The sequence below is a fragment of the Eleutherodactylus coqui genome, chromosome 1 (genome assembly GCF_035609145.1).
Source record: "Eleutherodactylus coqui strain aEleCoq1 chromosome 1, aEleCoq1.hap1, whole genome shotgun sequence".
Classification (NCBI taxonomy): Eukaryota; Metazoa; Chordata; class Amphibia; order Anura; family Eleutherodactylidae; genus Eleutherodactylus; species Eleutherodactylus coqui.
In genome coordinates, this window is record NC_089837.1 from 455,668,768 (window position 1) to 455,740,856 (window position 72,089).

Consider the following 72,089-nt stretch of genomic DNA (forward strand, 5'->3'; position numbering starts at 1 on the left):
ACTGGGTCGTGCGGGGGGGTTGGGCAGCATGTAACCCAGGAGAAGTGGCAGCCGAGTGTCATGCAGGCAGTGATTGTGTTTTGTTGGAGGTAGTGTGGTGCTTAGCTAAGGTATGCATTGCTAATGAGGGCTTTTCAGAAGTAAAAGTTGTTGGGGGGGGCACTCTTGCCGCTATTGTGGCTTAATAGTGGGACCTGGGAACTTGAGATGCAGCCCAACATGTAGCCCCTCGCCTGCCCTATCCGTTGCTGTGTCGTTCCCATCACTTTTTTTTGGAATTGCCCAGATTTTCACAAATGAAAACCTTAGCGAGCATCGGCGATATACAAAAATGCTCAGGTCGCCCATTGACTTCAATGGGGTTCGTTACTCGAAACGAACCCTCGAGCATCGTGATAATTTCGTCCCGAGTAACGAGCACCCGAGCATTTTGGTGCTCGCTCATCTCTAGTAAACACTGAAAACTGCTAGTGTCATGTACAAAGTAGATATCCAAAACAATTTTCTAAAACTAGAATTAGTTGACATGGAATCTGAGGAGGCGTTAAATATGAGTTTGAATGACTTCAGCCTAAGTGTATGTAAACTTATCACTTCAACTACAGCAAGGCCCCTTGTAATCTTTCTCTCATCTCCTCCTACTCTACCCCATAGTGAAATGAATGGACTGTATAATCTGCACTTAAACAGCATAGAGCATTCATTTTGTAATTTTGCAATAGAAACTTAAATCTACACGCTGAAGTGCAAGTCCTAAGAGGTTCTTAAGTGCATGACTGGAAGTAGGCTTTAATGAGCTTTGTCTCTAGGTTTAACAATGAGAAGCAATTGGAAGTCAAACTTTGGCAGAACTTCTTACAAAGTGGCCTGAATAAGAAAAAACAATCTACATCTAAGCATAATTTTCTCTACCTTTGTACACAAAAAAGACAATACGCCAAGCAGACCCCCCACACCAATAGGTGAATGTCCTCTAACTGTTGTGACCTAAAAACAAGGTATCAACTACACTTTTAAATATGGATCACTGTGGTGGGAAGCTATGCTAGGCAGCATAAAGTAGAGGCAGACACGCTGAGTCCAGCAGTTAGTCATTTATGATGTTAAAGTGTTGCGTTTTTTTCATAACTTACATGTATATACAGGTGCCGGCTGCCAGAGAAAAGTCACAGCAGCTGGAAACCCTGCCAACTCATTATTAACAGCTTTCTCGCTATGTACTGTAAGGGCTCAGTCAGATGGGCGTTTTTTTGCGCGCACCTACGCACGCCAAAAAATGTGCTCCACGGATGAGTGAAATGTGCGTGACCAAAGGTTAGTGCATATGCTCCGTTCCCTGGAGCAGCTGTGTTTGTAGAAGCACAGCTGCTCCAGGAAGGTCCCCTTATCACTGAACAGTGTGACAGCGCTGCCACATTGTTCAGTGATGAGGGGACACCCCGCAGGGGTTAAGGAATCCCTTGCCACAGCTGTCACCAGCTGTGGCAGTGGACTGCAATGCTATCACATAGCTTTCAATGGGGCCAGAACTGCGGCTGGCCCCTTGAAAGCAGTGGGATGCAGGCAACCCCTGCAGTGATTTTCTGGGAGGGGCTTGGAATAAAAATCCTTCACTGAAAATAAGCCAAAGTTAAAAAATTAAAAAATGATAATACATCACCTAGCGCTTCAGCCTGGCTTCTTTCTGTAGCTCCCCAGCAGTTCGTCTTCTGTATTCTGGTGGCCAGGGATTTAAAAATCCCCGCCTCCAGAAAGCACTGCCTCTGATTGGCTGAGGGCTGTGACCAATCAGAGGCCGCGCTCAGCTGTCATTCAATGGCTGAGCACGGTACTTTCTGGAGGCGGGAATTTTTAAATCCCCGGCCACCAGTATACAAAAGAAGAACTGCCGGGGAGCTGCAGAAGGAAGCCGTGATGTATTATTATTTTTTTCTGTCAGGGAAGAGCTTATATTTCAAGTCCTTCCCCAAAAATCACTACGGGGGTTGCCTGCATCCCACTGCTTTCAAGGGAGCAATGCGATAGCTTTGTGGTCCACTGCCACAGCTGTCTGTGGCAGGGGATTCTTTAACTACTGCGGAGTGTCTCCTCATCACTGAAAAGCTGTGACAGTTCTGTTGGAATCTGGGGAGGGGATAAATTGGCCTATTTTATGTCCTAATGACCAAACAATGTCTCAGTTTTCAACATCACATTCCAAGAGCCCCAACTTTTCTATTGTCTTAGGCCTATGAGAGATTGTTTTCGCAGGACAAGTTGTTGGACAAACTTTTTGATAGCACTATTTTGTAGTATGTGTAATGTATTGTATAACTTTCAATCTTTTTTTGCTGGGGGGGAACTGAAATTCTGCTTTGTTTTTTGGGCTCTCTTCTTATGACGTTGAGCATGTGGTTCAAATAACACAATAGCTTTATTCACTGGGTCAGCACGATTGTGGCAATACAAAATGTATAAATTTTTTCATATTTTACTACTAAAAACAGTATTTTTAAAAAATTGTGTTTGTATCTTTGCATTCAAAATGTATAAGATTTGTATTTTTCTATCGCTGGATCTCTATGTCGTGGGATGAATTTTTTTTTTTTGTTTATACCATTTTTGGTAACATGACATTTTGATCACTTTTGTTGCATTTTTTTGCAGGCAAGATTAACAAAAAAAATTTATTTTGATATTGTTTTATGGAGTTTTGCTTTTCACCGTTCACCTCACATATATAAACTTAGGACTTCAACTGTAGCAAATTCACTTGCAGTCTTTCTCGTCTCTTCCTACTCTGCCTCATAGTGAAATATATATCCTGCATATAAATAGCATTGTGCACTCATTTTTTTAAATTTCACAATAGAATCTTGAATCTACACACTGAGATGCATATCCTGAGAGTTTTATCTCTTTGTTTAAGCTTTAACAGTGAAAAGCAATTGTAAATAAAACTTTTTGCAAAACCCTTTTTTACAATATGGTCTAAATATAAAAAAAAAGTTGTACATGCAAGCATAATTATACATAATTTGTTTCAATCTATAAGTACAAAGAAGACAAGTAATACATCAATCCCCACCCCCAAAAGGTGAATCTTTGACCTAACCAATCACACTTTGACATAGGGATCAAAGTTGTGGGAAACTACATAAAGGTTATCTATCACATACTTTAGACATGCACTGTATTAATTTCAATATGGGGCAGAGTAGAAGAAGATGAGAGAGAGAAATATTGCAGGGGAACTTGCTAACTAATAAAGGAGGTCATGTGCTTACAGCAGCATCAGCAGCACTAGTTTAAGACCATATACTCTCTCTCCTGTGTGAGAAGAGTGTAACTACCTGAGAAGAGGGTAAAGTGTGACAAGTGAAATATAAACTAGTAGGTATGTAGACGAATTGTCTGTTATTGGGCGGCAGCTACACTGTATCTTTAATATAGCAGGCAATAACTTCCTGTTAATCATCTAGAAAGAAGAAGAGGTTTGTAGCAGAAATTACCAATCTTTGAAGTGAAAGTCTTCACAAAAGCTACTGCACATGAGGATTTCAGAGTACTGTGTGGTTTTTATTTTTAACTAGAGGTATGTTGTAATACTCAAGCACTCAAAAACAAGTTCCGTCAGATATCATTTTTGGCTCTTCCATCCATGCTATGGCAAATTACACAATAAGGTATAGATAAACACGATTAGCAATTCTTTGTTTGATTGAACGTATACAGATATAATTTTTATTTTATAGTAATGTGCACTTTCAGATAAGTTCCTTGCATTGTTAGTTTCTGCTTCCCATTAATTAATTTCTTTGTGCTCACACTATTACATGAATCATGTACTTCCTTGATGCAATACTCGCTGCTTTCCTGTAATCTACAGTCTTCAATCTTAATAGCTTGACTCCTTCCTTGGAAGATTCACCATGGGAAAATTTCTTTTTTTGGTGTGTACTCTAACAGCACTGGAAACTCAATGACATTCCACTTTATCTTATTTTCTCGAAAACGAGATTATTGTGCTTGTAGGATTGCTGGGCACCCTTTGGGTGCAAAGGAAAGCACACAATTCTTTTTCATAGGCATCAGAAATGTAGTTCTGAATTAGAATAGTAGCTGCCGTTCTACCAAATACGGATAAACAAAGAAAGAAAAAAAATATTATTTCATCTGGAAATGCAAGTGAAATCAGAGTTTTTAATGGCAAGGATTTTATTAAACTGGAGTGTATTAGTGACTATCTTGACCCCCTCCCACCCCCAAACCCACCAAAAAAACAATTTTATGTGATATTCAATTTTTTGCATGCATGAAAAATGATCCAGTTAATAGAATATTAGGAAGCGTGAAGATGAAGAAAAAATATATTTCAATAAGTACTAACATATTATCAGTCCTCAAATAATGGGTAAGGTAAATGAGCAGTAATAGTGTGACTGTAGGCTACAGTATATATAGATGCACAGGCATAACATTTCAATTTATTGAGCACTTTGTGTGAAAACAGGGAATAATAAATCACTTATATCTTCTCCTTTGTTGACTATCTAGTAGTTTCTTACAGTTAGAAACCTCACATTGATTAAGCAGCCTTAAACCTGCAAATACTATGGCACAGGCTTAATGCCCAGGACTTGGTGATGTACATTAGCATTCAATGTCCTCATCTAATAAGATTTTTACAAATGCATTTTTCTTTAGCTTATACCTTAATATGTTGTGATATCACTGTGTGTTGTGCTGTAAGGGTGCTAAATTTTCACTTTGAATTGCTTTACAATGGGTTTTGTTGCATTAAGATAAACGAACAATGGCTTTTTAATGGGTTAAGATAACTTTCTGTGCATTGCTATCGCAATCAAGCTAAAACCCCTTTTAGACTGATAGATGATAGCTCAAAAGTCGCTCAAACGATAGTTTGAGTGACAGTTTTGAGCTATGATCTTTGCACTCTTTATAGTAGCTAAATAGCAACTATAGAATATGCAAGCAGAGCCGGACACAGCCGCAGCCGCTAATAGAAGAATACAGCTATTTTGCATAAACAGATGTATTCTTCTCCGCTCTGACTGCCAGTGTTTCCGCTTTAAATTCACAGCAAGATACAGGCAGAGAGAATCCTATCAGCACAGCAAGCTAGAATTCAGCGATCAATGACTCGTGCATGAAAACTGCACGATATCCCTGCATTTAGACAGAATGAGAATCGCTCAAAAGACGGCTTTGAGTGATTTCTGAGCGATTCTCAGTGTGTCCAAAAGGGTCTTAAGATTTACGGCTTCTGTATGTCCTTAACACCTTCCCACAGCTGTTTAGTACAGATAGAAAATACTCCCATAGAGTGCCTCTCAGCATAACACTACAGGTATAATGCACTAAGGCATTGCAGAGAATTATGTCAATAATCAAAAGATGGTTGAGTCAAGTCCCCTACTGTTCATTTCCCTTCCAAGAAAAGGAGCAAACGTTTATCAATAATCACATGTACTCCAAAATTGTACCATTCACAGGTGTTTTGCCCATTAAATAAAGTCACAGAAAGCCTGGTTACTGATTAATCTATTCTTCTCAAGAATGATTAGTGTGAACCATGATTTTACGCAAGCAACTTTCAGAAGATGTGTTATATAGATGCATGAAGCTGCTAGAGGCCACAAAAGTATTGCTAAAGACCTACGTGTACATCAATCCATGGTTAGACAAATGATCTACAAATGGAAAAAAAAATCAGAACTGCAGCTACTATCCCAGGGAACTGGCATCCTATTGAGATCACTCCATGAGTCCTATTGAATACTGTGCAAACTGCAAAAAACCTCTGTTCATGCTCCACGTTTAGATAGACACTAAACAGGAATGGTGTTCATGGAAAGACACGATTAAGGCAGCTGCAGCTCTTCAGAAAAACTTTGCAGCCCATCTAAGGTTTGCCTGAGAACACCTATATATTCCACAATGCTTCTGGGAAAATCTTGTATAGACCGATGAGACAGGGGTAGGACTTTTTCGCAGAAAAGCCCAACTATATGTTTGGAGAAAAAAGAACAGTGCACATCTATATCAACAACTCATGCCAACTGTGAAGCAATCTTGAACATCTTGCAATCATGTAGAGAACAATTTTATATCGGAGCAGAACATTTTATATGATAATGTAAGAACAGCTGTCCATGACCTCAAGCTGAAGAGATATTAGGTGATTGAACAAGACAATGACTCAAAGCACACAAGTAAATCAACTAAGGAATGACTGAAAGAGAAGATGATATGTATTTTCGAATGGCTGAGTCAGAGTTTTGACCTTAACCCTGTCGAGATTCTATGGCATAACCTAAAGACGGATGTTCATGAAAGGCATCTCAGAAATAGTGATGAACTCAAGCATATTCGCAAGAAGGAATGGTCCAAAATTCCTTCACAACATTGAGCAAATCTTATTTGTAGCTATGGGAAACATTTGGTGGACGTGATTGCTGCTAAATTTTATTGAAATCCAAGGGTTTACTTACTTTTACTCCCTGAACTGTGAATTTTTAATTCAATATGTTCACTAAAAGACATGAACAGTACAACTGTTTGTGTGTTATTACTTTGGTTAGATCGTGTTTGTCTATAATTGTGACCTAGCTTATAATCTGCAAGTTCTAAGTAAAAAGTATGCGCTCGTGGAAAATGCAAGTAAGTATCTTAAAGTTAAGACGTCCGTTCGGTGGAAAACGGAAAAGGAACAGGAAAAGAAACAGAATGGCACTTACTCAGGAGGAGGGGGGTGTATTAAAGCTTATAATCTGACCACATTTTATTAGTAATCAATGCAGAAATCCAGATAATTCCAAAGGTTCACTTACTTTCTTTGCAAGTGTATGTCAATGGAAAAATGTAAGTTTTGTCTTGGAGGAATAAAAAAACAAACAAAAAAAGGTCCAATACAATCTGCACCTTTAATGGGTTAAAAGCTCAAGATTAACTAGTTGGACTAAAAAATGGCATACTTCATACTTGCTATCCGCGATTCGCCAGTCAATTATTCAACTTGAATGGAAATGTCCGGCCAAGTAATCACATTATAGAATAAACAATTATGCATTTTATCTCAGCACAACCAACCATGGTTTATTCATTTGGAACATCTTGTTATTTCATTCCTGACTGTCACCATATGGAACTCCCATATAGTTTCCGTGAGGATAGAAGATACAGAAAATGTACAATATGTCAGTTCTTTTTTTCCATACAAACAAACAAGCTAGTAAAGTTTTTTGAGGACATATTTTATTTTCGGAATTTGTAACTTTCTGAGTAAATAGGTGCGGAGCTCTGAGCTTATTACATCAGTCTCTGGGTGTGATGATCAATTTTGAACTTTTAAGCAGCCAGGAGATTCATTTGGATCCTTTTACTGTCCGCGGTAACACTAAGTGCAAAGCATTTATCTGCTGTATCAAAATATCACCTTGGTTACTCTATTGGCGCAACGATCAAGAAATGATTTACATTGTGAACAGTACTTGTGGCTATGTACAATCCGTTATATTAGAACAACCTTCTCCACTAATTAACACTGTTCAGTTTATCTATAAATTGTGGCTAGCTTTGCTTTAAAAGGCTACTCCAAGCAAAGATCTAATATTAGCTATAGTGTATGAGTAGTGTTGTGTCTGAGAGGGGGGTTCACAACACAGACCCCCTCAGTTTTGCCTGGAGTGTTATTTTAAAGTAGTGTTTCCCAACTCCAGTCCTCAGAGACCCCCAATGTAGTGACGCAGAGTTGGGGTCTCTCCAGCACTTGTGGTCAGTTCGTCTTTATGTGAAAGTTACTCTGTGTTGGTGTATGTGTTGGTGTCATCAACCTTGATGAAGTCTGTCTGTTTCTCCTCCTAACCGGCTGTGTGTGATTGGTGTTGTGAGGTATAGGGAGGAGCGAAGAGGAGAAAGATTGCGTAGGATGTAGTCGGTGGTGTGCGCTGTAGTCGGTGACACTCCTGCCGGGGCTCAGCCTCGGTCTGGTCTTACATGCCAGGAAACTTATCCCCTCCGGGGACTGGAGCACAGGGGATGCAACCTGGGGGAGAAGTCAGAGTATGGTTGTCGCACACTTCCATGCTGAACTGCATCACCAAGGAAGGAACAAAATCCACAGCTCGCACAGGGTGCTGAGAAGTAGGAGGTGAGGAGAAAGAGCATTTGAGAATTCTTTCTAAGACAGGAGTGACTGCCCCAAGAGAGTGTCCATTAGATAACTACAACTGAGGATGTGTGTGCCGCTTTGGGGTGAAAAGCACTCTCTGTTTTCAAGTGTGTCGGAAAGGTTTGCAAAGGAAGAAAGCGTGTCAAGAAACGTGATACTTAGTTTGCCCTTAGCAAGTATCTGCCCGCTCGAAAGAAAAGGTTCGGGTGCCGGCGCAGGGGAGCGGTGAGTTGCGGCAGTCAGCAGGGGGGAGTGGGGGGGAGAGAGAGATCTCCCCTCCATTCCTCCCCGCTCTCCCCCGCAGCTCCCTGCCCGCCGCCGGCACCCGAACCTTTTCTTTCGAGCGGGCAGGTACTCGCTAAAGGCAATGCTCGATCGAGCAATTGCCCTTAGCGAGTATGCTCGCTCATCACTACTGATGACACATTCCCTTTAATATACGGCACTACAGCTGTAAAAGCCAGTATTCGATTCTCAGTACCCATATTATTCAAGCAGAAGTCTGAATGTTTTCTACATTTTCCATAAACGTCTTGTTGCGCAAACATCCCAACAGAATATAGAAAATAATTCTTGTAAAACAAATATTTTTATGCAGTAATCACATATTTACAAGTAGGAACAATCTAGAGGGTTTCGGTGTCTCAAATATTTATCACATTATGACCTAGTAGTAGACAGCTTATATAGGGATTTATATTGCATTGTTGCAAGTGTGAAGGAAATGTAATTTAGCTTTGCGGAGGGAAAATTCCATTTAACAAACTCTCACTTGTCATCAAGTAAGGAGTTATGTCAATGACAGGGATAAACATCAGTGTCGAAATTTGTTTTGCCTCTTATCTATATTCTTTTTTTGCCCGTGATCTTCTTATCGCAGGCATTTCATCTGTGTCAGACCCATTAAAACAACAGCGTTGGGAATGGTTGGAACATCTTTTAAATAATCCAAAAAGACCTGATTCAAAACATATTGCCTCAACCCTTAAAGGGGTTGTCCCGCGGCAGCAAGTGGGTCTATACACTTCTGTATGGCCATAATAATGCACTTTGTAATATACATTGTGCATTAATTATGAGCCATACAGAAGTTATAAAAAGTTTTATACTTACCTGCTCCGTTGCTGGCGTCCTCGTCTCCATGGTGCCGACTAATTTTCGCCCTCCGATGGCCAAATTAGCTTGCGCAGTCCGGGTCTTCTGCAATCTTCTATGGAGCCGCTCGTGCAGAATGCAGGCTCCGTGTAGCTCCGCCCCGTCACGTGCCGATTCCAGCCAATCAGGAGGCTGGAATCGGCAATGGACCGCACAGAAGAGCTGCGGTCCACGAAGACAGAGGATCCCGGCGGCCATCTTCAGCGGTAAGTATTGAAGTCACCGGAGCGCGGGGATTAAGGTAAGCGCTCCGGTAAACTTCCTTTACCTCCCTGCATCGGGGTTGTCTCGCGCCGACCGGGGGGGGGGGGGTTGAAAAAAAAAAAACCCGTTTCGGCGCGGGACAACCCCTTTAATTCACTGAAATGTAAAACCAAGTGTCAAAAACATCCATACAGCTGCAGAGAAATGGTTAAAGGAGTATTGCGGTCTATTTAAACGATGACCTATCTCCTGGTTGATGAATGGGGGCCCACAGCTCAGGACCCCCATTGATCAGGGGGGTACCTGAGGAAGCCATTGTGAAACGTGTGTCGGGGTGCAGGTGTCCGAGTGTCGTATCATGCGGTAAAACTAGTTTATGATGATTTTTGTGTGATCCCTTTTGATATGCATTTTAATTATTTGATGTTACCCTCATTTGAACACTGAAGATCTCTCACTACAACCAGGGGCGTAACTATAGAGGATGCAGGGGATGCGGTTGCACCCGGGCCCAGGAGCCTTAGGGGGCCCATAAGGCCTCTCTTCTCCATATAGAGAACCCAGTACGATGAGTAAAGCATTATAGTTGGGGGCCCTGTTACAGGTTTTGCATCGGGGCCCTGGAGCTTCAAGTTACGCCTCTGACTACAACATATGTATTGCAGTTGTATTACCACACCCCGTTCTTGCTCTTGCAGTTGTAATCTCCTGCTGTGTATGTTTTTAATGGCCTTTTTATATTTTCATATGTATTAATAAAATTTGATACTTTTTATTCAGCTCTATGTGCTGACCTATTTATTTGTGTATGTTGCTATAGATCACTTCTGTTAATACAGTTACGTAATTTTGACTACTTCTCTGATCATTGATGACAATGTCTGGCCTACTGCAGAGTGCAGCAGGCCGGACGATCAGCTGCTGGAGTGGCTGACCCCTGTCCATCAACTACTTATAAAAAAAAAAGGTCATCAGTTAAAATAGACTGGAATACTCCTTTAATTGCACCTTGCATTATATAAAAAACAAATCTTCTTAAAATTTCCCCCTTATCTCACTCAATTCAAAAACAAGAGGGAGAGTGTGATTAACCCTTTCCAATTCAATTTTGGATTCTGCGTTTCCTAAAAGGCTTTCTCTTTTTGCTGTTATACAATGGTGCCATCTGCTGGCTAAAGCCAGTGTGTGTGCACCAGAAAGGCTCCGACTGTGGAGTGGCTGGCAATAGATGGTAAGAATACCCTGTCAGATGTCTTCTGACACTTGAGCTGTACAAGCTTCAATCAGAATGTAGGAAGGTGTCAGACAGTGGATTGGAAAGGGTTAAATATCCTTTTAGGTAGGTGGGAGACACATTATTCTTCTATTTCAGTGCATTCAGAATTAGTATAAAGCATACATGTAGCCCTAGCTCGCTATACACATTAAAGTTTCAGTCCTGTGCAAACATTTTAGACAGGTGTGAAAAAATGCTGCAAAGTAAGAATGCTTCCAGAAATAGAAGTGTTAGTTTATTTTTGTCAATTAACACAATGAAAAGTGAATGAACGAGAGAGAAGTTTAAATCAAATCAATATTTGGTGTGACCACCCTTTGCCTTCAAAACAGCATCAGTTTTTCTAGGCACACTTGCATGAAGTCAGGTATTTTGTAGGATTAAAGAAAGGTGTGTGATTAATTAATTATACCTAACGGGTGTTAATGATCATCATTTTCATATGCAGGTTGAAATACAGCCATTAATTGAAACAGAAACAGCTGTATACAAAGATTAAACTGGTGAGGAACAGACAGACCCTGCTACAAAGGTGAGGCTGTGGAAGACAGTTTCCATTTACAAATCACTATGGCAAGGCTGAGCAGAGCAACGAGACACAAAGTAATTATACTGCATCAATAAGGTCTCACCCAGGCAAAAATTTCAAAGTAGACTGGGGTTTCAAGATGTACTGTTCTAGCTTTTTTGAGAAGCACAAAGAAATGGGCAACATTGAAGACCATAAACACGGTGGTCAGCCAGGAAAATTTAGAGCAGCAGATGAAAGCCACATCAAGCATACTTTGCTTCAAAATCGAAAGATATCCAGCAGTGTGATCAGCTTAAAACTGAAAAAAAGTAGTGGGACCCAGTTACACCCATCTACTGGTTGGAGAAGTCTAGCCAAAAGTGGTTTTCATAAAAAATTAGGCCCAAATAGACATACATTCGACATAGAAAAAGACCAAACTACTCAACTATACAAAAAAAGGAATTAAATGCAGAAAAATGGCAGTGGGTATTCTGAAGTCAAAGCTTAAAATATTTGGCTGTAACCTAGGGCAGTTTTTTTTGTGAAGGTCTGGAGAGTGGTACAATAATGAGTGTCTGCAGGCAGTGAAACATGATGGAGGCTCCATGCAAGTTTGGTGCTGCATTTAAGCAAATGGAGTTGGGAATTTGGTCAGCTTAATGGTGTCCTCAATGCTGGGAAATACAGGCAGATGCTTATGCATCATGTAATATCATCAGGGAGATATATGATTGGCTCCAAATTTATTCTGCAGCAGGACAACAAACCCAAACATACAGCCAATGTCATTAAGAACTATCTTCAGCATAAAGAAAAAGGAGTCCCAAAGTGATGATAGGGCCCCCAGAGAACCCTGATCTCAACATAATCAACTGTGTCTGTGATTACAAGAAGAAACAGAACGATTTGAGCAACACGACATCCACAGAAGACTTGTGGTTAGTTCTCCAAGATATTGGGAACAACCTCCCTCTTGATTTATTTCAAAAACTGCACAAGTGTACCTAGAAAAATTGATGCTATTTTGAAGGCAAAGGATGGTCACACCAAATATTGAATTTTGATTTCTCTTTTGTTCATTCACTTTGCATGTTAGGTTCCAGTGCAGCACAGCCCCCGACAGGTGGTGACTGACTGAGTTTGCTGGGTGTAGATTCCTTCAGCCAGCTAATACCCCAGGTCTCAGACCTCTGTGTATTATGTGCCTGTGTCTCCAGAGGCCCATCTTTAAGGGGAGGTACTGTTAGAGTGTGCTGCTGGGATCTGTTGTTCTTCATGGGGTTTCCAGCAGTGCAGCCCCACAGATGTGGAATGATTGAGCTGGCTGGGTGTGCATTTCCCCAGTCAGCCAATCCCTCAGGTCTGCTGCTCATATATACCAGCTCCTCTGCTAGAGACTGCTGGGCTTTCCGCTGTTTGTTCAGTGTGTTCAGTGTAAACATTGTCATGTTCCTGCGTGTCAGTGCATGTGCTGGATGTGTGGTGTGAACAGTCTTGTTCAGGGTACATGGTGTGCTATGTTGTATGGAAATCCCTGGCATCTTGGTGTGAGCTATGTTAAGTCCTGCTGTGTTTCATTTGTCATCTAAGTCTTGGTAGGTCCCTAGGTTCCAGCGCGGGGCTGTCCTTGTTGGGACAATCACCCCGCATGCAGGCAGGTTACATGTGGAAGTTATCTCTTTAGAGTAGGGAGTCCGAGACAACGAGGACCCTTGACGTGGGCTCAAGGGCTTAAGTATTTTGGCCAAAATACAAACCAATACATTGTATCTATTCCATCTGTTAGTATGCAGGTGAGTGTTTTGATTTATGTCTGTTTCTTAGTTATGTCCGCAGTTTCTGAGTTCCGCTGAAGTTTCACTAGTTAGTGAGTGTGAGGGACCTAACATTGCATTTGTTAAATGACAAAAATAAATTGGTAATATTCTTTCTTTGCACCATTTTTATACACCTGCCTAAAACCTTTGCACAGCATGGTATATTGCACAAGCCTGCTGATTTCAGTAGTAACAGCTAACTATCAATTGTGTATGGAGGCCTCCACACCCTGCCCAATAGTAGATGCCAGTGATGAGAGGGATTTGACTATTGAATTTCAACATGTTCAGTCATTTTGTTCTTGGGGAGAAATTATGCCATCAGAAGAGTTTAACAACTTATTCCCATTCCCATCCATGCTCAGTTGAGCTGAGAGTGCATATGCATTTGGGTTCAGGATGGCTTTCTGTGACCTGTCTAATACGTATAGCGAGCTTTAAAGTATATATAGCTTACCATTTATATTGGTCCCCACTGACCACTGTCAATGTGTTAAGTTGGTGGTTCCCTCCTTTCACAGTCAATAGCTGAACTTGATTGACAGACCGACATTGCCCATTGACAGTTAGTGGTGTGGACTGCCCATTTGACACATTGACAGTACTGAGAGACAGACCTAAAAAGAGGCATTTGGGTGAATGGTGGTGAGTAGAAGAATAAAATAACAAGAGGGATGGATTGCACTATTTTTGTCAATTTTCATTTTTTTTTATGTAACTCTTTTTATTAGGTTTTTTTAAATAGTACAAAGTACAAATTACAATAACCAAAAACTATAGACATTTCACAGCATATTGAAGAAAGACATGTGACAACCAGTATCACTTGCTTGTATAGTCATACAATTCTTCATCATTGTATCAAGCCAACTAGAACTAGTACATTGCATTAGACTATAGAGACTTGTAGGTGGACGTAGTTTATATCATGTCACTCCCATTACCGTCCCATCTTGCTATGAAATACTCATAAGCATAAACCAACTAACTAACCTTCTGGGCTCCAAGGTCACTCTACCACTCTCTGCACTCAATATTATACATCAATATTGGTGTTCTAAATCGAAAATTTGCCGGTTATTGGTATGAAATTTGTTTCACAACCTCCAATAAGCCCTCACTCACTGCTCATTCATTTTCTTCTCCCCTCTCTTAGTTTATTCTTAATCTACCCAACTGGTTTGCATCATACAGTTTAAGGTACCATAAGGTATCCTTGAATGACTTCATACATTCTATGGCCTCTTGTGTGGTGATGTCAGGGAACTTGGGTCCGGGTACTGGAGGTCCCTGAATAATACCTACAACCCCTGTCCTTACCTACTTGCCCCCCCCCCCCCCCCCCGGGCTAGGCCCCAGGGCGACAGTCCCTGGGCTGACTAGGGATGTGGGCAGGGAGAACGACTGACAGAGAAATACTGGGGTAGGTCAGACAACAAACAAACAGGGAAACTAACAAACACAGAAACCAGGTCAGACAGTTCGGGTCAGCAACGGTAGAGTACGCAGTACAGAGGATCAGGCGAAGACGAAGTCAGGTTCCAAGCAAGAAAGTCACAACAGGGCAGCAATCCGAAGGTACGCGGGTGTAGCTTGAGACAAAACATACACTGGCAATTACAGGAGGAAACAGAGCAGTTTAAATGCTGTCAGAACTCCCGCCCCAGCAACTGATTGGGGCGGGGAGCCAAACAGCAGCAGGACCCAGACAAGAAGCAGTGAGTGCAGAGTCAAGACCCAGACAATCAGCGAGTGTAGAGCCAGTGCGCCTGGGTGTCATGGCAACGGTATGCGGCGCACTGAACACAGGAGTGCGTGCTTAGAGTCCTGGATTACGGCAGCCAGGGGAGGTCACCAAAACCGGGGCTCCCCTGCACTGCACCCCGCAGCCCAGGAGATAGGACCAGCAGTGCGGGTATGGAGACCCTGAGAGTTGCTGGTCCTGACAGGTGAAACATTCTTCAATGAATGCACACCATTTTTTTTATTTTAAACCTGAAGCTCGTGACTCCGCCCTATGTTCTAATTCCAATGTTTCCATACACAAAAATTGTTTGAGTTGGTGTGTTATGTCTGTGAGTTTTGGAGTTAGCAGCTGAAGCCATTGTGTTAATAGGCAACATTTGCTTACTATAAGAGCAGCATGGATCAAATGCCTTGGTTGTAGTTCAGTAGGGAGAATATGAAATATAAAAACCTAGGATGTCAATGGTAGTAAGATTTTTTCAACCTTGTGCATTAGTAGTCCTATCTCTGTCCAATATCTTTGAGCTTCGGGACAGCTCCATAAGCTATGGAACATGTTTGTTTTTGACTTGTTACATTTAGGGCAGGCCAGCAGTCTATCAGGTGCATTGGGATGTGGTGGGATATCAAAACCATCTATGGCCCTATGTATGATTTTGAACTGAGTTTCTCTCCATCTTTCATTGGAAATGGCTTTGCCCATTGCTATCCAGCCATCCGTGATTTTCTGTTCAATTTCTGGGTCATTGATTTTTTTGACCATTTCTTAAGTATTGAGGAGCCATTGAATGCTGCAAGGTTAAACCTGAAGACTCGATATAAACTGGAGAGGGAGTGTTTTCGTGAGGGGGAGGTGATTAAAAGGTCTAGCGGGTTAAAAAAAATGTTCTTTATCTATTTGTTGTAAGTTGGTGAGTATAAACCCTCTCAATGGCGCGTCAGCTTTCATTTTGACAGTAATGGCTTTTTAACAAATACTTTTTACTTTCTACACCCACCTCTTTACTTATTCTTTTGGGAAAATGCACTTAAATCACACAATGTTTTCCTAGACACCCATGTGTTGTATTTGGCAGAAAATCAAGCTAATTTAGAAGTTATTTAGTAATTTCCCACCATCACAAAGCTACTGGTTTCTGAGCAAGAATAGAGGTTCACCAAAATGAGCCTGGAGAATGGACTGAGCACATGACAAATATTCCTGTCGTGAATGGCAGGTGGTAGCCATATTATAACAAGCATTGTCACTTTGATTGTGCAATTAAAACAAAGGGCAGCTCTCTAGAAGTGTGAACATAAATAAAATAAAGAACTCCGAAATAGAGGTGACTTACCTGGTGTGATAGATCTACCCAGGGCAAGGGCAAACTGTCATACATGAAGTCCAAGGTAGCTTGTCAAATAATCAGTTGGATAGGCCAAAAGTTCCACTCATCACGAGGACATCTAAAAATGGAGAGCATCAACGGGATATCTGATGTAGATCTTGGTTAGGTGTATATGAAAATCAAATTAGATCAAAAAGCCTAGCGCTCCAGGGATTACAGCCATGAAAATAGGGAGCTAAATATACTTACATTACATTTGGGATTTCCATTGAGAACATCCCCTTTATCCTGGTCTGCCAATGTCTCAACAGTGTTCCTCCTGGCTCCACATCCACAATGGAAAGAAATAGAGGACTTAGTTTATGATTATCATTAGGATAGGAAATCAATAGTTGATCGTCTAGAGTCAGCTGCTCGGGACCCTGACTGATCAGCTGAGCGGGCGCATGCTGTCAGCACCGCAAATACATAGAGGTTGGAGCAGAAGCCTCCGCACCGACCTCCGTGTAGTGGCCAGCGCTTGTAACTGCAGGCACAGCTCCCATTGATTTCAATGAGAGCCATGCCTGCAGTTACAAGCACTTCAACTGCTTCAACTCCGACCTCTGTGTATTCACAGCGCTGACAGCATGTGCCCGCTCAGCTGATCGGTCGGCATCTCGAGCAACAGACCTAGACTGTTCAACTATTCATGACCTATCCTGAGTATAAATCATCAATAGTATTCTCCCTGGAAATCCCCTTTAATCATAACAAGAACACAAAAAAAAAGATTTAGCCTGGGTTCACACGGGGCGTTTTTCCGTCAGAAATCTCGTGGTTTGGCCGCAGCAAAAACCATGAGATTTCCGCCGGGAGAACCGCCGTGGAAAAAGCCGCGGTGGCTTTGAAGCGGCCCGGCCGCTCGCTCTGTCGCTGCGATCGGTGCTCCCATAGAGGAGAGCGCGGCCGCAGCGGAATGAAAAAAAGAATGGACATGCTACATATTCTGAGGGCGGACTTACCGCAGCGGATTGGCCGTCCCGTGTGGACGAGATTTCTGAGAAATCTCATCCACATGGCTGGCTAATCATGAGATTAGCGGCCGCGGGCGGATTTGCCGCGGTGAAATTCCGCGCGGCAAAATCGCCCTGGGTGAACCCAGCCTTACAGTTGTAGGAGAACAATGCACTTTGGAGGAGTCTAAGCTTCTTTTTCAAGCACATAACAAAGTACATATCAGGAAGGTGTATATATAACTTAATGAAACGTTGAGGTGTGTGAATGAATAAAATAGAGTCCCAATTTAGAAACATATTAAGAGGTTTGAGTCTTAAAAAACATAAGGGTATGGAGGAATGGTGATTTACGGATGCTTTAAAATTAGGATAAAATTTGCACCTTTAGATGATATTTCATATAAAAAAGATAAAATTGAGCAGAAAAATAATAAATTAGGGTGACTACCCACTGCTTTTTTTTCACTGCGAAATTCGCAGAGTGTTTTTTTTCTGCAGGGGTCTATGGGACTTGTAATGTTAAAATTGCGATCGCGCAAAATCGCTGCGAATTTCGCAGTGAAAAAAAACTGTAGTGGGTAGTCACCCTTACTGATTAACTGCTGAGCTCTGTGATTGGCTGACTGCAGCCGCTTGACGAGATGTGGAGGTGTTGAAGAGCATCTAACGAGTTTCCTAAAAGCTCATTGTGCTCTTGGGTACAGATGCAAAACAGTCTTAGTTTTGAATTGTACGGCCTCCTAACATTTCTGTTTTTAATAAATTCTTGTATTTCCTATTATAAAAGTATTTTTGGATCATCTTTTCATTCTTCTCTTATTCCTCCTGGAAATACCTCAATGCATTGACAACTGCTTTGTAGCATTTCCCTCATCAATAGGATGTGCGAATAACAGAGGAACCACATAACACAGTTATAACAAATGCTCCAGGCTTGTTATTTTATGGAGAATAGAAGTGTTAACTAAACAGACGAGTCAGGAGAGCTGGCAAGACCTCTTCCAGAATCCAGTCGTGCTGGCCACACCATTTTGCTATCAGCCATGTGGGAGTAGGGTTTATTTCATTGTACCAATACATATATAAATGACGTGTTTGTATGCATTCCTGTATTTCCTTGAGAATTGGGAAGGGGGTGGGGAGTGCAGGAGATGACCTCCAAAATGTGTTGCCTTGTCACTTGTGGCTCTTCTCAAATGTGTGGATGCTTGGACTTGGCTCCTGGAGCTTTTTAAAGTTAGGCCTTGTTCACACAAGCGTGCATAGGTGCGCACAAATCCGTACGTCGACGCACATGCCAAAACACGCGTGAACGAAGCTCTGTGCACCATTGCTCTCAATTGGGCCGTCGCTGCTGCTAAAATCTCTGCCTGTTAAAAGGGCTGCGTCTGATTGGCTGAACGCTCAGCCAATCACAAGCAGCACTCAGCCATTCATTGAATGACAGCTGAGCGCTGCCTGTGGTTGGTCACAGCGCTCAGCCAATCACAGGCAGTGCTTGGCTATTCATTTTAAAATCAATGGGAGAGCTTCGTGATCCTCTGCCACGATTCTTTACTCCCTGCAGCACTGTCACAGTGTTCAGTGAAAAGGGGACTCCCTGCGGGGAATATTGACGCGCAGCACAGACCTATGGTTCACGCATGTCCTATGTTTTACAGGTATGTGCATTTGGACGCCTGTAAAACACCAACATGTGAACACACCATAGGGAACCAATGGTTCTAATAGACGCACGGTTTTGTGCAGACGTATGTACGCACATAGACACGCTCATCTGACCGAGACCTAAATGAGATATTGCTGAAAATACTACAGGAGGACCAGGAACGGGGTAGTTGTTTTTATTACACTACCCCTTTGCCAAGTTAGTCCTTTCTCTTTTAGCCCCAAGTTACACTAATTCAGTATACTACCCTGAGCACTGTGTTATACGTTTTTCTTCTATACACTCCTAACGGGATAGATAAAATAAAAATCTTGTTCTTTGTATAGTGCCAACGTATTCCACAGCTCTTTCAGGTAATTTATTTATTACCCCTCACTAAGCTGGGTACTCATTTTACTGACCTCGGAAGGATGGAAGGCTGAGTCAACCTTGAGTCGGCTACCAATCTATGCAAGGCATTGAACTCGCAACCTTCAGGTCGTGAGCGAGAGCTTAGGATGGCATTTCTGCTGCCTTAACACTCTGCACCACACGAGGATCTTTGGGATATCTTCAATGCCCTTCTTTATGGTTGTCCTGGTGACAGGTAATGTATCTCTTGGTATGCATTTGTTGTTGGCCCTCCTGGACCGTTGGTGTGACAGGGGTTTCCACGTATGAGATTCTGCCTGAAACACCGGCTGAGTTTATCCCTTCCTATATACTGTATTATCCCTTTTTTTGTCCTTTTCTATTGTTGGAGTACTGTCCCATTTTTAATTACCATCTTTATTCTAACTAGAAATAGAAATATGTGAAGAAAAAACATTTTGCAGGAAAAAGTTGTAAAAGCTACTTTCACTCCACGGGTTTTATCCCTTTCATCAATTTTCACAGTCACTAGCTCTATAAAGCCTTCATCCATATTAATTTCTATCAAATAATGCATCTGAAGTCACCTGTCGAACAGATCTGTGGCATCACAGTTGGCTGTGTCTCACCGCAATAAATATAGCATTTAATCTCGATACAAAGGTCTTCATAACACATGGGCACAAGGGACCATAGACACGAGAAGATATAGAAAATCTGGGATGTAGATCAGGAATAAATGACAATAACATGCTGAAACATGCATCATCCCGATAAAAGAAAAGAGGGGCAGATTAACCAAAACATAAATTCAGAGCAACTCGCCTATTGTACTAAATCAAAGAGAAGTGGAAAGCAATTAGCGGAGCATTGTCAGTAAAGCCAAGTAAAGGCATCATGGTAAAGACTGAAAAAAAGAGAGAAAAACACATCAAATGTAAACCTGAAAGTCGATATAACCCTGCATGTTCCATTACAATGAAAGGGAAGAAAAAGCTTCCCGCTGACTTGTTGGTTATGAAGTTTTCATCAGTACATTCAGCCCAACTATACAGAGCAAGTCACGCTTCCCTATTATACAGGCTGCTAATAAGTACATGGATATATGATTTCATATTTTTAATTCTTGTAATTAAAGGAGATGTGAACTATTGTTAGCCTATGTGTAGAATTGGCCAGTGATAGTAAATCAACAGGGGTGCACCACCTGGGATGCTGATAAGCTGTTTGCGGGGCTGGTATGCTCATGCAATGAGCTGATTTCAGCAGGAAGCAGACAGCATTGTTCTCTCTCTAGTGGCCAGGCTTGGTATTGCAAGCCACATTCTCAATCATTTCAGTGGAAACTTTGCCTGTAGTACCAAGCCCGAACACTGTAGAGAGAACAGAGCTGTCTGCTTACTGCAGAAATCAGTTCAGTGCATGAGCTTACTAGCCCCACAAACAGCTGATTGGCGGGGGTTCTAGGTAGCAGACCCTGGCTGATATACTATTGATGACCCATCCTGTGTCTAGGTCATGAATAGTTTACAACTGGACAGCCCCTTTAATTAATAAAGATGCTAACTCCGTATTTATACAGAGCTGGGTCCTTACTTTTACAGAGTTGGGTCCTTCGTACCCCTAGTATAAAGGCCTGATAACTAAGAATCATGTATCCCAAAGGTCTGCGTTTTTTTGGGCTTGTGGATACTATATCCCGGTGGATGTGATGACCATTACCTTATATAAAAAAGGTAATCTGACTTAATTGGAAACATCCTAAGTGGCCAACTACAGCTGAATGTACCCAGGTGGTTAATGGTGTAGCACCCCTGTATAAGCTCACATGTCTGGCCCAGGGCTGCCCTGCAAAATTTGATAAAAATGGGGTTGTTGGACAAACTGTGCTGAAACCATGGTAGAGATGGCTACTTAATTGCTTTGACTTGATTTGGCACGTAAGAGTTCTTACTTTATGAAATCCTATCCCTTCAATCTTTTCTACTCTGTTTTCACCATGTTTTAATCCCAAGCTTCCTGGTTAGGAATCTGTATCCCTTGGCTTTGTAATAAAAACAGAAACAATAAGATCAATGTAGGTTAACAGTTTATTTATGCAGTTTTTGAACATTTTCTTTGTATTCTGTACATTGCAATCTATTTTTTCCCATTACTATGTTGTATCAATGTGGCTCTGCATTTTCCATGTTTTTATCCTTCAGCATAATAAACGTTTCTGAAAGAAAAGGCCTAATAAGAAACTCATTGCTTAGATAGAATATTTACAGTGAATTAGGGGTGATGTGCATTTTGGAGAATCAATACTGACAGGAGGATCAGACAGAGCACAGAGAGACACACAGAGAGACACACAGAGACACACAGACAGACACACAGAGACAGAGATAGAAAGACAGAGACAGAGACAGAGAGAGAGAGAGAGCAGCATCACAGCAATTGCTCACTGAGCTCTGAACTAACAGCTCCACAAGCAAGCATGTTAGAGCGAAAGGTCGTGGCAATTAACAACACTACATAAATATCCAACAGTATCATAAAGCTTAAACTTCACATAGTACATATATCTAAAAATGTGTATTGTGTTATTTGTTAGTCAGTCTAAACTGTGGATTGTGACATGAATTACAATATTCCTGTTGCTAGGTATACACTGGGGAGAAACAGTCTGTACAATAAGATTGTCAGACAGTATCACTAGCAACCAGTTGGCCTCATATTACTCGTGTCTTCAGATGAAGACAGAAGTATGGCATCACAAGACTTCCTTATCTTCCTTATTGTCCTAATCTTTTTCTACAGATGTAGTCAAGTTTAACCGAACTGTGATAACTTTCTAAGTTATCACATCTTAAGTAGAGATGAGCGAGCACCAAAATGCTCGGGTGCTCGTTACTCAGGACGAAATTTTCGCGATGCTCGAGGGTTCGTTTCGAGTAACGAACCCCATTGAAGTCAATGGGCGACCCGAGCATTTTTGTATATCGCCGATGCTCGCTAGGGTTTTCATTTGTGAAAATCTGGGCAATTCAAGAAAGTGATGGGAACGACACAGCAACGGATAGGGCAGGCGAGGGGCTACATGTTGGGCTGCATCTCAAGTTCCCAGGTCCCACTATTAAGCCACAATAGCGGCAAGAGTGGGCCTCCCCTCTCCCAACAATTTTTACTTCTGAAAAACCCTCATTAGCAATGCATACCTTAGCTAAGCACCACACTACCTCCAACAAAGCACAATCACTGCCTGCATGACACTCCGCTGCCACTTCTCCTGGGTTACATGCTTATAACCGGTTCCACTGAAAGCAATGGGCTGCCAGCGTGCGCGGGATGAATTGTCGGGAAGGGCTTAAATATAGAAGCCCTTCCCTGCAATTCATCCAGAAATGTGTAAAAATAAAAATATATATACTTACCTTGTCCCGGCAGACGGAGTTCAGCGCGGCCTACAGTGGGTGTGAAGGGGGTGTGAGTCAGACCTGCTGTATTGCCGGCTCCATTGAATTCAATGGGCAAACATCGTTCTTCTCTGCCACAGCTGTTACAGCTGTGGCAGAGAAGAATGATTTGTCTTCTATATGTTCTCAATGGGGTCGGCGCTGCTGCCGCCGGCCCCATTGAGCGCATATAGAGAAGAGAACAGGAATCGCAGATCGCAGATCGCAGATAGGTGCGATCTGCGATTTCTGACTATGGCCCAAGAAGGACCGTTGGGGTTCTTGAAGCCTAAAATCACTCCTAACACTCTCCCTATAGCAACTCCGGCATCAGCAGCACTGTCCCTGATCTCTGTCAGAATGCATCTGTGGCGAGCCGCGGGAGGGGCAGATTTTAATACTCGGGTGACACCTGATCTCGCCAGCCACTCACTGCAGGGGGGTGGTATAGGGCTGGAACATCACAGGAGGAAGTTGTAATGCCTTCCCTGTCTTTCTATTGTCCAGAAAAGCGCGCAAATTTCTCAGGGAAGAAAATGAAAGTGACTCGAACATCGCGTGGTACTCATCTCGAATAACGAGCATCTCGAACACCCTAATACTCGAACGAGTATCAAGCTCGGACGAGTACGCTCGCTCATCTCTAATCTTAAGGCATTGAACATCTATTGTTGTCTTATCTTAATACAAGAAAAGCCATTATCAGGTTAAGAGTCAAGCAAAGCTTTGTAACATCTGTACGTTCCTCATCAGGCATACGAAATTCAGGCCCCCTGCTATTAGATAGTGTAGAAAATTGCTAACAAATAGAAGCTCTTGCCCTGATGAAACAACCCAGTAATGTATTACATAGATAGCCAGGCCGCCACAAGGAAAATTCGCACTGAACAGCAACTTTATTAGACACCTCCCCTTTAACAAATGGAGCTTCCCTGTATGGAAATTATACAAGTTTTCTGTGGATCATTGTCTGTGTGAATCTACCTTACGTCTTATTCACACCAGCCTTTTTACGCAGCTAACTTAGCCGCAATAAAGATCATGACCATCTGAAGCATTGGATTCCAAAGTATTCATTCAGATGAGCAATTTTCTATCCACGTGAAAATGTTGCACCGGCAATAATAGGACATTGGTGACCAAAAATGGTGACCAATTTTATACACGTCCGGAAGGGATAGGTCTTGCCCTATCTATTGTCGAGATACGCGGGAGGCTCCCATAGACTTCTATGGGAGCTGAAAAAAAGGGAGGAGGAAGGAGTTTAGCAGCGTCAAACACTGGGAAATGATTTTAGCTAGCTCTATTTAACTATCAGAAGTCATTCCGAGGATTTATGCCGACCGGGGGACTTCCGTGCTGCAGCGTATATTTTTGCTAACACGCCGCAGTTGCCCTTGTGAATGGATGAGGAAACACAGCTGAAGCTCAGGACTTGATCGCGGCTATTCTTCATTTATGTGATTTTCGGCCGCGATGTAGCCAGCATGAGAGCACTTTGCTTGTATGAAAGAGGCATTAGAATTAGAAAATCCAGCAATCTAAGGCACTTCCAATAAAACATGGTAATCTGTGCTAAATTAGAAGGTCCAGTGTTTCAAAAAGTGCCAAACTTGTGGAGTTTTCTCCTGCAACGGTGTCAGGAGCATGCTAAGAATAATGTGATCAAGCAAAACATTCAGCAAAAGGGGATCCTGTGGAAGTAAATAACTCAAAGAAAGGAGTCTGGGGAGGAGGTCAAGAATCATTTTGACAAACAGATGCTGCACAGTCAAACACAGTGTAGCTAAATACAATGCAGGTGCTCCACCAATGTGTCCAAATGCACAACTCGTAGGGTGCTTTCACATGGCAGTTTTTGTCTTCAGTTTTTTGTGAGCCAAAACTAGGAATGGGTCCAAAATATAGAAGACATGCAAAGCTTTCCATTTATACTTTCTTTCCGCTCCTGGTTTGGCTCACAAAAAACTGAAGACAAAAACTGTAATGTGAAAGTGCCCTAAGAGAAACAGAAAGACAGATGAATGCAGACTGCTGTTGCTCCATGCTGATAGGAGGGTTAGAATTCGGCCTAAGCATCATGAATCAATGAATGCTTCCTACCAAATGTCAATAGTTTAGGCTTGTGATTGTGGAGTAATAAAAAAGGCCCATTTACAGGCAAAGATAATCTTTCAAATGATTAAAAGTTTAAAAGTTTTAGCGATCTCTTTGCATGAAGTGTAAATGGCCACTGATGGCCATTAACACTTTATCATCTTCATTTGCATGTAAATGGGCCTCCAAGAGCTGTTTGCACAGCCCAGTGTGTTATTAATCACACACCCTGCTGTGCAAACAGCTATATTGTTCTCCTGGTGTCTGCTGGCAAATTACAATGTAATCTCCTGGCTTCCATGTAGATAACAGCATACAGTCTATTGAGAGACTCTTTAAGAGACATTGTTCCACGTTACCATTCACATGAATGTTTTTTTAGCCACATCCTTGATCCTCTGTAGATCGATGCCATGCTGAAATGCTGCGGTTTTCCTGGGCAAAGGAGATCCAACAAGATGGGTATAAAATCTAAAAAATTTCGCCATTTAGTGTGTGCTGATATGCAACCTCCCCCCACCCCTGTTATATCAGCTGAGGGGGCTTCATTTGTTTGTCAAACAATCCTCATTTAAAAAGGCCCATCATGGTGAGAATTCCCCTTAAATGTACCCCGTTACCTCTTAACTATATTTGTTTAAGAATAACTTTAGACATGGAAACTAAATGCGCGCAAGCAGAGAACAAAAGTAATATCCACGCTTAAGTTTGCAAAAATTGTAATATAAAAAGGAATTACATATCGGTTTGTATTTGCTCAAACCATTTTTCTGCCCCAAACTCTGTGTCAGTTCTCCTATTCACCTACTACATCACAGGCTCCGGTGCCCAGAAAACAATTTACACATTCCCTGAATGCAAACCTGTGATGTATAAGTATAATATGTTTGAAATACAATTTTCCTGAAGAAAACAGATATTCTAACTAGAGACTCATTTTACAGAAATCATGTACTATATTTACATTATTACAAATCAGATGGTTAATATTACAGCAGTACATCAGATAACCATTTATACTGTTATCTATAAGACAATCAAGCAGATTAAGGTTTGAGGGCATTCATAGCTCAAAGATTCAGCAATAGCAAGTAGTGTTCTCACGTGCAGTGCTTGTTGTCACCTCTTATCACATTGTAACGGCCCGTCTGGGGGGACGTTTATCATCAATTATCAGGAGCTGCCACATTTGGGAGGTTGGATGGCTGCAGATTGAATACCTCTTTGTCTTTCGTAAGCTCTTTGATGCCTGTTAACCACAGTGAGGGCCAACATGTCCAAATGGAGAAAACGTGGAATTATAGTAAACTTACCAAGAATGGCTGATCTGACAAAATAGCTCAAAGGACCCAGGAAATACATCCAAAAAGTCATAAAACATCCCAGAAGAACCTATGAAGAATTACAGATCATCTTGCTAACACAGAACCAGAATAGCTGGGAAGTTATTGAAGGCATCAATAATTCTGCTACTTATTGTAAAGATGTTAAAAGGGATGTTCATTTTTGGTTTATTAGGGTTACGAGACAGTAAAGGTACTTCTACATGGTACGACTGTTAGGCGCATTACCCGACAGCCGTACCAGCGACTATCGCACATGTGCTTTATGTAGGAGCGATAGTTGTTCAAAAGAATGGAGGCAAAGCGGTCGGGGATCATTCCGATCCGTCTGCCTTCATTCACTGTAAACAAGCAGTTGCTCAAAGATTAAGCGGCTTCTGTTTACACGGCCCGATGGTTGGGTTTTAGTTCTGCTAAAAACTAAGTGACTCTGACAATTGAGTAATTTCTCACTCAGTGGCAAGTCAATGGCCACTTCTACATAGGATAATTATCACCCATCTTTGCTGTCTTCAGCAATAATTTAGGCAATAATCGCCCCAAGTAAAGGTACCTTAAGCTGCTGGCTGCACCACAGGGCAAATGTATTGTTACACAGCATCCAGTAATTTACTAATACTGTCTAATCGTTAGACAGTGCAATCTTAGAATAGGCAGTCTTAAAGTGTTCCAGGTTATCAGAGTGGCTTTACTGAATGATAAATCTGTTGAATCTTTAGATTGTCGAGTCTAACTTTATACCACCTATTAGTTGGCTTAATTTATGGCAAAAATGGCACCAAAATCTTGCACAGTTTTTTGTACAATTTTCAGCATGTTAGCGCAATTTACGCTGTTCGATATACTGTGGGTGCCATATTAGATATGATTAATGTATGAGGCCGTAGATCTCCCATGACAAATACGCATTGTAGTATGTGTTTACCACAGGACATCTGCTTTATTCAGGCAGAAAAAAAGTTTATATAGGTATTCAAACACACGAAGGTGGGACATTCAGATATATTATAACATTTTGTGTGCTGATAGGTCATTCTCATAGGGAGGTATTTGTGAGGCAGCAGTGAGCTCATTCACAGGGGAGGAGCTTCCTTTGAGAATGCTCAATTCATTTGTTTTATTCTCCAAGAAAAACACTTCCTGTTTTCCTCCTTTCATTTCCTGTTCTTTATACCAAAGCATTCTTTCTCCCATGTGGCAGTAATCTGAGCCCTGGAGATGTCTTCTGCTGGTCAAAACCTGTCTGACCTGTTTTTATAAACAATACATTGCTCCTCACTTCATATGGGGGATGGTACCTTCCCCAAGAGGCTTTAGACTAGAGACATAAGTAGCATCCCCATCTTAAAATCTTCACAGCTGTCGACAGAAAATACACATAAAATGGCAAAATTCTCAGTCATGCTTGACAGCGCGTCCCAGTGAAGCCCCCCACCCCATCTTCTCCTGTCTCCTGCAGTCCGGGGGGGTCACCTCACCTCCAGCTGGCTGATTCTTCTGCTTCCTGCGAGGTTACGTACATTGCCGGCAGTCTCCTTCCTGTCAGCCAATGTACATTATGTCACAGTTCACAGGCCAGCAGGGGGAGTGCCGATCTACTTCAGAGACTGCTCGTGCGAGCTATCTTTGAAATAGATTAACATTCCTTCCTAGCCAGTAAACAACGTGACCTTCACTGACCGACCAGGGGAAGAATGTGAGGGTATCAGTGTTTCTTGACGCCACTGGAAGCTTGGGGTTTGACAGGAGTAATGCCCCTCTCACACCCCCAGCTCCCAATGTAGTAAGGTCCTAACAGCATAGTGTGGATTGATTTCTCTGTGCAGGCCATGCACAAATCAATGCACAGTGTGCTGCTGGCTGTGTGTGCTGCAGGGCGGCCGTCTTTTCAGGCATGCTTACCCCTCCTTGCTGCGGCACACGGCTCATTGCCGTCCGTCCCCTGATTCCTCCGTACAGGGTGCCGGCTGCATGCCCCGTGCAGGGGGCAACGGACTGCTGTGTCTTGCACCGGGCGTTTCTCTGCTGGGTGCAGCCCGCTCCACCAGTGGCAGCTCCCAATACTGTGGCCACCTCGGTGGTGGGTGAGGGCAGACACCTATGTGTGGGGGGCCACTGACTGCAGCTGTCTGCTGCCTGACAAAAGCTCCCCCAGGGACACCTCACAATATGCGGCAGCCTCTCTGGTGGGTAAGGGCGGCCTGTCATGTGCTAGCCGTTCAGTCGGCCAGCCATGGAAATAAGTAGCACCAGGGCCTGTTATTAATTTAAGTGGCCTTGCAGGACCTGAAAAGTTAGTACCACTGCAGCCAATTACGTTGAGGGGGTGTCACCCCCCTGTCAATCTTGACTCCACTAGGAATTCCTGGTGTCGTCAAAATACACTAATACCGAATGTGAGTAATGCAGCCTTCATAACAAGCCGGCCATCTTACCAGAAGATATGGTAAGGAGGCTGACAGGGGAAGAATAGGTAAGTATAGAATTTTTTTTTTTTATGACAAAACCCCTTTAAAGATAAAGCTCTTGAATGGTGGACCACCTCGATTAACCCAGAATTACCTCAAAGGGTGTTTGAAAATGTGTTTTGTAAATCAGAGAACTTTTTGGAAGAGGACTTGTCAGCTTTCTTGTATTCCCTGATAACAATTGTGGAGCATCTGTGCTACTTTGTGTTATTCCTCTGAAATTCTTCCTGGTACTATGTGAATAAATTGGCATCTGGATGTTACCATTTCCCTTCTCAATAGGGTCTGTCCCTACAGTGGACAACTGTGTATTACTGAAGAGACAGTGTTTGACTTAGTAGAGACACAGGCCAGTTCCATTTTTACATTAGTGATGGTAGCCCAATAAGAATGGAGTAATGTTTCCTAAACTGTTATGTTGTCTAATGTAATATTTTACATAAAGAGTATATCAGCAGAAGGCACTTTTTAATACAGGGTTACTATGAAGGAAATAGACACTTTCCATATTATATTGAATCAAACCACTAAACAGGAAGTAACAAAATTAGAATGAAGGTTTTTACAACTGCAGCTTTTTGTGAAGTCAGTATTAGTGTCCACGGAGTAAGACATTTCAGAACACTGGTTGTATGCAACAGGGAAAAGTCCGTAGTAGAGGAACAAGTGTATCGTATTCATGAAAAGGCTCACACATAAACATTGGTTACTTAGGCCTCATGCCCACGGCCGTGGCATAGTCCTCAAGCGGAATATCGCAGCGGAGTCTGCCATGGCGCCCCCCAAAACCCTCATACTCACCTCCCGGATCCTCAACGCTGTTCCCGTCCTTCGAGCTGGCGCACAGTTCGGTGGGGACACATTTTCACGTGATACTTCCACTCTGAAACTTCCACTGGGCCTGACGGACGGCTTCCATTGACAACAATGGAAGGTGGCTGCGCGTATTCCCGCAGCAATTAGAACATGTTGCGGTTTGTTTCACGCTGTGGAATTCCGCAGCATGGACATTGAGCTATTAGGCTCAACAGAACCTAAAAACTCCAGGGTAAGGCCTCGGATTTCCGCCACGTAAAATGTGGCAGAAATCCGACCGTGGACATTATCCCTTAGGGTGAATTCACATGGGCAAATTTTCTGTGCGAGTTTTGCGTTCTGTGAGACACACATAACTGGCATCGTAAGGATCCTCAAGACATACAAGTGGCCCCCATACAAACTGCAGCTGCAACAGAAGTTGTGTGAAGATGATGCCAACAGATGCTTGGAATTCTGTGACTGGGTATTACAAATGTATTGAGCAAGACGCTTGATTCGCAAACACTGTATGGCGCAGCGTCCCATCAGTTCTATTGTCTACCGTATGGCAGCACATTGTTGCATCGGCTCTAGTGTCTACTGTAGGCGCAGTGTTACATCAATTTAATTAGTCTTTTCAAGCTCTGATATAATTAAGTATTTAACGATTGGAAGCAGTTGAGGGAAACAATCTGTGGCACGTATTCCTTGTGGCATATGTGTTTTATAATTTATCTTATCACACATATTGTTGTTTTCAACTGTCTCTCCAAACGTATAGTGTAGTCATTGTGGTGAAAAGGATTCTGTTAAATCCTTCTGCTTCATTTCCTTTTTCAGTGACCTCTCACAGGAATTGGCCAAATCAGATTCAAGGAAGACACTTAAACATAATCATAATGATAGAAAGTGAAACAACAAAACCAAATACTATTTGATTCTCTGCAATACAAATAAAAGAAGATGATAGCGGAGGTTACACTGCATTTAGATGTAGGGGCCTTTCTTGGTAGTTTGATAAATTGTATTGCATATTGATTTCCATCGTTAGATCGTTAGTTGGCAACTGCAAATGCACGAGATGTATAAGACTCTCGCGTGATGTCTACCGATGTACTCCGTACCTACATCATTAGCCAGTCACCACGCATGCGTTAGATCTGTCCAAATTGTGCGTAGCTCAAGCATCTATCATTAACCTGCCTAAGACCATACACCACCATCTTACATTGCATCCTATGGCAGTCAAAAAGAACTCGTTTGCCCATCTATTCCGGACGTCTTTCACATCAACCACTACTCATTATGCGCATGCGTCCGACAGGTCATGTGTCAATACAACATGTCATGATGGAGACCAGGATGTAGACACCGATGGTGGGCCAACATGGATCAGTACAAAGTGGAGAGAAGATATAGAAGGTGAATACATTTTTTTTTATTATTTCCCAGCAGACTTTGCTGTATGCCCATAGGTATTCCACGACATCTGCACCAGTTGGGATTTCTTGTGGATGTTAACTTTCCCTTTGAACTCAATGGAGAAAATCTGCAGCAAATCCTTAACAAATCCTTACGTAAATTGACATGCTGTGAATTTAAAATCCACACGCCAGGTCAATTTACACTTCAGATGTAAAAAGGCAGCTTTTCCACTACGTGTGCACTTACCCTTCGGGCGCACTCCGTGGGCCGATGGAGGGTTTCCATTATTTATTTTCCATCAGATCTGTATGGAATCCAACAAAAACCTTCTTCCACCTCCGCATGGAATTGGAGGCATATAGAGGTAGAGTAGCAGGCTCATAGATCACCAGGGCAGCCCTACCTGTACAAGTTGGAGGCGTACTTCGGCTCTGTACGTGAATGGCATTCTATGTCAACGTATTTGTTAACAATTATCTGCCAAAATAGGTTTCACAGAAATAAAATTTGATTTGATGAACAGCGCATTCCGGGCGACTAAATCCTAAGAGACATCAAAGCATTATTGATCTTTTTAGGTGTTGAAAATTGTGAAATTAAAATATGCAGTAACCCATTAAATTAGATTACAGACCATATAGTCTGTGCATTTCTCAGAGCCGGCATGAATATATATCACGTGATATACATATGTGCTGGAGCTTGGAAAGATGTGCTGGAATGTCATATTAACCTTGCACACTGGGATTTTACTGGGGAATTCATTAGCCCCAGTTTGTCACCTAGTGAACCTAATTATCCGGCACACAAATTACATTTTATTTAAGTAACAAGCAGGCATACAAATTAGCTGTTTTCACTTTGCTTTTTAAACTTTGCTTTCTGTACATATCAAACAACCTTAGAGCTAGGGCTACATGGCGACGACATACGGCACACAGCCAAAGATCGCTGTATTGCGGCACTATATCGGAGGGGGGAATGTGGTTGAGTTGTGAGGAAGTTGTAGCAATCCAATGATCGCAAGGAGTTTAGTGGCTTTAGACTTCGGGCAATCATCTGGTCACTGTAACGTGAAAGTTGCACTGCAACTGCATTCACTTTCATTATGTTCTCATATACGACATATGGCCGTGTGACGTGGTGAAAAGTCAATGTGTTGGTCTGACCTTAAGAGGTCGGAATAAGGGGCTATTGGACATTTATGGTATATCCTGTAGTTAAAGCTCATTTAAAGAAAATGTCCCATGTATTTGAGTGTATTGTCAATAATTAGAAGAGAAATTATGTTTTTTTAACTGTTGGAGCTTTTCATGTCTTATTTTTAAAACTTTCCCTGGAACAGCCATATTGGGAGCATCAACTTCTTTCCTGGATAGATAGATAGATAGATAGATAGGATAGATATGAGATATATAGATAGGAGATAGATAGATAGATAGATAGATAGATAGATAGATAGATAGATAGATATGAGATAGGTAGATAGCTAGATAGATAGATAGATAGATAGATATGAGATAGGTAGATAGGTAGATAGGTAGATAGATAGATAGATAGATAGATATAGATATGAGATATATAGATAGGAGATAGATAGATAGATAGATAGATAGATAGATAGATATGAGATAGGTAGATAGGTAGATAGATAGATAGATAGATATGAGATAGGTAGATAGGTAGATAGGTAGATAGATAGATAGATAGATAGATAGATAGATAGATATGAGATAGATAGATAGATAGATATAGATAGATAGGTGGATAGATAGACAGTAGGTGCTGTATGAGACTTAAAATGAAGTGGAGTCAATTGTAATTCCTGTTCATCTAATTTATCTAGACCTCCAGTAGTAAGGGTCCATCTAGATGACCCGATTTATCATTGGAACAAGCGAATGATGTCGGAGTTCGCTCGCGCAGCCTATTTATACAGATACATCATTGGCTCGTTCAAACGCGAAATCATTCAGTCGTTCATGTTTGGTTTATGAGTGACTGAGAACGACTGAACAATTGTTTTTTAAACTGAACAATTAGTGAACAGGTCAACGATGATTTGTATGCCTGCATAACATGAATGACGAACGAAAAGTGAACAACTATTATTCATCATTCGGTCATTGGCTGCGATTACCCGGAACGATTAGTATTCACTTTAGCTCAATGGAACGATTATTTGAGCAATATAGTTCCATTTAAAAAATAACTCAAAATAGAGCTGTAATTAAGGGGGCATTATCATTAATATAAAAACCGTTCCAGCAGCTGGGCACCTGATCAGCTGATCGTCCTGAGAGGTGAACCCTTATTATATGCCTGGAAAACCCCTCTAATATTGTGATATGAAAAGTCACATAAAAACATCAGCATTAAAAAATATGGTACAGCAGTACAGAGTGCCAAGGGGGACGAGGAGACAGTCCAAAGCATTTCAAGGACTAAAACGGTCCTCTTCCTCAGGAACGATCAAGCCCCTACCTGTCAGAGAATCTATGCATTACTACAACGTGAAACTCCATGCCCTTTAATCACCAGACTAAATCAGTAACACAAGTGTGTTCACCCATGCACACCAGCCTGTAGTAGATTGTGGGCACCATTTTTATACCCACAATCAGAGATACTTTCATGTTGGTTTATGTAACCCTGCGGGAGCCTGCTTCTATTCATGGAGTGAGGCTTGGTCAAGGCACTTGTAGATGCTATTTAGGTGATTTACCCTTGTGTCTCTTGTTTGTTTTCTAAGGCCAGGCTCACACAAACACGTAGGTGTAACATAGCTTTTACCACGGCGTATCGCCGAGTATGGCAGCGATTTTTGACTGCGCATGAAAGTGTATCTCATGCACGTTGACATGTACAGTCTTCCCATTTTTAAAAAATCTCTCTTAGAGTAAAGATATGTTATGTCTGCCCGTGAGTTCAGTACGCAGTTTTACCTTTAGTGTTCAGTGTGCATTTTGTGTGTGCTTATGGTGTTTGTGTGAACGCCGCCCTGCATGCGTGCTGAGGCCGGTGCCTTGGTGTGCCCAGCAGACGTAACAGAACTGATCCTTTTATGTTACTTCCTGCCACACCCACAGCAGTTTTCTCCCACTTCTGATATCAGAATGCCTGTCTATCACCCCCTACAGGACATTCTGTGTACTACACTCCTACAACAGCTTTACACCTGGAGCGCTGGAGTTTATTTATCTACATTGTAGATTTATATGCTTTCCCGGCTGAGGTTTTGTCTACCCTTGTTAAATTCGTTTGGCGCCCTCCATGTGGATGTTTTGGTGGCGAGGTGTTTTGCTATTTTAGTGTTTGTAGGTAACCCAGACCACAAGTGTAACTGCCTATCAGAAGCGACAGGTCCTCCACACCAGGTGAGTCCTTCATATATATCGAATCTCTGTCAATTTTTAATTGTTCTACAATCAAGTTTTGACAGTTAAAAAATAGTTGCAAAGAAACTAATGTGCAGTATTTTACCCCAACCATTTTCATTACAGTGAAGTATAAAACATAGAAGTAACCTTGTGCGTCCCATAAATGTCCCTAACTACTGCTGTAGACACAGAACTAGGTCACTTAGTGAGGACAGATGTGGTCAATGCAATGAATATCAAGGAGCTTTGACAGAGAAGGGCAGTTATTGAAGTCTTCCTCTGAAAAGTGAAGCTTTGAATGAATATTCAGCTCATTTACTTCTCAAGATAAAAAGTAAAGCCGTTTATTTTTGGGAGGAAATCATTTGTTTTCTGGCAGTTTAAATTCAATAAGCTTCTTAAAAAAAGTTATCTGCTTCCAATTAAGTTCTGCAAAGTTTTACCAATAAAAAAAAAAACTACAGACAGCCTGGTGGCCGTGTAATCCTATTTATATAGGAATGATACCACAGAAACATTACATTGATAGGAAGCTTAACGGGAAAATGCTGGGAAGCAGGTTCTCAGTTAATAAGGCATCTATGGCGAGCTTTACTTGAAAGCATTGTTTGTTAGTGATGTATAAAAAGTACTGAGGAACAAAGGATTGGGTTTGTGGAAATTCAGCATGCTCATCTTAGTTTTGTGGGTTGCCCGTCATGCCATACATAATGTCAGCTGATCCCACTGAAATCTTTGGGGCAACATTTTTCCAATATGTATGGCCAGCTTATCACCTTAATTTCAGACAATAATTTCATTTTTATTCTGTATTTGGCCCCTATTTGGCAGACCGTAATATGGAGCTAATGTAAATCTATTCCCATGGATGTATTTTTCATGGCTGTGTTTTAAAAGCGCAGCATGCGCTACTTTTGTCAATTTTGCATTTATTAGCATTATTTTTATTGGGCAAATACAGAACCTACGCAGAAAGCTAATATTGGTGTGAAAGGTGCAACTGGCTCCTCATTTTCCCAGTAGCCATCCATATAATATACCAGATAGAGAGCTGCTGCCTACTATTAGCTCTAGATTCTAGCTCATAGACTGGAAGGGCTCCCTCTAGGACATTCATCAGCCATAATAGAGAATTAGAGCAGGGACTGCCTTGATGGAATAACCCTGTTATGTCTGGTTCTACCAGTCTCGTATACAAATATGGGGTGAAACCAGCTACTGCTGATACAGATCTTTTTGGAGCTGTGAAAAACAAGACTGAATACAGCAAGATATAGATGATTACATGGACAACATAGCAAAACAGCCCAAACTAGACCAGTCCCTCAGGTGGAGCACCCACCCTGAAAAGGGTAACCCCCTACAGGAGAGGACAGAAACCAACCCGAGACAGTCAGACAACAACTACACAAAATGTAGACATAGCGGAGGAACAGGCAAGTGCAGCTTGATCAAATGGCGCTGTGGAGCAGAATAATCACACACTGAGGGAGCGACAGGGCCAGGCTTTTTTAGGAAGTGAAATCAAGACAGAGGTGGGGTCAGGACCAGGAGGCAGGAAGTAGGTAACTGGGATCAGGAAACACGGCTGAGAGTCATGCAAGGGAACTGTCTAGAGGCTGGATAGTTCAGTAATGAGAGCTATTGACTGGAGCACAGGAGGTCCCTAGTTCGATCCCTGACACAATATTTCACATGATACAAAGGATGGTAAAAATTGTTCCTATGATGGGAAGTATATTTTCATGTAAGCTTACTTGTCTGTGAGCCTTCCCATAATGCTTGTATTATTGTGACTGGGTCATTACATCAATAGCTAGCTTTACTCAGAAGAATGGGCTGCTAACAATGAGAGTGGACACTAACCTAGTATTGGTCGTTGACAAATAGAGGCAATACTGAAAACAGGGGGTGTCAAAGACAGAGATGGATACTCTGAAATTATGTCTCCGGCAGTAATTTTAGTGTCGTACAGCACTCATTGATGGCTACAAATTCTAAACCCTTTTCATAAAGATGAAAATGATTTGAGAAGCCGAGCCATGAGCTGCCATTGTTGTTTTAATAGTTTTATTGATTGCAAGAAAATCAAACATGAAGAAAGTAATCTTTGTGAAACATTTCCCAGACACCTCTGTTTCCTGCAGGGAATTAAAACCTGTGCTGGTCTCGGTGACTAATTCCAGGCCATTCTTCTCTTCGCCATCCATGCTATTGTGTGAGGTGCATTTATACCCATTGTGCTATATTGACTCAAATACATGTACTCTCTTGTAATCTATACAGACAATGAAAAGAGGATAAGTGATCTTGGATCTGAATCAGAAGATGACTGTTTATTGCTGTGAACAAATGAAAAGGACATCCATTTCCCTTGTAAAAAAAAACAAGCTGGCCTGAATATATTTAAAGGCTTCTGACAAACTGTACTATATAACAGATATATACAGCGTCCTTGTGTAAGGGCGGCCATACATATTAGATAACTGTCAGCAGACAGCTGTCTCACCTGAAGCGGGGCTCGGCTAATCAGGGTGGTTTCACATTTGTGTCAGAACGTTCAGACGGACATTTTTTGTAGACCCGGCATCAAATACCAGAAGACAAAGTGCTGTACTTTTTCTTCTGTCCAAAAGCCAGGCAGCTGGGTAAAAAGCGGACGGACCCCATTAAAATCAAAGAGGTCCGCCCGTCACTATTCATAGATGGAGCCATTCGGCCGAGGGGATTACCCTTGTCTGCTCCTCGAAAGAAGTGGAAAATGGAATCCCCAGCAGAGATGTGAAAGCACCCTAAGAGGCTGATGTATGGTGTAGAAGAAAACAGGCAGAGGCAGTACAGTTGCAGCAAAATAAAAAACTTTACCTATTCCCATGTTTCATTACTCCAGAAGAGGACACAATACTTTTGACGCTGCAATACACATAGTCGTAAACAATTACAAGAAAACAGAGCCTAAAGTCCACAAGGATACGGTCTTTAGCAAGCACCTCCAGATTCTCGTTCTCATGCTTCGGACCAGTTCTCATGGTCAACACCACAATGCTGTCCGGAGCCTACATATGTCTGCTCTGGCTTGATCTGCAGTCAAGTCATTACCTCTGGCCATGACAAGGAGAGAGACTTCTTCTCATACCACGTGTTGGTGCTCTACTGGGCCCCCCAGTCATGAGTGTCAAACCTACTCAGAGCTTTCTAATCAGCTCCTCCCATGCAATTGTATGTCTCAGGTATGGGGCCCAAAGCTTAGCCACAAATCACTGCACTACCCTCTCTTTGGACACTCACAGCAAGCTTCCACAGTATGTTAACAACACTATGCCCAATAAATGAGTTTATTGCTAAACTAACCTTCTACAGAATCCATCATACAAGCCTTGCACAGCCACTATACCCTGACCTTCCAAGCCCATCAACTCCAATTATATGAGGATCTATCTCCCCACCAATTCAAAGATGTCAAGCACTCACACCCTATATGGAAGTGCTCCAATAACACCAAATCAAATACAGATGGCAACACTCTCTACTTAGCTCAACATGGCAACACTCTCTACTTGGCTCAGCATGGCAACACTCTACTTGGCTCAACATGGCAACACTCTCTACTTGGCTTAACATGGAAACACTCTCTACTTGACCCAACATGGAAACACTCTCTACTTGACCCAACATGGAAACACTCTCTACTTGACCCAACATGGAAACACTCTCTACTTGACCCAACATGGAAACACTCTCTACTTGACCCAACATGGAAACACTCTCTACTTGACCCAACATGGAAACACTCTCTACTTGACCCAACATGGAAACACTCTCTACTTGACCCAACATGGAAACACTCTCTACTTGACCCAACATGGCAACACTCTCTACTTGGCTCAACATGGCAACACTCTCTACTTGGCTCAACATGGCAACACTCTCTACTTGGCTCAATGTGGCAACACTCTCTACTTGGCTCAACGTGGCAACACTCTCTACTTGGCTCAACGTGGCAACACTCTCTACTTGGCTCAACATGGCAACACTCTTTACTTGGCTCAACATGGAAAAACTCTCTACTTGGCTATCATTCCCTCGGAACTTAAGATATCTGAAGGAATATCAATGTTTTTGGTTGGATTCATATGGAATCCTACAGTTTTTAAGCTCTGTGTGTCTCCATATGAAATCAAAGACCTACAAAGGCACAATAGGACCCCAATGAGGTCTCTGGCTGCATATTATGGCTCCATACAACTCATAGGTTGTAAGGAACCATAATACGGTAGTATACATTAGACCTTCGATGGAAAGGAAGTTATTACTGTGGACTAAATAATGCATATTGTACCTTCCAGTAAAGAAGAAAACTATCAATTTAGCCAAATATCTCTTTGTTAAATGCTATCAGTGTCCTACTGGGTGGTATTTATTGTTATACATACTGTACACATTATATATAGTATATAGATATATTCTGCTGAAATGGAAAACCAAAAGCGTCTGCCATTAAACTGCACTGGATTTGCAGCTGAAAACCCTCAACCTCTACATTTTCTTTTGATATAGGCTGTGTTCTGTGCGCGCATTATAGGATATGAAGACTCTACTCTCCAAGGAGCATTCTGTTGTGTTTTTGTATTAAAGCCGAATGTTATCGGTTATCTATCATAAATGTTATTTAATTTAGTGTCAGAAAAGCAATCTGCAAGGGTATATCACGGGAGATAACGAATCGTCCAAAAGATGAGTGCAAAGTAGTAAATATTATTAATGTTGCCATAGCCTTAATAGATAAGTGCAAAATATACAGTATGCCTTCAGCATATAACTACAGATTTACCCAGACAGGAAGTCATAAGTCAATTATGTTAAAATGAAAGCTAGAACAATAGCACTCCAAGGATACGACTGGAGCACTAAAAAAAAGAACTGCATCAACACAAGTTTATATTTCCACTTTATTATTGCTGTGGCTGCGTATTTGCCACCGCTGGCTTATAGTGCATATGTACTGAGTCCGGTTTATGACCGAGGGGAATTTTTGTATTATGCCTGAGAAAGTTTAACAACCCCAAAATATATGTATGAAATATATACACTCACTTCTGTGTCCATGGCCCTGTATTATTTCACAGATATATATTTTGAGAGACCTAAATGTCAGATGATAAAAGGTCAAGTAGGGAATAAATAGAAATTGGCTGCTGCACATGTTATTCTTATTAAAGGGGTCAACCGGGGAAGACATGTTTACTGCTCCGGCCGCTATAAAAAAAATAAAAGAAGCCATATTTGCCCCTCAGGTATCCACCGGTGGACGATCCCTGGCTAGCGTTAATTTCCAGCTCCATCAAGCCTGAGGTGAAGTCACTGACACCAGAGCCATGTGACCACTGAAACCAATCACTGGCTTACTTCGGCCGGTGATAAGCTATAATGGTCACAAGTCCTGTTGTTAGGATGTCAATGTCTTGCTGTCGGAAGTGAAGATCAGCGGGGGATTTGGCACCATGGAAAGGCGAGTAGGATTTCTTTTACTATGCCTGAGCAGCTTTACAAAAAATGTCTTTGTTCCCAGATAACCCCTTTAAAAGGACTAAACTATTGATAACCTACCGACAGGCTAGGTCAGCAATATCAGATTGGTGGGGGGCTAACTCCTGACACCCCCTGGATCAGCTCTTTGAAGGGGCTTTGGCTCTTGTGTGAGTGTTGTGACCTCTTCTCTGGTCTGCGACATTACATATATTGGTCATATTGCCTATGTACAGCAAATAAATGGGAGTGAGCTGCAATACCAGGCACCGCTACTGCAACTGCAGAATACTTTTGCAGTTTTTAAAACCCTTTCACATGAGCAAAAGCAATATTGCCAAGAGAGAATTGCAGCAATATCGCATCAGTGTTTTGTGTGATATCACTGCGTTTTCTCATGGCGATATCGCAATTTTGTGTCGCTACAAAGTCACATGTGGTGCTACAAAGTGGCACAACTTTGTAGCGCTCTTTTGCTGGGATTTTTTGGGGGAAATGGGAGGCTTGAAGTATTAGACCTATCTTGAAAATAAGCCCTAGCGGCATAAAAAAAATGTCACCTAACAGCCGCTATCTGCTCCGCTGCACTTCTCCTCACAGGTTTCTGGCACTTGTTTGAAGGCTTCTGTCAGCTCTTCCTGGATTGGAGGTTCAAAATCTCCACCTCCAGGAAGTGCTGCCTGTGATTGGTTCTCGAGTGCCGCGGGTCAGCCAATCAGAGCCAGTGCTCGATGAACCAATAACAGCCATTCAATTGATCAACTGAGTATCCAGATGTTTGAGCGTGACTGTAACAGAGAAATGGAAGCGCCCAACAAGTAACGGAAGCACCCCCAGTAATTGTCCGTCAGATAACTGAGGTTCAGAGGTTGAAAACGGGAAAAGTGATTTCTGGATACAAACTTACTGAGGAAGAATAAGGAACATTGTTATGCCTAAGACTGTTTAATGTCGCGTATTGGGAAAATCTGAACAAGTAAAAGAAAACCATGCGCCTCTGGTTTAAAACTATTTCCTTGACTGTGCACTTTCTTATTCGCTTCGTTCACGAGGGGCACTGGCGTCAGAAGGACAAACAGGTAATAAAGCTATTCACAGAGTTACTTATACCCGGTCCTGCGTGAGGCTGGGCTGACTACGCCTTGGGTCTTGAAGGAGAAGATGGTAGAGCCACCCATGACCTTATGAGATTTTACTCCACCGTCTTCCCTGACCCAAAGAATTAACCCTGTCCACTACATGTACTATGAAGTGAAGTGGAACTGTGTCTTCCACTATGCGAGCCGGCGATCATGTGACCACCTGGTGCCCCCTAGCAGACCCTGATCAGCTCTGCCAGTGACTATTGTCACAACAGGGGGATATTTCTCCCTGTATCTGGGGCTTCTATGGATACCCCAGCTACAGTGGAAAAGTGTTTAATAAAAAAACAAAAAAGACCATGTAAATGTCCCCCAGAGGTCTGATATGATGTCATGGGGGTGATAGATGGTAATAACAATAGTTACAAAAATAAGTTTAAAAAAATTACAGAATAAAATAAAAATATATACCTAAAAAGGAAAATGATGACCCAAAGCCAACATCAAGCAAAACCATACATATTATATATCAAAATGTCCGAAACAAAATGAGGAACCCGTTCCCATACTTTATTATAGCATAAATATACTAATTAATAAAAAAAACAACTATAAATATTTTTTTTTAAAAATCAATTTTTTTTAGCTTTTTACCCCCAATATAACTGAAAAACAGAAAAAAAGTCAGTGAAGAAGATAATAAAAAATAGCCCTATATGTCATGGGGAAAAAACGCAGCAAAAATCATTTTGGTAGCTGAAGGTAAAAAATAGGACAGCACATGGGTAAAACCACCACATGGGTAAAATCCCTAAAAATTGTCTAGTTCACAAAACAGCCTGGTCCTTATGGGGTGAAAAGTGGAAGCTGTACTGAAAAGTCTGATGTAGATTCCACCATGTGAACATACCCTCATTTAGATGGTTGTGGATGCTCAAATTATTAGGGGGGATTCAGATGAATGTGTATCTCTCTTCCTATGCGGCGGCGATTATCACGGCCGTACAACAGGACAAAACAAAACCACTGATTTCAATAGGATTTCAATGGTTTTGTTTTCACTATCGGGATTCTCACCTGTTAATACCCTGTTTTCCTGAAAATAAGTCATACCCTGAAAATAAGACATAGCATGATTTTCCAGAATTTTTGAGGATGCAAAATGATTTTTCAGGCTTTTTGAGGATGCTTGAAATATAAGCCCTACTCCAAAATTAAGCCCTGCTAACAGTTAATTTAAAAAGTCAATTTAAATAGTGTCCAGGCAGCTATACATGTAAAAAAGTTAAACTTTTTTGAACAAAAATTAATATAAGACGCTGTCTTATTTTCGGGGACACACGATAGTACGGCCGTATGTAGTAGTGAATACTACGTGCGGAAAAGATCGGGCAGCATCTATCTCCAAGCGGTTATTTTCAATCCAGCGAAGGGAAGGAAATTTCCCTCATTCAGGCGCAACTACGCTCTGTACCATCAAGCGTAGTTGCGCCTACCCTCGTCTGAAACCGCCCTAAGGGCTTATTTACAGGAGCGTATATCGGTCCCTGTTTTCATGGCCGGCTGATATACGCTACCATCTGAGCTGTCTTCCCCCTTCCCTCCCTCTCAGCGGCTCTCTGCCTCTCTCCTCCCCTTTAGCTGTTTGCAATAGGAGATGGCGGGATGGTGCAGGGCTAAGTTCCGCCCCCTCCCCGACCCCTTGTCCGCAGCCAGCAACGGCTTGTGTGAATAAGCCCTAGGACTTCCAATTAGGGTAGATTTAAATTAGTGTAGGTGTAACTACGCTCAATGGGACAGACCATAGTTGCGCCAGAACAAGGGGAATTTCTTCACATTTGACTGGCTTTTCAAACTCTGCGCCAGAGCTCAGCGGTGGGTAGATAAGTGCCGGCATAATGTATTCAATATGTGTGGAAAAGGTAGGGCAGGTCCTATTTTTTTCGCATAATTAACAGCCAAGAAAAGAGCTAGAGAGAGGGGGGAGAAAGGGAGAGAGAGATCTCCCCCCCCCCCCCGCTCCCCCCTGCTCTCCCCCCGCCGCTCCCCGCCCCCCGCTGGCACCCGAACCTTTTCTTCCGAGCGGGCAGGTACTCACTAAGCACAATGCTCGCTCGAGCAATTGCCCTTAGCGAGTATGCTCGCTCATCTCTAGTTCTGTCCCATTATACGTCTGTGATTATTATGGCCGCATAAGGGGATGAAACTACGTTCGTCTGAATCCACCCTCATGCTGCATTTACATGGTGGAGTGTGATATCATCCAAGAAATTAGGATCAAAATTGCATTTGCATATCTGCGAGTGTGATGCTGTGATTCTCATACATGTTTTTCACTTGCATAAAAAATTCATGTTATATCAATAGGAAAAATCAAAAATCCCCATTGCACTCGCATGAAAATGGCATCTACATGCTTCTGCCCCATAGGAAGTAACGGATATATCGGCCAAAATATAGAACATGCTGCGATTTTTTTGATCTTGCAGTACTAGGCCGTCCTCACACAAACAGGGCCGATTCCGCATGCTGGAGGTCCGCAGCATAGTTAGCCTATAAGCCCGGCCGGTGACCCTGCGTATGGCACATTAGTGTATTGCTTATGACCACAGAGGCTCACAGGCGGTCATGCACAGTACGGATATCTTTTGTTCGTTTGTATTTCTCACACCGAATGCTTAGCGAAGACGTGCGTATCCGCAGGCCATACTCAATGTCGCACGCCTCCATTGACATCATTAGAGTAAAATAAAGCATGCTGCGATTTTTCTTCTGCTTGCAGAATACGCAATTTGTATATGCAAGTGTGAAGGAAAAATTTGAAAATGCATGCCTTTCATTGCCCGCGTTTTACTGCGGATCGTCCACACGGACACAGATCGCGGAATCCGCAATTCAAATCTGGTCATGCGAGACTTGTCTCAGTATGAGCTCTGGCGCGAAGTATGAAAAGCCGGGGAAGGGGAAGAAAGTCCCCTCATTCAGGCCCAACTACGCTCCGTGCCGGTGAGCATAGTTGTACCTACACTCGTCAGGGCTTATTCGCACGGGGGTAATTCTCATCCATGCGCTGTCCCGTCTATGTGTGCGCTAGACTTCATGTGGAACGCACACGAACGCATTACAGTCAATGCAGAGGCGTAACTTGAAGCTCCCGGGCCCCAATGCAAAACCTGTAACAGGGCCCCCAACTACAATGCTTTACTGGGCTCCCTATATGGAGGAGAGAGGCCTTATGGGCCCCCTAAGGCTCCTGGGCCCGGGTGCAACCGCATCCCCTGCATCCTCTATAGTTACACCCCTGAGTCAATGGGCTATTCAGACATGCAGGTTTTCATATGGAGCATCACCATATGTCTTACTCTTGTCTATTTTCACAGATAGGAATAAGGCCGGCGTCACACAGGCGCAATCATATTTGCGCACGCCTGAGGGCTGAGTATTTGCGGAACGAACAATCCTTTTTTGCGCATCAATGTACTTTACTGTGCATATTGTGGTTGCAAGGCATGTTGACTTGTCCGCGGCAAACAAAGATGACCGATTGAAGCGGCTAATGAGTGTTCTTTTTCCAGCGCAATTCCGCAGTGTTTCACGCATCTTCTTTTGCATTTGCACCCCCCCCCCCGATTGACTTCTATGGGGACCTTTGGTGCGCAAATGTGCAGAAAAGTAGAGCATGCTGCGTTTTTTATGTGGCCAATATGTGCAAGCAAAATACAAAAATGTGAACGAACCTATTGCAATCAATGGGTTCTATTCTTTGCGTCCTGAACGTGTCATTTTTGCGTGTGCAAATACACCTGTGTGAATGTAGCCGAAGAATCGTCATAGAAAATCAAGACATTAGACATTTCTGCTGCGGGGAATAAAAGAGCATAAATACAGCCATATACAAACAGAAGAAAGTTCTAGCAGCCGGATGGGATATGCAGTATTTTTAGACAGCGGACGCACTGTGGTCACACGGTCTTTTAGGAGGAGACGAAGTAAGGACCTTCACCACAGAAAAAGGTTTCTCTAATGATGTGATGTTCCAAGGATTATTTCCCACTGGGACTTCAAAACTAAGAACTCAATTTGCAGGCCATTCATGGCTTCCCTGCACACTAGATGAGGCTCAGACGGCTTTTACTGATCCTCTCTGTACACTCAAGATACTTGGTGCATTAAATTGCTGTGGTCTTGAGAATCTCAATTCTAATTTCTTCAGTGCCCCCAAAACACATTTTCTAAGTCATTCGCAGTGCGCCATCCCGCTTTCCGTTTGTTGCAACTTGCTACTGTAAACGGCGTCTGTACTTTTTTGGAAAATAAAACATTATTAGCTTAGCGTTGCCATATGATGTGTTACATAAATCACTTTTATTTAATAGCAGCCTCTAATGTAATGAAGAAGCGTGCTAAATTAACCCACGGTGGTGCTGGGAGTTGTGATAATGAAGCTTAGAATGTCCTGATATTTATTCTGCTCCTTTTGCTTACATAGCGCCAACATATTCTGGCGATTGTTACCATTCACATCAGGCCCGGGGGGCTCACAATTAATTTCCATATCTGAGACACACAGAGGCCAATTTCATCTGAAGTCAATTAACCTCTTTGTGTATTCTCCATTTGGAGCCTACTCAATGCAAAAATACAAACTCCATGTAGATGCTATCTTTGATTCAGGACGTCAGTGTTACCCTTAGCCTAATAAAGCATCTAGGATATTATCTACTGGGAGTCATACCAGGTAGTTCAGAATACTCTACTGCTAATGCCTAACATCATTATCATCATCTGTCTTACTGGCCAGGAAAATGGAGTGCAGAATATGGAGGCTGCAATCTGATGGTTGTAATATGGTTTAGAGTAGGAGCTATATATTAAGGCAGCCTTCACAGGTGTGAGAAAATCGCACAATATTTGTAAATGCGAGACGCGCAAATGTGAACCCCATTCTTTTGCATGGTACCGCAATGCGATGCAGGAAACAAATCGCGGCATGTTATATCTTTCTGCGTGATCTTGCATTGCAGCACCCATAGCTTTCAATGGGGCCTGCAGCAGCATCACAAAGTGCGCGCGATTCAAAGTCTCCCATTGACAACAATGGGTGAAACTCCGCAATTCTCTCCTACAGCTGATAGCCACGGTGGAGGATCTCTACACACTGAAGTGATGCTAAGCTCTTTTGACATAAAAACGACTTGAATTCGCAGGGAAGTCACATGCTGGGGAGTGCAATATGGGGCCATGAGTCACAGCCTAATATCGTGCTTGCCCCTGTGTGAAGTTAGCCTAAAAGCCATAAATGGGAACCGATCCCGTTAGGACAAGACAAAAAAAGTTGTCTGATATGTTTGTGCGGAGCATAGAAAAGCGACCCCCATGAACGTCACGGATACATCTCACCAAGACTATATATATATATGTATATATACTGTTTATATACACTAGTACAAGAAAAAAATCCCCCACCCCACCCCTAGAAGGAGTTCTTGGAGTCGAATGAAACTTTCTATGTGTGATTGTAACATTGATATAAGTAAGTGATTACAATATTCGTGCAAAAGGATAATATATTGTGGAAAACTGAACACTTGAAGTGAGGCTCTAGTACCCTGTTATACCGCCTCTAGCTTGTATACAAGATGTGATATGGGCAGGCATGGAGGCTCTAGTACCCTGTTGTACCGCCTCTAGCTTGTATACAAGATGTGATACAGGCGGGCATGGAGGCTCTAGTACCCTGTTGTACCGCCTCTAGCTTGGACACAAGATGTGATACAGATGGGCATGGAGGTTCTAGTACCCTGTTGTACTGCCTCTAGCTTGGACACAAGATGTGATACGGGAGGGCATGGACGCCCTAGTACCCTGTTGTACCGCCTCTAGCTTGTATACAACATGTGATATGGGCAGGCATGGAGGCTCTAGTACCCTGTTGTACCGCCTCTAGCTTGTATACAAGATGTGATACAGGCGGGCATGGAGGCTCTAGTACCCTGTTGTACCGCCTCTAGCTTGGACACAAGATGTGATACGGATGGGCATGGAGGTTCTAGTACCCTGTTGTACTGCCTCTAGCTTGGACACAAGATGTGATACGGGAGGGCATGGACGCCCTAGTACCCTGTTGTACCGCCTCTAGCTTGTATACAAGATGTGATATGGGCAGGCATGGAGGCTCTAGTACCCTGTTGTACCGCCTCTAGCTTGTATACAAGATGTGATACAGGCGGGCATGGAGGCTCTAGTACCCTGTTGTACCGCCTCTAGCTTGGACACAAAATGTGATACGGATAGGCATGGAGGTTCTAGTACCCTGTTGTACTGCCTCTAGCTTGGACACAAGATGTGATACGGGAGGGCATGGACGCCCTAGTACCCTGTTGTACCGCCTCTAGCTTGGACACAAGATGTGATACAGATGGGCATGGAGGTTCTAGTACCCTGTTGTACTGCCTCTAGCTTGGACACAAGATGTGATACGGGAGGGCATGGACGCCCTAGTACCCTGTTGTACCGCCTCTAGCTTGTATACAAGATGTGATATGGGCAGGCATGGAGGCTCTAGTACCCTGTTGTACCGCCTCTAGCTTGTATACAAGATGTGATACAGGCGGGCATGGAGGCTCTAGTACCCTGTTGTACCGCCTCTAGCTTGGACACAAAATGTGATACGGATAGGCATGGAGGTTCTAGTACCCTGTTGTACTGCCTCTAGCTTGGACACAAGATGTGATACGGGAGGGCATGGACGCCCTAGTACCCTGTTGTACCGCCTCTAGCTTGTATACAAGATGTGATACAGGCGGGCATGGAGGCTCTAGTACCCTGTTGTACCACCTCTAGCTTGTATACAAGATGTGATACAGGCGGGCATGGAGGCTCTAGTACCCTGTTGTACCACCTCTAGCTTGGAACAAGATGTGATACGTATGGGCATGGAGGTTCTAGTACTCTGTTGTACCACCTCTAGCTTGGACACAAGATGTGATACAGGTGGGCATGGAGGCTCTAGTACCCTGTTGTACCGTCATTATTTTGTATACAAGATGTGACATGAGCGGGCATGGAGGCTCAAGCACCCTGTTTTACCACCTGTAGTTAGGATACTAGATGTGATACGGACGGGCATGGAGGCTCTAGTACTCTGTTGTACCACCTCTAGCTTGGGTACAGGATGTGATATAGGCAGGCATGGAAGCACTACTACCCTGTTGTACCGCCTCTAGGCTGGATACTATATGTGATACGGATGGGCATAGAGGCTCTAGTACCCTGTTGTACTGCCACTATTTTGGATACAAGATGTGATCCAGGTGGGCATGGAGGCTCAAGTTACCTGTTGTATCGCCTCTATCTTGTATACAAGATGTGACACGGGTAGGCATGGACGCTTAAGTACCCTCTTGTACCACCTCTAAATTGCAAACAAGATATGATATGGGGGGCATGGAGACTCTAGTACCCTGTTGTACCGCCTCTGGCTTGGACACTAGATGTGATACGGGCAGACATGGAGGCTCTAGTACCCTGTTGCACCACCTCTAGCTTGGATACAAGATGTGATACGGGCAGGCATTGAGACTCTAGTACCCTGTGGTATCCCCTTTAGCTTGGACACAAGATGTAACACGCGCAGGCAGGGAGGCTCCATTACCCTGTTGCACTGCCTCTATCATGTATACAAGATGTGATGCGGGTGGGCATGGAGGCTCTAGTACCTTGTTGTACCACCTCCAGCTTGGATACAAGATGCGATACTGGTGGGCATGGAGGCTCTAGTACCCCGTTGTACCGCCTATAGCTGGGATATAAGAGGTGATACAGGTGGGCAAGAAAGCTCTATTACCCTGTTGCACTGTCTCTATCATGTATACAAGATGTGATATGGTCAGGCATGGAGGCTCTAGTACCTTGTTGTACCGCCTCTAGTTTGGATACAAGATGTGATACAAGTGGGCATGGAGGCTCTAGTAACCTGTTGTACTGATTCTATCTTGGATACAAGGTATAATATAGGCGGGCATGGAGGCTCTAGTTCCCTGTTGTACTGCCTCTAGCTTAGATACAAAATGTGATACTGACAGGCATGGAGGCTTTAGTACCCTGTTGTACTGCCTCTAGCTTGGATACAAGATGTGATACAGGTGGGCATCGAGGCTCTACTACCCTGCTGGGCTGCCTCTAGCTGGGATACATGATGGGATATGGGCGGGCATGGAGGCTCTAGTACCCTGTTGCAGGCATGGAGGTATACAGGTTCTGTATGTTATCCTGCAGCACATTGTTCCACCTTTGCTGTAACTGAGCCTTTAGATTGTGCAAACTCATAGGCTGTCAAAGTTAGCCTTCCAGATAGTCCCATACATGTTCTACAGGCGATAAATCTGGCAACCAGCAGGCCACGGAAGTGTGACAATGTTGTGGAGACATTACTGTGACCCCCTTGTATGTGCGGTCGAGCATTGTCCTCCTGGAAAATGCTTCTTGGAAGCCACCATGAGAGGAACACATGTGGCTGCAGGATGTTCTGAACATATCGCTGAGTTGTCATTGTCCCTCATATCACTGCTAGGGGTGACCTACTGTCGTATGCGATGGCTCCCCAGACCATCACACCAGCAGTGGGGGCAGTGTGCCGCTCCACAGCAAAGGCAGGACTGAGGCTGGCTGGTGGACAATGAAACATTTGGAGTTGCTCGTGCTTGTCGGATGATCGGATGATCCGATGATCCTCTCTACTAGTAGTCTGTTGAGGGTGTCCACTGGTCCCAACACCTCCTAAAGTCTGGTCTGAATGGCCCAGTGGTGGGCAATTTGTTGATACGACCATCCAGCTTCTCGCATTCCAATAATGCTCTCCCTTTTAAACTCTGTTAACAAGATAAATTCGCTTTGATTGCATTGTAGAGGCGTCGAGTGGTCTAGTGATCAACAAGCTCTACACAAGCAGAAAAAAGTCCACTACACACGAGTTCCCTCAGTAGGGCACATTATATGCTGAGCCCTACTGAGAGATTTCCAATAGATAATACCTTCTGCTGTGATAGGCAGAGGCCACTCATAAGAGCCCATTGCTGGAGGCGCAATCACAACCACCGCAACACTATCCTAGAGGTTTTGTTTTTAGCCTTAGCTGATCTGATACCATTCCCATCAACAAACATACATATCTGAATACATTCATCCAGATAGATGTTATATGTAATTATTGCACCAATAGGCCTACATGAGCCTCCTATTTGGTCGTTATCTTCTTTTAAGAGGACAGGAGGGCTCAGTGATCCCACAGATATTAATGATCTACAAAGGCAGACAGATCAGACTAAGGCTGGCCAAACATATTAGATAGCTGTCAGATGAAGGCTCAATTGGCCAATAGCTATCTTGCCCGTCAGCCCCATCTACATGCATGCTTGGCTCGGCCAAACTTGCATAAGTGCTGAGAATTGAGAAGTTAGAAACTGGCTTATCAAATTAGTTGTGATATTCTGTTGTGGGTTTGATTCACAAATCCCATTCACACATGAAGGAAGACTCTGCATAGTTTTTAAAGCATACTGTGGATTTGTTGTAGAATTTTATAGTGGATTGTAAACTTGCAATAAATATGGTGAAATCTATTACAAACTTGCAGTAAAATCCACTTGCAGTAGATTTACAGTAGAGTCCATGGTTGAAAACTTTGAACATAGCTTGTAGGGTAGATTACTCAATACTGTCTAAAGGTGCCCATACACATTAGACTAAAGTTGGTGAAAATGGAGGATTTTAACCAAATCCATTGTTCATTGGATGAAATTTAATAATGAATGATTGTTTCAGGCAACTGATGGCAGACCATCATCATCTGGAAAGAAGACCATGTCTAACGCCCCATGTGACTGAACATGTATTGCAAGTTTTAACAATTGTAACAATGTGGACTAAAATGTGTGTGACGGTGTCTGCAAAATGATTGTTCACCAGGCATTTATTTTTAACATTTGTTTACCCTCTAAACGTCCGCCCATACGCCTTTTAACAGTGGCCGTTAAAGGGCCTTATTTTAATGCAGTGGCCTTTTTATAGCACTGCATCAGAAGCCTGGCATGGGTCTATTGTGCCAGGGGGAGTTGGTACTCAGCTGTCGAATGACAGCTCAGCACTTGAATTAACCATGGATCCCTGCTATTTAACCCTTGACTGCAATAGGTGAATGCCTGACAGAGTAAGAGGGGTCCCTCTGTAACCCATGGAACAACTGTGATGTGATTGCTGGGCCCTGATAGGTTGAAGATGGAGGCTTAAAGATGGCTTTTGGGTTTGCCAGGGATGGTGGCCTATGAGGCTGACCTTCATAGGCTTTATAATACACTGCAATACTGAAGTATAGCAGTGTATTATAAGAACAATGAAATGTGTGCAATTTAATGTCCCTAAGTGGGACAAAAGTAAGCAAAGTGAAGAAAACAGTAAAAAAACTTAAAAAAAATAAAGCTCAAAGAGGCAAAACCTCCTCCCTCCTTATTATGTAAAAAAAAAAAAACACTACACATTTGGTATCTCGGCATTAGTAGCAACCCAAGTAAAAAAGTTAGTACATTATTTAAACCGCATGGTGCAAGCCGTTAAAAAAATGCAAAAACCATGGCAAAAATGGCTAATTATGCCCATTTGCCTTACAAAAATAGAATAAAAAACTATAGAAAAAGTTGTATAGATCAAAAACTTTTTAAAAAAGGGTAAATAAAGCTATATAAATTTGGCATAATCATAATCATACCAACCGGCAGAATTAATGGAACATATTATTTATACCACACAGTGTATGCCATAAACAAAACAAAAAAATCAGGTCAGAATTGTTGATTTTGTTTGTCTTCCCTCTAAAAAACTGTAATAAAAAATTGATCAAAATGTTATATGTTCCCAAAAATGGTGTAAATGAAGATTAGAGTTCGTCCCTCAAAAAACAAGCCCCCACAGGGCTCTCTTGATGGAGAAATAAAAATGTTACGGCTCTTGAAATGCAGAGACACAAAAGCAAATCTTTAAAAAAAAAGTGTTTTCAGCATACAAAAAAAAAAAACTGTATAAATGTAGTATCGCCGGAATTATGCTGACCCAGAAAATAATGTGATCACATTATTTATTCTGCATGCCGAATGCAGTAAAACCGAAATCCAAAAAACCATGGCTGAATTGCTTTTTTTTTTTTTTTTTTTTTTTTTTAAATACCCCTAAAAATTGATAAATATGTAATAAAATACATTATATGCCCCCAAAATGATGCTAGTAAAAATAAAACTTGTTCCACAAAAAAAGCCCTCAATGTGAATGGAAAAATGTAAAAGCTATGACTCTTGGAATGCAACGATGAAAAAGTGATGATAAGGAAAGTGGGTAGAACTGATGAAACATCCATTTCAATTTGGCAGCAACACACAGACAAAAGCGTGATTAAAGTCATGGCCTTCTCTGCCCCCAGATCAGTGGCATCTCTGCCTCCAGCTGGATATCTGAGCAATCGGAGGCAGATTAGTTTCTAATGCCGTCAGACAACCCAAGAGACTAAAGTTCATGTGGCAGATTTGTTGCAGTAGTTTTTGTGACGATTCCTGCACAAATCCATGTGCTTGCTGCCAAAACAACGTCACTCTCATGTGTTAGGCCTCCTGCACACGGGCGGATTTGCATTACGAAATCCGGAGCAGCAAATCTAGCCCATAGCATGCTATGGCAAAACGCGATTTCCTGCCCACAAGCGGAAATCGATTGTGATGTTCTGCTTGCGGGTGAGAAATCGCAGCATGCTACGATTTTGCGCTGCATACGCATGGCCGGCTTCCATTGAAGTCAATGGAAGCTGTCTGTCCCCTGGCACGTCTGCAATGAGCACTGCGGAAGTATCGTGGGATACACGTCATTACAGAGCGCCGGCGCCTACTGCGCATGCACGACGGAGTGCTGGCGGGCACATCCGCAGCACCCGTAGAAGACACTGGACAGGTCCACAGGGGTCACCGGCCAAGCACCGGGTCGAACTCCTCTGCAGGAATCCCACATGCGGGATCCGACCCTGGAGGTCTTAAGCAGATTTTCAGTTGCAGACATTTTTACAGCAAATCCACTGTATAAATACACCCTGAGGCCGGCTGCACACGACCGGGTCGGATTCTGCATGCGAGAGCCCGCAGTGGAATCTGACCCTGTGCCTTCTTGCCTCTCTATTCTGCACTGCAGATGGTCCACACGGCGAGCCGTTGAACATGCATAGTACAGATTTTTTTTTTTTAAACCCCTCTTTTGCTATGTCATCACCTAGCAATGATGCAGAATCCGCAACATTCTCACTATGTCAATTGTGAAAGGGCTGTGGGTCAGAAGGCTTCCATTGACTTCAATGGAAGCCATCCACGCAGAATCCACACAAAAATAGAGCATTTTGGATTTTTCCTCCGCTAGCGGACAATTGCAATTGGTTTTCACTCGTGTAGAGGAAAAAGCGTTTTTCAATAGCAAGGCATAGGGAAGGCATTTGCTGCAGAATCCGGAGGCGGACACCCGCTCTGGATTTCGCAATGCAAATATGCCCGTGATCAGCTGGCCTAAAGGTGGTCACAGATACAGCTCATCTGGCAACAGCTAACTCTCCTGACTAATCCATATACATGAACCTTTAAGGAATAAGCTGCTGCCAGAAGCTTACCCCAGTGGCTCATCTTCTGCTAGACTGAAGGATCTTACAACATGCTCAATTCTTCTTCAGAGATTGTTGAAAGACTCCCATTAACTGTTCCAGATTTCTTGGACTGTGCCACTATGTCCTGATATTTTCCTGTCCAACAAACAGAGCCACCAGTAATTTGATCCAGCAACAACAGTAATTGGTGTCAGCATGCATGCTATGTGCAGAACATAGTCTGAGTCCTTTTCCAGTCTCCTACTCTCAGAGTACAGTATGTGTACAGTAGACAGAGAGAGGAGTCAGCCTATGATCTGAACAGAACATGTTGTCTTACACCCATCTATGACTGGTTTTGTAGTGGTTTCAGGCACTAGGGTGGAGCCTCAGGTATAGAAGCTGCAAGTTAGGGAAAAGCCAGGAGTCAGCAACGTGAGGTCTTGGTTTGCAGTACAGATGGATGAGGCGGGTAGCGTAGTCAGAAGGGAAGCGAGAAGTCGGCATCAGGAGGTCTTCTAGCAATAGTTGAGGAGCAAGCAGAAGTGGAGCTTGACCAATGCTGTGGAGCAGAATAATCATGCAAGGAAGGAGTGTCAGGGTCCGACTTTTATAGGAAGTCCTCATCAGGAACAGACAGAGCTAGAACAGGGGATTGATATTAGGATCTGGAATCAAGCCCTGTGTAGCGTAGAGTATTAAGGCAGCAGAAATGCAGTCCTCAGCTCTGGCTCACAACCTGAAGTTGCAGGTCAATCCCCGCATGATTCAGGCAGCCGGCTCAAGGTTGACTCATTGGTAAAACGAGTACCCAGCTTGGTGGGGATAAATAAATAAACTACCTGAAAGCGCTGTGGAATAAGTTGCCGTTATGCTAATAACAAGTTTTTTTTTAATTTAAGGTCAAGGTATGTAGGGGAGCTGTCCAAGGCTGGATGGGTCAACGGGAAGAGCCACCGACTAGAGCACAGGAAGTCATGGGTTTGAACCCTGCCAGGTTTTATGGCTGCTGATGGATGGAAATTTTTTGAGGGGCTACCGGTAGGATGGTGGAGTGGGCACTATTAGTAAGTATCGTTATCCATGGCAGTCCTTTTGAAGTGAATGGAGCAGAGGTGCATATGTGTGAGCTCCTTTTGCCTACATTTCAAGACGCGTCAAGACTGAAACCTCAAGATCGGTGGGGGTCTAAGCAGTCGACTCCCCACCAATCAGCAAATTATCCTCCCTGTGGATGGAGGATAACTCACTGACATGGGAATAATACCTTAAGGCAATGTTTACATGTAGCAGATATGTTGCAAAAATGAATTCATTCCATACAAGCCCCATTCATATGTATCAGATAGTTGCAGATATTTCTCCAACAACTCTGTCGCATCGCCTAACGCTGAATTGCCACTTTGCTGTGAGCAGTGAAGGGAACTAGAGCTTGGCAACAGTCAGTCTATGCCATTCCCTATCTAAACCTGTATTTATTAATCCGATTCCTATAAAAATAATTTTAGATGGAGATTTCTTGCTAAAACATTATTAAATCTCCCAGAGTTCAGAGCAATCATGTTTTGCTCCTCTCTCATTATGAAGTTTGAAATTTACATGAAATTTACATTATTTGTTTAAAAGGCCAGAACAGCCTCATCGCGGTTCCAACCGGATGAAATTAAGATTGTAAAAGTGATGAGCGGTATTATAAAATACCAAATGTCAGAAGTATAAGGAGGGATAACTCAGCAGGAAAATTCAGCTTTGCTTTAAGATGTATGAGTCATTTACTAATGCTGAATATTTTTAACTTTCATCCCAAAGAGTCCCTTCAAATGTTTCAGTATGGTGATGCTTCAATATCTTCATTGTAGGGTATTATTCCAGAGCTAATGTTTATTTTTTTTCTGCTGTATTGTATTTAATGATCTACAGTGGTTTTGCAGCTAGGTTACTGTGTACTGCCTAGAGTAAGGGCTATAACTCCAATAATGTATGACAGATACCGAACCTGCAGGAGGTGCTGGGAGATATGACATTGAAGCTAACAGGAAGACTGTAGAATTGTGAATGCAGTTTTTGTCACGGCTTGCTGATAAGGACTGAGGTGACATCACAGGATTGGGACTAAGGTAACATCTAAGCATCAAGCCCAGCCCACAGGATCCTCATACCAGGGCATGCTCATTATACTTTTGGCACTACATGCCGACACTTCTCTGCTGGTGTATGGATAGATTGGTTGACTAGAAACATCTGTATCCCAGCCAGTCAATTAGTTTGTATACATATAATCCGGCCCTTCTCGCAGAAGACGCTCAGTATGAAGATGTTTCTGGTCCAAACAGAGGTTCTCAAGTCCAGTCCAGTGTCTCAGTTCAGATAAATCTGTCTAGTGATACGTTTTATCTACAGTGTTGTTACATCTGTTCTCCTGCATATTTGTGGTTCTGATATTTGCATAACATCTAAATACTGCCACATTCCCTTTTCGTATCTAGGGAGAGTCAGGGCTACCCCCAGGTTCCTGATGGCAGGGGTCGCCCTTATCAGGGCGAGTGCTTCACTTTTAGTTAGAATTGTATCAGTAGGTCAGAGTGAGTTGCCTTTTTCCACATCTTTAGTTTCCTTATACACTATGTTGCATTATGTGCATTTTTATTTTGTGTGTGCCCTTTACAGACATAAAATTACATCCTGGTCAGATGCAGTGTGTTTTGGCAGCAGTATGAAGGCCTAAGCTCTTGCTCAAGACCTGAAGGTGGCAGGTTCAATCCCTGCTTGGTTCAGGTAGCTGGCTCAGGGTTGACTCAGCCTTCCATCCTTCCCAGGTTGGTAAAAGATGTAACCAGCTTGAGCTGGGGGGTAATAAATAGATTACCTGAAAGCGCTGCGGAATAAGTTGGCGCTATACAAATAACAAGTCTCTCCCCCCCCCCCCTTACTATGTTTTAAAGTGGTATCTACTTCTTAACATCTTATGGCCTATGCTTTAACATAATAATTTGTGGGGTCTAGGACCACGACTGATCCAAGGAATGGAGGGATCCTGGTCTTTTCTGCTTTTCCCTACACATTTGTGTCCATTCACACAGGGAATTATAACATAGAGCCAATCAAGTGAATATGGCTGTGTTATAGCTTCCTTCACAGTACATATTTAAGGGAATCTCAATAGAAAGCTATATATCATTACAGTGTGTGTATTAAAATTGTTTATTGTGCAGGTAAATGTTTACATGTACACTTTATCAGCCATTTCTGCAGCAGAACACTATTGTAGGGTTGTAGGGTCACCAAGGTGGCAGGGCAGCTTGAGGATGCAGGTGAAGTAGAATGTTGCATCACCCATATGTAGCTGGCAGAGTCCATGCTTGTGGTTCTGGTTGCTGCCTGAGTAATTGGGATTTGTAAGAGTACCAAGTATGGAGTTCTTGCCAGAATAGCATGGAGGCTTTGCAGTAAAGCAACCATCTGTGGCCTGGCTATTGGCATAATCCTGATTCTAGAGAAATGTGCAGGAGGTTGCTTAAGGATCCAGCTGTGCGAGCCAGGCATACTAGCAGTAGCCCACCAGACTAGTGTGTGCCAGCATAAATAACCTAAGCCTAGTGAGTGATCCCTGATATCACTTTAGAGTGAGATACTAATGCTGCCACAATTATTGGTCTACTGGTCTGTTCGGAGTCTATTAGTTGTGGTTGACCGTCCAGTTTCTGCAACTATTAAAGACTACATTGCCAGTTACCAGGTCTTGACTTACTTTCTTGTAGAATGCCCTCTGTCTGGCCAGCTCCTTCTAACACATGGATGGGTTATTGCTGTGCTGGGCAAAACTGAAGGAGTCAAAGTGCCTAATTAGTGCCGTGACCCTTTATTTTTAGGATTGGTGGTTCCTGCTAGATGGATCCCCAAAAGTAAAGAAGTGATGGCAAATCTCAACAATATACTATCATTTATTATGGTGGGGAAACCTAATTAATGACTAGTGGTGTTTTGTAGGCAATCAAACGTTTTTCATTTTATGTAAATGAGATTGAGATTTATCATACTTTCTACAAGTCTGACTAGTTACACAAGAATGGCAATGTAGACAGCACAGAAAAGACAGATATTTCTTAGTCTTTCCATTCACTCCAGTAGATTTTCCTTCTCTACAACACGGTTCACACAGTCAGTATAAACTACTCAGCGCTGCATTTCGGCTAGACATCTTTGAAGGACACTCTATTCTCTCTTTTATGTTTTTTTTCTGTTGTCTTTCCAATATTCGAGCTATCCCTAGATGGAAACACTTCCAAGGATGAACCAAGGATGAACTGCGCAGCTTAAAGGCTCCCAACATGAAATGTTTTAGGCGAAGCTGTGCGAGTACAAGAAAATACTTAGTTCCTGTATTTTGATAAAGGAACCTAATAAATTGAGCATCACTTGGTGAAACATTTTCTCGCAGTTGCCCGTTACTCTTCATCTGTTGATACAAATCAGAGCAATAAACAAGAACATGTTACTATTTAATATTACTAATCTGCAGGCTGAAATGAGGCAGCTCTCTATGGGATCTTTCACACAGTCTTGTGGAATATGCCGTCCCTGAATTCCGCGCCCAAATCCGCACAGGCGGTTTTGACCACGTATTACGCACGTTTTTCATGAATGTATTTCACACAAATCGCCCATTGAAATGGATCGGGTGCGTAAAAGAGGCAATAAAATACGCATTTGCACCCGTAATACTGCGTGTTACTGCATTTTTCACGCAGGTTACTATGCCGCCGGGAGGGGGAAAAAAAGTTGTGACACCATCAGATTACTTGCCTGCGTTGTTAATGCGCAGAAATACACAGTAAAAACAAAGACAAACGTCTTGCACTGCACAAATCAAGTGCGATTTTCTCGGCCGTGTGAAAACGGCCTTAAAGGGGTTGTCCCGCGGCAGCAAGTGGGTCTATACACTTCTGTATGGCCATAATAATGCACTTTGTAATGTACATTGTGCATTAATTATGAGCCATACAGAAGTTATAAAAAGTTTTATACTTACCTGCTCCGTTGCTGGCGTCCTCGTTCCCATGGAGCCGACTAATTTTCGCCCTCCGATGGCCAAATTAGCCGCGCTTGCGCAGTCCGGGTCTTCTGCAGTCTTCTATGGGGCCGCTCGTGTAGAATGCCAGCTCCGTGTAGCTCCGCCCCGTCACGTGCCGATTCCAGCCAATCAGGAGGCTGGAATCGGCAATGGACCGCACAGAAGCCCTGCGGTCCACGGAGACAGAGGATCCCGGCGGCCATCTTCAGCAGGTAAGTATGAAGACGCCGGACCGCCGGGATTCAGGTAAGCGCTGTGCGGGTTGATTTTTTAACCCCTGCATCGGGGTTGTCTCGCGCCGAACGGGGGGGGTTAAAAAAAAAAAAAAACCCGTTTCGGCGCGGGACAACCCCTTTAACGTGGATTTTGATGCAGAATGGCCAGCAGGATTCTGCTATTTTCAATTGTGTTAGCAGTGCAGATTTTGGTGCTGAATATTCCGCAGGAGGGCATGTTCCACAACGCTGTTGCAGGACATTCCGTCCCGTGTGAAAGGTCCCTATAAGTGATAAATGATGATTAGTAGTATAAATGATCTGGATTTGAGAATTTGGATAAACCTATTAAACTATGAAAAAAATAATAAAATGGGAGAAAGGTACCAGTAACAGTTCAGCATTATCTTAGACACCACACCATGGGAGTGAGGCTGCTTTCACACGGGCGTCAAAATCACATGATTTTCTCACAATGCGACAGCGCTACAAATCACATGTATGTGAAGCCCATGCTTTCCAATGGGTTCCTTCATATTCGTGCTGTTTTGCCTGATATGATGTTGCGAGGGAAAAAAAAAATCGCAGCATGCTCTATACAGCCATGATTTGCGATTTTTTTTTAAAGCCAATGTTTACCTATGGAGCTTTCTTTTGTGCTGCATCGCATAAAAAAATTGCAGCTTTTGTGCAATGTGATGCAACTTTAACATTAGAGAGCTCTACCCTAATTTTTTGCTATTTTTGGGTTGGCTTGAAATATAAGCCCTATCCCGAAAATAACCACTAGCTGCATTACATTAAAAAAACAAAAAAACAACAGAAGTACTAACGACCACTTTTCAGTTAGTATGTGAGTGCTTCTCATGCTCCTTCCCTGTTGACGTCATTGACGTAATACAACATATATAAAATACAGAGCCTGACCGACAGAAGAACAACACAGTTAGGGCTCTTGAAAAGGGGAGGACAAAACTAAAATGAGAATACAACTAAGCCGTTATTATCTCACACACAACTCAGCAGTCCTGACAGAAGACACCGACCTACTGCCACCACAGAGGTCCAGTGAATTAAAGGACCTGCGGTGATGTCACCACAGTGGGAGGAGTCAAGCTCTGTTTGTCTTGTGTGGGGATCAAGATGGATGTTGTAGAGCTGTGTGTGTGATATGTGGGGATCATAATGGATTTACCATGTACCAGAGCTGTGTGTGTGAATCAGGATGTAGCAAAACTGTGTGTGTAAATCAGGATATAGCAGAGCTGTGTGTTTGATGTGTGGGGTCAGGATGGGTGTAGTAGAGCTGTGTGTGTGATGTGTGGGGATCATAATGGATGTACCATGTAGCAGAGCTGTGTGTGTGAGAATGAGGATGTAGTATAGCTGTGTGTGTGATGTGCTCTGTGTATGTGATGTGTGCGGTCAGGATGGATGTACCATGCAGCAGAACTGTGTGTGTGTGTATCAGGATATATCAGAGTTGTGTGTGTGATGTGTGGGGTCAGGATGGATGTAGTAGAGCTGTGTGAGTGATGTGAGGGATCATAATGGATACACTATTTAGCAGAGCTGTGTGTGTGTGAATCGGGATGTAGTAGAGCTGTGTGTGTGATGTGCTGTGTGTGTGTTATGTATGGGGTCAGGAGGGATGTAGTAGATCTGGGTGTATGATATGTGGGGATCATAATGGATGTACCATGCAGCAGAGCTGTGTGTGTGTGAATCAGGATGTAGCAGTGTTGTGTGTGTAAAGTGCTGTGTGTGTGATGTGTGGGGTCAGGATGGATGTAGTAGAGCTGTGTGTGTGATATGTGGGGATCATAATGGATGTACCATGTAGCACAGCTGTGTGGCGCATTGCGCCACCAGAAACACTGGTACTATAATTTCCTAATACATTACCTAACATGCACAGTCCAGTTCCTCCCCCTCGACTCCTTCACTCCATCACACTTGCTTTCAGAACTGAGCACATCGCTTCCTGGTTACAGGGCTCATAAACCCCGCCTCCAGGAACCAATGGCTCTGATTGGTTCATCGAGCACTGCATTGATTGGCTGAGCTATGACACTCGAAAAACCAATCAGAGCCATCGCTTCCTCCTGAAACGATGTGCTGAGGACTGCAAGCAAGTGTGCTGGAGCGAAGGAGACTAGTGGGAGGACCCTGACCACGCCTTTTAGGTAATGGTTTTTTTCATGTAATGCAGCTATGGGTCATTTTTGGGGTGGGGCTTATATTTCAAGGTCCCACAAAAATACAGAAAAATTAGGGTAGGTCTAATGTTTGGGGTAGGTGTTATTTTCAGTGAAGATACGACCTACCCCAAAATCTCAGCAGAATAGCGGCAAGAAGAGGCAGCAATATCGCACAAAAGACGCGGGAACACAAGTGCGATATCGCTGTTGCCCATTGAAAGAGGCCTTATTCAGGCGTTTTGTTGTACTTGCGTACTGATATTACATTTAGTTAAAACCACATCAACACCTGTGAAATGGATATGAATTTTTCACAGAACTTTTGCTCATCTAACAGCCTATGTATGGATCATCAATCTCTTCCCATAACTGCATTGTTTTCTTTTTGTTTTACCACTGAAAATTATTTTTGAAGTGGCTGCCACTAGGGGTCTCCCTTCCAGCAGTTTTGCAATCTACTGCCTGTCATTAGGCTTGTCTAGTAACAGGGACATGGGCACACTGCTACCGTAGTACTGTATGAAACAGAGGAGCAGGCATTCAAGTGGAGCATGGCTATGCAAGGCATTATGGGAAGTGTGGGAGAACATGTACTGAGTATTAGTGTATCTTGACACCACCAAGTATTCCTGGAGAGGCTATTGGCCGGGTGGTCCTGCTAGCTGAGTTAAGGAGGGGAGGCAGAAGGCCGAACATCCCTGTGACTGCAGAAAAGCTGGGCCCCATCAGCAAAGTTAGCGGCCAGCGGGACAGAGATCACTGCCACCAGCTGCGAGGGAGGTTCAGGAGAAAAGGGACAGAAGAGCGGCCGCTGTGACACACCTGTAACACGGCCGGCAGAATGGTGATGACTGGGAGGCAAAGCAGAAAATTTATAGATCAGTGGGTGGCATAATAACACAGCCGCCGGGATGCAGATCACTGACGCCAGGCGCGAGGAAGGCAACAGTGAAAGTGGAGAGGTGAGCCGCTGGGTGTGTAGCCCGCATGGGACAAATGCTGGCCAGGATGGAGCACAGAGACTGTAGCGCCGGCATAGATTGTCCCAGCACTGCAGCCTCAGCCTCAGGGTTAATATACTTCTTAGCCTTACATTATGAGATGAAAATGCTGCCATCTTACAGCGGTAACATGGCAGCATTTACAGGTAATGTAAGCCGAAGAACTATAGTAATCCGCAGGCTAAGGCTGCAGCGCAGGGACAATCTATCCCCACTGTAGTGCTAGGACCTTTCTGACTTGAGCAAATCGGGAGCTGGGGGTGTGAGAGGGGCGTTACTACTGTCAAACCTCTAGCTTCCGGTGGCGTCAAGATACACTAATACCCACATCCTGACCAGTACAGTGTTGGCAGAATAGCTGCTTAGGGCAAGCCCCGCACCTGTAAGTCGATTGCAAACAGCAGGGCAGCAGAAACATGGGGGAAATCTACATGCAAAACGGAATTGATAGCTCAAACAGGCTGCAAAGAGTAGTTAATGAAGACCTGAGTGTAGGGGTGCGCTACAAAGAATGGCCTGTAGGGGGCAACAGACAGTCAGTCTGGTGCCTGAGACAAGAGGAAAACACCCACAGGTATGATATGGAATGGAAGATGTATGTCACAGAGGTTGTTAGCGTCTGTGATGTAGATCGGTCCAATAATACTCCAGGTCAGTTCTTCCACCTGAACCAGCAAGCTATGTAAATGAACAGGTGGAAGTAAGGAGGAGAGGTGTGTGTGTCTGGGAGAACCAGACTTGTGTTGTAACCAGACTTGTGTTGTGACCAGACTTCTGGTCAACCTGACTTCTGTTGTGAGCAGAGTGACGCTGTGGACAAGGCGCTACGTTGTTCCAGCAGGACCCTTAGGGAACGCCTGCCCACGGACTGGGGTCTGGAGACACTACGACTTAAAGACCAGCTGCACTCTGGACAACTACAGGTCTGTAAAAACAAACGGACTTATTACTGTTTCCCTCAGCTGTGGACTAACTTGCTCCTCCTGTGGACTATGGAGGGTTAAATTGCAAACTTTATTATTTCTCTGGAGACCCAGTCATTTATGTTCTGCTAAAATTTATATGAATAAACTAACAAAGAAGTAAAAGTGACCATTTGGCGTGCTCATTAACCCCTGTTTTGCTACACTGAGCTACTGTTGAAAATGATTTGAGAACTTAGGTACACTTGAAGGCATCTAAGGGGTTAAACAGTTGTGATGTAACTTAAGGTGACTTTACACAGGACAACTGTTGTCCTACTATTTGCTCAGAAGAGCTAATCTCAAGGACAGTTAGGTACAGATGTATCTTGACGCCACCGGAAGTGGTGGGTGTGATTGGCTGAAAACCTCCTGCTTTGCAAGGTCCTAGGAGCGTGGATGGAGTTTTGTAATGGATGGAGGGTTAGGGGTTGTTTCACAGCGATGCCTTAATTATTACCTAACCCTAACCTTCCATCTGGCGTGTTGTTTTATTTCTTCTGTGCAACATCCATACTGCACTATACTGACTTTCACGGTCGCATAACGGGGCAAAACAAAACCATTGAAGTCAATGGTTTAGTTTCCACTATCGGGATTCTTATGCGTTATTACTATGAGCTAGAAATGATAGGAATTGGCAAAAAAAAAACCTTGATTCATGCGCTATTATGCTCCATAGCGGTGAGTGTATTAGCGCATGCCTCTATGTGCATTTGCCCTTATATTGAATTAAGACACGCTAACCTGTAAGGCGCTGTTCAAATCTACATTCAGGGCTTAAGTTCTTCTGTTCTGTCATAGGGACAGAGAAATTAAAACAAATGTTTCAGTTTAATTTCACATTGATTTTAATGAGGTTTTCACGGCTCTCAGTTTGTGTCCGTTCCATCAGGTTGCTGTCTTTGTTCACAGAAACAATAGCTTCGTCTGCTGTACTATTTTTTTTCCCGTGCAAAAAAATGGAAATCTGACAGAAAGTAGCCTTCCGTTTTTTTACATTGTTGTCAATATAGAATGGATACAAACAGAAAGCCATCTGTTTGATCCATATCTGTTCTGGTTAACACATCCGTTTTTCCTTCTGTGCGTGCTCAGAACAAAACTAACAACCAAAGCTTATTTACATAAAAAAACGGATCTGTTAAAACAAATGCAAATGGATTCAAACAAGCCCAATGTGTGGATATTTCAAAAGAACGTTTATTTCAATATGGCATCTATTTTTTTAATCAGTTGATAGGACTGTAGATGGATCCATTGAAAACAGAAACCCGAACATAGATGTGAACTAAGGTACTATGGATGATGTATTGTCTGGACCCATTTATTAATATTATTCATTGGTTGACTCATTTTTACTAGAGGAGATTTTTTAAAGGGTCATTATTAAACGATAAGATGTTTTGCGGAGAGTGTTTTAGACTTGCACATGGGGCATTTGGACCCTGAATATTGAGAATTGTTAATAAATATTTAAGTTTTTATGTAGCCAAAGTCTGTAAAAAGTGCATCTGTTTCCTTATATCACAGAATACGCCATAAATCTCATATAAATAAGTGACCCACCTCTGGACTCCCATATGTTGGGAGGCAGTGTCCTAGGGCAGGGAGGTATAACTTATGGAAAAAACCCTCAATGTTATGCTTTAGTAAATTTGACCAATTTCTAAGATCTTACTGGCGCTGGAGAGGAGCCGCGGGTATAGTAGCCATGCAGGTCACTAGAGAGTAGTCAGATGGAAGCCAGGAGTCGGTAACGGGAAGTCTCGGTTGCAGAACAATGGATGAGGTGGGTAACATAGTCATGCTGCAAATTGCCCCAATTCTCTGCGGTCAGCCTATCTACCTGCGGAGAACAGTCTGCCGGCTCCTGCTCCCGATCGGCTCCCGCAGCTGAGATTCGCCATGGGATTCCGCGACGCCCGTGAACAGGGGGCCTTAAAGGATATTGCAATGATGACAAACCATTCTTCTTAATGATTAAGTCAGTAGGTAAATAGACAGCAGCACAGTTATAACTAAAGCAGCAGAGAGCCAAAGTAGGCTATAGGCCAGGCTTACAAGAGTCTGTGTAGCGTATTCTGCGCATGGATCTTGTGCGTGGAACACGCTGCACCAATCTCCTATAGGCGGCCATGTTGCCACTCACACACATTGCGCGAAATACGTGCACAAGAAAAATCATAGTATGTTCTATCTTGGTGCATATAATGAGCGCATACACACCAAGATAGTACATGGCGATCGTCGGGCTGCAGCAAGTATGCAATGTCATTGCAGACTTGCTGTGTACCTCTCATGGGCGTCATGCTGCAATTATGGTCGTGTGAGCCCGGGCCGTACTCTATCCAGTATATTGGCATGTATCCATTGTAGAAGCAATAAAGCCCAAATGGGCTATACTCAGTTTGTTGAAAGAAAGTTTCTAACCTGATATCCAATATTCCTGATTGGGAGTCACCTGATTGAAGGACAGTTGTAGAGACCACTTCACATCAAATGTAATACAGGATATTCCTACAATGGCCCTAATATTTTCCTACCTAACCAGGAGAGCCATTGCCCTGAAAAGAGCGGCGCTATGAATTAACGGCTGTCCGTTGTTTATAATCTATTATACATTACATGAATATATACTTTCTGAATAAAAAACTTTATAAACCGATAATTCAGGACAAAATTCCTATAAAAATGTGAGTCCCAGGTAGTCCCAAGCGTTTCCCCTTCTGCTGTAGTCTAGAGGGTCCATCAGGTGACAAAAATGTAAGTAAAGGTTCAAACAGTAACACACCCTTGTGCATCCTGTTTCAAGCGATATGTGACACCATGATGGCAGGTGTGCCTTTATCCAATCCGGGAAGGATATTTAAACCTTACAGGCACGCCCACAATAATCAGAAACTACAATCAACAATCCCACTATGTCCTCAAAACATACGATATTGAATGTGTCAAGCGATATAAGTGCAAAAATGTGATTGCATATACACACGCTCAGTTAGTTAGATCTGTCAAAGTCCCTTGGTGTGCAAGACTTCAATCACATGATCGTGGGACACCCATCATCTGACCTCACCATTAGATCATGCAGTATGCGATCACATATAGTACAGTATAGTAACTGTCTCTAAATATAAATACTACAAATCATGCCAGGAAGCTATTGTTATTGTAGGGACATATGATGAAAGAAATAAGGCTGTAGTGAATATCTTACAAAAATATTGGGGTATCTTTAGAAGTGATGAGGGTGATGCGTATTTCCACGTTTTGGCCCCATAATATGGCAGAGCTCTGCTCACACAGTATGTACAGAAACACATGGAGTCCCTCCAGCTCCATATTAGAGATCTGTATGGACCCTGTGTGTTGCAATGTACTGTCTTTCTAAGGACAAATAGTTCTGTAATGTGGTATTGGCGCATACAGAATCCAATAGACATGACTTTTGTGTGCATGTGCCTCCACGTGCCAGAGGCATACGAAAGTACACCAAAGCTCAATAGACTTTTATTGGTACCTATGGCCTAAAAAGAGTGAATGGCATGATCATCATTGTATTCAACTATACTTGCATTCTGAGGAAGCAGAAACTGTTGAAATCAGTACTCTGCCAAGCATATGGAGCACTGGGTCAAAAATTAACGCTCTCTAATCCAATTTTGGATTCAGGGTTTCTTAAAAGGCTTTCTCCTTTTGCTATTATAGAACGGTGCCATCTGCTGGCTAAAGCCAGTATTTGTGTGCCAGAGAGGTTCTGACAGCAGAGTGGCTGGCAATAGACGGTAAGAATACCCTGTCGGGCATCTTCTGACATTGGAGCTGTACAAGCTTCAATCAGAATGTAGGAAGACGCCAGGCAGTGGATTGGAAAGGGTTAAAGGCACATGACCGAATACCCAGTACTGTGCTGAATATTTGCAACTTTGGTCAAGTGTTGAGTACTGATATAATTTATCTTCAATGGAGCTGTGAAATGATCAAGACTCATAGTTAAGAGATTGCTGCATTTGCTCAGAAACACACTTTATAGCCTTGTATGGAATTGGCCAAACGGGTGAATTCACTCTACTCTTGGTTGATAAAGTTAAGTTGGTCCATAATCACAATGGTCGGGCATTTACTCGTAGGTTGGCTCAAAGTCAACAGTAGAGTTAAGCTACTGTAGATGTACAAAGGTTCACTAGAGGAACTAACCCATATTCCAGGTACACCTAGTTGTTGTAGGCAGTTAGTGTGGTTTCTGGGATCAGGGGACGGATAGGAAACCCTAGATACATGCTATCCAAGACCAGGTTCTAATCTCGCCTTATACAAGTCAACAGCCCTATCTTTTGGTTTCAATTTTCTTATCTATGACCTCAAACTTCCATCTCATCCCCTCACTAGCACCCGTTTTATGCAGAGCCCATCAGATTTCTGTCACATCCAATCAAGAGCCTCATCTGTACTGAATTCGGAATTATTTAGACCATGAAAAAAAGGGGGCAAATTTCGCTTGGAATAAGCAGCCATCTGCAATTCACCGCTTCTCCGATAACATATTCCAGCACAGAGCAATGATCATACAGCACGGCTGAAATCCATCTTAAGAAACCGCTTGGAGTGTTACCATTTAATGTGCGTGAAAGTGCATGAATAAAGAACATTATGTGCATCACGGCAAGATTAAACCTTGTGTTTCTTTAGCATTTTGACATTTCAAAGTCTCTGAGCATTTTCGCGTATACTCACAAAATCAGGACAGAAACAGATGAGTCTATTTTACCGTATCCCTACCTCTTAAGAGCTATAGCCACAGGCAGGAGATATCATTCCAAATGTACTATAAAACAAAAAATTTTTTTTCATATTGAGCCGTGGGATAATACTAAATTTGTCATTTGGCAGGAATATAGTGAATAAGATGCTGCGAATATTCTCTGCCTTTTTTTTTTCTCCTGAACTGGCTAATCATCAGTGCAGCGGTCTATTGCACACAACACGCGTTCTGCGCTGTCAGTATGATAAGTCGTATCACAGTTTAAACCAATTTTCAATGCATTTGGAATGGAGGTGGCATCATCTGATAACAGAGCCAGAGAAGTAGGAAGCTCAAACATCAAAGTGACACATCAGTAAAGCTTTGGTATGATAATCAGGGTCCAATGCGGAAGGGCTAAAGTAAAGAGCATTAGCGCCCCCCTCTGGTGTGAGGTTAGGAGTTTGACACCCTAATGCCCCCAACCCTTCACGGTTGTTAGTTTACCTTGTAATAAGGTGAGGATCAGCCGTGCGCCCCACGCTGTGTTGTATTCCAAAGAAACACGGAGCGGTGGTTATTCATTTCACTGCTGTCAAGCCGAAAACGCCAGCCAGAAGTAACAGACTGTAATTGCACGCTATAAAGGGATGGGCTCACGGAGGTCAATATATTGGTTTTTAGTGTGTAATCTTGTGGGTTCAGTTCTTGTCAGGGCCATTTAAAAGATATTGGAAAAACCACTTGTCGCTTTTACCTCCTGATTGTTTACTGAGAAGCCGGGGGCGGTGAAGTATTTGAGTGTGTATCAAGAGCCCGGAGAGTCTCTTTGAAAAACTTGCATTTTCTGTTTTGCATTATTAAAGTCATGTCTTTGCAAATATATAGCAATATTGGATCCCATGCAGAGGACGGGTCCTGCACTCGAGCGCCGCTCCTCTAGGTCTGTCAATGACCTCCCCTCATACAGACAAAGCTCCCTGCTTGGAATATAGAATTGGATAGATCCTCCTGCTACCTTAACAAGCAGATTTGCATAAATTCTATTACCTCTGAGAAGCAGCTGGTGACTCGCGAACAAAGGAGAGATAATTACTTTATTCTAATGGAGCTTTAGCTTACAGAAAAGATCTGGGCCATCGGATGTGCTATTTTGTACATTTTGAAATAAGACAGTGCAGGAAAACGGAGTCTTATAAAGCAAAAATGTGTTCGCCAAAATTAAAGTGCAAGTTAGCTTTTGTCCATTGTTTGGGATGACTTTTCTTTGCAAGGTGTTTGGATTGCCCTTGGATGGAGCACAATATTACCGTAGATGGGAGTTAGCGCAGATATGAGTTGCTGGTGGCAAAATATGACCAAACCTGTTGGATAAAGAGAATTCAGTGAAGATGGTCATACAATAATGGGGTCCGCATGAATAATTTTTTACTTCCCTGTTTCCCAGAAGATAAGACAGCTCATATATTAATGTTTGCTCCAAAAGATATTACTTTTTTACATATATAGGATTTTTGAGGATGCTGGAAATATAAGCCCTATTCCAAACATAAGCCCTGGTTACGGGTAATTAAAAAAGTCATTTTAAATAGTGTCTAAGCCTGGACACTATTTCAGTTGCCTTTTTTTAGTAACTGTAACTAGGGCTTATATTTCAAGCATCCTCATAAATCCTGAAAAATCATGTTGCATGCTCAAAAATCACACTAGGGCTTATTTTTAGAGAACTTCTTATTTCTAGGAAAACAAGGTTTTCTAGAAAGGTCCCTTGACAATACCTGATCACAAACTGTGTTGCTGCTGTAAACATCAGCAATCAGTTGTAATCTCTGGGGGAACTTGGTGATACGTGTTAAAGAGTATTTGCCTGCTTTCCTGGTGTGTTCTTTAGTAAATACTTGTCTTCTTCATGAAATAACAAATGTTTTCTTAGAACTCTGCATTGTGCTGTTCGTCTCTTATTTCTCCCAGAAAATATGAATAAGTTGTTATCTGGGTGCTACTAGTTGGAGATTGGAACCTACATACTCCGGCAGGGTCGGGACTCCTTGGTTTAGGGACACACTCCATTGACAAGGAGAATTATAACACCTGCATATAGGAATGACAGAGCAGTGTTCTCAGAAAAAGATGCTCTAGAAAAAGACTATTTAATGGGAAATACAACTGTTTGCTAAAATGGAAGTGAACCAGCAGGACATTTTTAAAGGGGTTGTACCGAGATTACCCCCAGATTAGGGGATAAATTGCTGATCGGTGGGGATCTTATTGCCGAGACCCTTGCCGATCTCAAGAATGGAGGTCCTATGTACCCTTCTGCCTGTCACTGTGGAGGTTGCTTCTTCCTCTGCAGTGATGTCAGTATGAATGGAGCGTTGGCTGAGCATGCAGGGTCAGAGCTCCATTCATTTCAGTGGGGCGGGCAAAAATATCTGAGTTCTTGCCACTTGGGTATCTTGGCAGTCTTTTTAAAAGTGAATGGAGTGTCAGTGTGCTTGCAGAACCAGTACTCCAGTCAGTCTCCTCTGCACTGCCTGCGGTGGTGCAGTAACACCGCAGTAAGGAGGATGGGGGACATGGCTCCCCCATTCTCGAGATTGACGGGGGTCTCAGCGGTGAGACCCCCACCTAACCTCTATCCTGTGGATAGGGGATGACTTGTAATCTTGGGACAACCCCTTTAACCTTCCATGCAGCACCACCATAGAGGAAATTAAGCAGTGTCCATTCAAATTAATGGGTTGTTTGTGCAATGCAGAACAAGTCCTCTATAGTGACAAATGCTCATTGTACACTTTGGGCACAAGATGAGACTCCTGAACAGAGGATGTTCCTCAGTTAAAGGATTTAGCCTGTTAAGAAAAATGATATTAAAAACAGCTCAGCGTGGCAAAAAATGGAAGAAGAATTATCATGTCACCCAATCCTGCACTGCTCTCATCCCAATGGTTCCAGTCTCGCACTACTCTCTACTTCTTACTGTAGTGATGGTGTCCAGACACAGCTGCATGTGAACACTGCGGCCAATCACAGACTGAAGCGGGTCACCATTGGGACGCTCGCTGATCACGAAAACAGGAGTTCTGTTAGCCCCCAAATCAATGGAGCTGTGGTGGAGCATGTGCACTGAAATGCTATTCATCAGTGTTACCTTGGTTAGTTATTCTTTTCTATCTGAAACCCATAGCCTCCTTGTTCTCAGATGGTCCTGTGATCTCAATTCTGACCAGCTCAGATTTACTTGGGTTTATGTGTTCAGTTTCCAGTTTCTCAGTCTATGTGATGCTATTACAAGGCCCTACCACAGAAACTGTCTGGAAGGTGACACAGATACTATCACAGTTACTGATGATCATCACAGTTATAAGAGAGGAGATCACAGCTCATCCTACTGACTGTATAGTTATGATCTATAGCCTATTTAGGTGAATATAGAAGGTAATGATATTTAAACTGTCCTCCAGCAGGCAGAAATGGTATAGCATCTAGCTAACACTGTGCTGATGCATCATGGGATTGATGTGAAAGCAAAAATCTCACCATCAAAGTGGTGTCTGATAGGAATCAGACAGGAGGCTGCACTGCATGGAAGTGATTGCATTACCCAGAAGAGACCTCCAGAGTGTGACAAGCAATCAGGTGAGGTGAGCAGGGATGGAAATACACGGATTACTTACCGGTAGTCCTTTTTCCGGGAGTCATCACGACGGCCCCATTTACAATGGACGTTGCCCTCTGACCTCGGGAAGGACAGGAAGAGCCCTTAAAAGCACCTCCCTTTCCATCATTCCTCAGTGACTTTCAAATTATTATGGTGGACAATGTTTAGTGAACCAAAATTTACCTTTACATTGAAAAGAACACAAATATTCTATAAGGGAGGGAACTATGGGCCGTTGTGATGACTCCCAGAAAAAGGACTACTGGTAAGTAATCCGTATATTTCCTGGTTGTCATCCCGACGGCCCCATTGGAGCAATACCAAATTATAGGTGACTTAGAGCGGGACTACTGCCTGGAGGACTTTGCGTCCATATCCCAGGTCCTTGTACGACTGTACATTAACCCTATAATGTTTTATGAAAGTATGCAGACTGGACCAGGTAGCCGCCTTGCAGATTTGCTCAGCAGATGCCTGAACTTTCTCTGCCCATGAGGAGGAGAGGGATCGAGTGGAATGGGCTTTAATTTTTCCCGGAGGATCGAGACCCCTAGCTTTGTACGCCTCCTGGATGGCCATCCTGATCCATCTGGCAAGGGTACTTTTAGATGCCGTCTTTCCTTTGCCCGGCCCCTGAAATTGGACAAAGAGGTTATGTTTTTAAAAGGAACGAGTAACCTCTAAGTATGTTAGAACAGCTCTCCTAACATCTAAGCTATGGAACTCTCTCTCTCTCTGTCGTTGCAGGGGCTCTGGCAAAAAAAGGGTAGGGTGATTGTCTGCTCT